Raw genomic sequence first — 72,089 nt, 5'->3', positions numbered from 1 at the left:
GGGTTCTGCGTGTTTTTCCGGCCCGTTTTTCCTTATGATTTGTTCTTAATATTTCCAATTCCCCTTTTATTCCATCACTTTTGTGCTGCGTTTTTCCTGCCATATCCCTCTTTATCTCTTAATTCTTCATCATTCATCATCAAATCTCTCATAAAACTTTCGTTTGTTTGCTTATTAAGTGATTACATCAATCTTTTGTGCTTATTTTTGCAATTTCATTGCTCTATTTGCTAAGGTAAGTCTCGATTTGCTCTCTTATTGTCCCGAAAAATCTGAAATTTCTTGCTTAAATCTTGAGTTTATTGCTTTGAATCTTCCATTGCTCATATACAATTCCTATTTCCTTGCTTTTTAGCCCTTTATTTGTTGAATTAAATACCTAATTTGCTAATTTGGGAATTAGGGTTCTTCAAAATCCGGGTTGAATTTATGCATTAAATTGGTTAGAAATTGTGTTCTTATGCTTGGAATCTTCATTATTTGATATATATTCATGTTCCCCTAGCTTTTTGGATGGTTTACTTGTGATTTTCAGTCTTAAAGATCGATTTTTCGACCCATATTTGCCAAAAAAAACGGGACTGTTTTTGCTTCTTAGTTGGGGTATGATTGTATACTTGTCTATTTTGCAGATAATGTCGTCCACCAGGCAAGGAAACAAGAGGGCACGGGAGAGGAGCGCTCCCATTCGTCAACCGGAGGTGATACCGGAGGTAGTGGAGTCTTCCGAGGAGGAGGATTTATGGCCTTTTGATGATTATCCTTTTGTTGAGTTCCGTGACAAGGAGCAAAGGGACAGGTTCGAGTTTTTGATGACCAAATCCATGAGTGCTACTAGATGTGTGGATCGAAAAATTTTAAGAACCTTGAAGATTGATGACGTTATGTTGGGTATGTTCGTTGAAATTGGTTTACAGGGTCTTTTTCTGCTTCACGAGTTGTCTTATCCTGCCCTGACCCTTGAGTTTTTGAGCTCATACGCCTACTTCCCCAATGACCATCTTATTCGGTTTAGATTGCTTAATGTAGAACGGTCTTTGACTTTTGACCGTCTTTCCGAAATTCTGGGGATTGATAAGCACACTGATGGGGATTTATATAATGATAGTGGGATGTCTGGAATCCGATATTTCCCCTTGTTTACTGGCTATGCGGATGCTGACGTTAGTAGTATGTCTTTGTTGGATGTCCAACATGTTTGCCTTCGACTTTTCCTACGGTATTTGAGTTACTTGCTTTACGGGAGGCATGACAAGAGCAAGGCCTCTTCCTTAGAGGTCTTGATTCTAACTAGTTACTTGAACCCATTTCGGGAGAGGACCTTCCAGTTTTCTCCCCCTGCTCTTGTTTGCCAAGCTTTTGACCGTATGATTGGGAGATATGGTGATTTGGATTGTGGTGCACTCATTACTAGGATTGCTCAGGTTTTATGTGATTTTGAGGGGGATTGTAATACTCCGTATTTATAAGTTTTAGGGTACTCTATCGAGTAGGCCTTACTCTGTCGAGTAAGGGTAAGTTGCGAAATAAAATAGTTTCTGACCTGTTGGGTACTCGATCGAGTAGCTGGGGCACTCGATCGAGTAAGGGGGTACTCGATCGAGTACCTTGGGTACTCGATCGAGTAGCCGGTTTTACGGGGAGTTTTCTCGGGTTTTGTTAATTATGTGATTAAGGTATTTAAGCTTCGTCGTCATTATTCTAAATCACTTTTACAAAACCTAAATTCCTGTTTAAGAGAGAAAGCAAACAAGTTCATCTTCTTAATCGCATTCTTAGCAATTCCCGGAGTTCAGACGGTCAGTTCTTGTCGTTGTTCATACCGTTGAGTTCCTTGCGTCGAGGGTAAGATCTATATACCCTTTTTATTGAATTTCCTTTGATTTGGTTAAACCCTAATTTAGAGATTGGGGGTTTTATGTGTAGTATGTGATGTGGTAGCCTCTATGTGTTGTATGATAGGAGGAGGGTTCATAGAAGAGGCTTTTTGACTCGTGAGAGAGACCGTCGATTGTGTGCATACCAGGTAGGATTTCCTACTCGCAATAGTCCCATAATGGGATATTGATTGATGTATTGTATTTGGTTGTTTGATATAATAATTGTATTGTGTTTGTGGTTGTGATCGTTGTTGATGGTTCGCGAGGCGTGGCCTCGGCTGAGTGGGGTCACTTGCGGGAGTGGCTTCACGCCCTAGTTTCGCCTTCTGTGGAACCCGCCACAGAAGGGATGTGCACATTAATGGACAGGGTTATCGCTCACTATGTGGAACGGGGATTTGGTGGGTACGGCTGCGGTCCCCCACTGGCAGGGCTGGTCTAGTGGACAGTCAGTACTGAGATGATTGGAATTGGTCGTGCGTGTGTGTGACAGTTAAGCTGTCTGTTTATCTTATTATTGCTATACATATTGATTGTGTGATTAGTACTGACCCCGGTGTTGTTTTGTAAACCTGCGGTGATCCATTCGGGGATGGTGAGCAGATATTGAGCAGGTATTGAGATGAGTACTGGGATAGCTGGGATGCCACGACATGATGATAGGAGTCTTCCGCTGTAGCTTTTAGTTTATTTACATTTCAGTTAGAACAGTCAGTTGGAGAACATGTATCGTACTTTTGGTTTGGTTTTGAGGATTGTAACTATTCGTTAATCATTTATAATAAACGTTGTTTCTTCATTGTTGTTTGATTATCATTGCCTCGGGTAACCGAGATGGTAATGTCATCATACCTGAGTGGTCCTGGTAAGGCACTTGGAGTATGGGGGTGTTACAGGGATGACCTCTATGAGCCTATGGATGACCATGAGCCCTTAGCTGATGACGACCACTTGCGCTATGATGTCTCCTACATTGACATTAGGAACGGGAAGGATCATTATTGGAAGGTGATAGCGTAAATACTAGGTCGCTAAATACTAGAATTAAACTACCAAATTAACAATTTATAAGCCAAACTATACTCTAGATTACTCTAATGGATAAAGCAATATAGTGCAAGTAAGGGTCGATCCCAAGAGAAGAACTTTTAGGCTAAATACTTGAATTGTAAACTATTGACCACTAATGACAAGTTTATAAACAAACAATGGTTATCAACAATGACAAACAATAGATAAACATAGATAAGGGGGGGTTTTGAGTTTATTGGTAACATGAAACAAAGTAAAATTGCAATCTTTGTCTAACAAGCAATATAACAAACACTTGGTGAACAAGAGAATTCAATATTAAAGAGGACTTGGTGCAATCCTTCCTTAGTAACCAACAATAGTAAAGTTTGACTCTTTTATAACTCTCCTCTTATTATCCACCCAATACTTTCAAATCAAGATGTTAACATACACAAATTAAACCATTCATGTATGTCCTTCAAGTTTAATCAACAATTCATTAAACCATGAGTGCAAATCAAACATGAGCATTAAGAGTTGTGCCAAGATAAGAAGCTAGGATCAATTCTCACAAGATTAAACCATACAAATGAGAAAAGATATGAAATTTCCTACTTATTGCATGAATACTTTAAACCAAATCAACATACAACAAGCTTGCTCCAAATAATCCTAGATAGATTAAACCATTTCTCTAGAATTTGCAATAGTTGGGTAAACAAGATGCAAGAGTGATCAATTCTAACATTCATCTACTCAACATAAGAATTAAGCATAAGGAAAGATCAATAGATAAATAAGAATAGATTAAAAGAGTCTTACAATACCAAAGTTGGATACTTTGGATGAATTACACCAAGCAAGGAAGGATTTAGCCTTCCATAGTCTTCATAAACCCAAAATACAAAGAAAAATTACAACTTGAATGAGAAAATCCTCTAAATTATTACAAGCTTCAAACCCTAAATGATGAGATTAGATGAGATGATATGATGTTGTATGATGCTTTCAGGTCTTCAAACTTTTGGGTATATATAGGGCTTCACGAAAACCTAAAAAGATTTCCACCTAAGAAGCCCAAAAGAAGATTAGAAGGCTCCGTAAAACAAAGCTGCGCAGGCTGCGCAGCCTGCGCCAAAAACACCATTGCCTGCGCAATCGTGCACAGCTGCGCCACCTGTTTGCGCAGCCTGCGCATAGGCTCGCAGTTTTGGCCTTCTAATTCCAAGAGCTTTGACCTCTTCACTTGTTCTCATTTCTTCTAATCTTCACTCCTAACTTCTCCCAGCTGAAACTTAGGTCACATGTGCCGCTTGTGCCTTGTTCTTGACCGTTGAGAGGTCCTCTTTAACTCTCGGGTTCCGTGCATCAACATAAATTGTAAAACCGAGGTAGAACGCGCAAGCTACCACATCAAAACCGAATGTCAAATACTAGGAGAAGTATACTTAACAACCCATATTAAAGGACATGAGGGTGATAAAATCACCCTCTAAAACCGACACAAAAAACTACTATCAGAAGGTCCGGGGTCATTCTTACATGCTTTTGCCTTGTGACCATTTGCCGGCTGTGGACCCTCTTGAGGAGAGTACAGCTAGGGAGATACCCCCACCTGTCACTTATTTGATTCCGCAGGACCTCTTGGTTACTTTTCCCAGTTCCAGCACTATTACTACTACTGGTGGGCGTCGGAGACGTCGTCAGCCTGCCACCCACTTACCTGGTTCTTACCAGCCTACTCCTCCTCCTCCTCCACCTCCTACAGCCTATCTTACCCAGGGCTATCATTTTGACCCCGTTCTTGCGAGAGAGCTGAGGATTCATGAGGGAATCAACACCGCATTGACTGAGCGGCATATGTGGGAGCAGATGGAGGCTATGACTCTTGCTGCAGGAGGACAGTACACGGGCACTTCTCCTAGCTACTACACCACACCTGGTGATGATAGCCATGTCTTCCACCTTTTTAGAGTGACTCCTGCTGAGTTTGGACAGTTTAATACTGATTATGGTGCTTTGGGTCGTCCTTTCTACACTCTAGTCCGTCCCCATCAGCCTACTTCTGTCTTTCCCAAGGATGTGGGTGTTCCTCTTTTACAGCGTGGGCAGTTTGGTCAGTTTGGAGCTTCTACTTCTGCTGCATCAGCTTTCCCAGGAGGTGGTCGTTCTAGAGGCCGTGGTAGACGAGCTGGTCGTTCTAGAGGCCGTGGTACCCCTGCTTCTGACCCTGAGCTACTATCTTTGTATGCTGAGATTGATGATTTTGATGAAGCTAACCTTGATGATGATGGAGCTCAGTAGTGACAGCTGGTCACTACATCCCTCACTTTCCAACTGGTTTGGGGGAGGCTTTTGCATTACACCTCGTATTATCTTTCCTGTTTTTGTTTTATTGCATTTCTTATTTTCCCTCTTCCCTTTGTTAGTTGTGTCCCATAGGTTGCTGGATTTCTGTGTGATTGCTATGCTGTAGGCGTCACAATGAGGACACTGTGACATTTACGTTTGGGGGAGAGTATTTATTTCTGTTGTGTGTAAAAAAAAATTGAAAAATTTATAAAATTCAAAAACATGTTTTATTTATTTTGAGTCGAGTCTTGGTGAATTGTTTAGCAATGATGATAATTTGCTTTGTCTCTGCATTTGAATCCCATCTAGTTGTCCATGTACATTGTTTTGACCCGTTAGCTATGATGAACAAAGCTCTTTTACTCAAGTCTTGACCGTCACAATATGCCTTATGCCGAGTAAATTTGACTTTATTTTGTTGGTAAACCACTTAAATTTCGGAGGTCTTTAGAGCTTCCTAGGCCGGGAACATTAATAAACCGGTCTCATTGTTATTTAGGCTGAAGAGTGTGGTCTCCTTGTGGAATATGTAATATCAAACTGCATAAGTGTGACATTAGTTTCTTGGCTTTTGTGCGTTCATATGATTGAGTACATGAGGAAAGGTGATTCTTTTTGTTCAAATATGCCATACATTACCCAATTTTTGCTAGCCCGTTTGAACCATGTAGCCATTTTATATCCTATTTCTTAGCTACATTCCAGAATTTGCCTACCTTTTTTTCGGGACAGTCACAGTTGCTTGAGTCTTTATTGTTATAGCTGCTTTGGTTGGGTTGGGACTTTTATTGTCATGTGGGTAGTAGCTATCTATTTGTAGCAATTGTGTGACCTCCTATGTTGAAAAAGAAAAATATTATGAAGCAATGAAAAAAAAAAAAGGAAGAGAAGAACAAAAAGAAAAGAACAAAAAAATGTCAAAAAAAAGGAAGAAAAAAACAAAAAGAAAAAAAAAAGAAAAAAAAAAGAAAAAATCGAAAAAAAAAAAAGAGAAAGAAAAGAAAATGAAAGAAAAATTCTTGTTTCATCAAGTTTTGTTAGGAGGTCATGAGTGGTAATTACTGGAGTCTAATGCACATTTGGAGAGTCTTTTCATTCTCTCATATGTTGTCAAAGTTGAGATAATTTCTCCAGTTGGATGATTGTTTTATATATTATTAGATTTGGCTATTGGTTTAGTGCTGCGACTACCGTCTGAGCCTCACATACCCATACGTGCTTTTGCACAAGCCACTTCTATACTCATGTCACTTTACCACCATTTTGTCCTTGATACATGTACTTGGTCTGTATTGTGAATGCGCACTAGTTGGAGAATCTTTTATCACATTAGATTGTATGCATGTTTCATAAGTTGAGTGAGTGTCTCTATTCTTTCTATCTTACATATATCTCACCCCTTATGAGTGCATGAGTGAAACCGCGAGAATCCAAAAAAATTGTCTTACAAGGTTGAAAAACATTTGGCTGAGTCTCGGTATCATGTCACATCTTGAGTAAGAGCTGCGTAAATCCGTTACCCGTGCCTTTGAATTTGTTTTATTGGCACAATTTTTGGTCATTACTTTGTTATAGATGTGGATAGCTGGGATTTGTATGTGCCTAAATATTTGATCTGAGTTATTCATTCACCATTTGTTTGTTTGTCCTTTGTTTGGTTTGATTGCTTTGCTTGAGGACAAGCAAAGGTTTCGTTTTGGGGAGTTTGATGTATCACTTTTATATATACTTTTATAGCTCCTTTCATACCATTTTATATACCGTTTTCGTGCCTTTATATCATTTATATGCCTTATTTCAGTGAATTGTCGATACTGCCGCTATTTTATGTTTTAATGCAAAAATAACGCATTACGAGGATAATCAAGCTAAGATGAGCATAGCGGAGATGGCATAGTGGAATACACAGAGCATGGCACGAGGAACGAGGTTGCATGAAGGCTAAAAGTGAAAGAAACGAAGAAATCATCTGTGAAGCTGGTTCCTCGATCGAGTCCCCTGAGGCTCGATCGAGTAATCGTCCTCGATCGAGTCACCTTAGGCTCGATCGAGGAACCTCTCTGGCAGATTTATTTCTGGATTTTCCTAAAACAGTTATTTGTATTATAAATTAGAAACTCGTACGGGATTATTAGGTTATGCTTTATTTTACTTAAAACGGTTGAATACTCTCTCTAGCTTTAATCTTTCCTTGCTACAGTACTAATCTTTCCTCAATAATTAATCATTCAAGTTTATGTTATTCAATTATTGTTCTTATTTCATGTTCTTAATCATGTCTTCAATTATCATTATTGTTGTTATTGCTTTAGTCATAAGTAGCTAATTTCCTCATCTAGGATGAAGGGGATCTAGATTAATTAGAAAGGGAAAATTGATTAATTGCTAGAAAAATCACATAAGTTGTCGTTTGATTATTGTTCTTATTCTAGTTAATTAACTTAGGCTTGAGTTGTTAATTAGTGTAGCAAATTAATCCTTTCACCGACCGGGTTAGAATTAATATAGGCTGCGATAATCAAATACATTGTATCTAATTATAGCGACCGCATGTTAGAATCGATCTAAAGGGCATAATAGAATCGACCGATCTTGTGACCTTAGACAACTTGATAGATCTAGCAAATGATTAAGAGACCCCATATACTTGACCTAGTGAGCCGGAAATCCTAGACTTTTAATATCATTGTTTTAAACCCTTTAAATTACTTGCAATTAGTTGGTTAGATAACAAACAACACAAACCCCCAAGAAAACGGTTACCTTTAGACAATTTAAATATTTACAGACTACTTTTACCGCCTCCCTGTGGATTCGATACCTGTCTTATCACTAGCTATTCTTGTTAGTTTTGAGATAGTTTTATTTTGATTTGGTGATACGACTTTAGCCATATCATAATATCTAAAGATCCAGGTATTACATGACCCTATTATTGATACGTGCTCTTATTGCATCATATTTCATTGTTGAACAAGTTTTTTTTTTTTTTTGACAGCTGTAAAAAGAGGTTTCTACAGTCTCATGGCCTGACGGGTCAGGCCATGTGCTAGAGTATTAAAATGTCTCGGAATAAAATTAATACATAAACAATGAAATAAGCCGAAGGTGCCCCTCGTATCTTCCAAGATATCTGCCAGCAAATGATCTTCCTTTTCCACTCCTGCAATTTCATTGATAAGTTGAAGACAATCCGACGAAATATCCAGATGTAGGATGCCCTCAGAGGCTGCCCATACGAGTACATCACGCATTCCCAATGCCTCCGCTTGTAGAGCAGCTTCCGCCCTAATTTTCACACTTCGTCGCAAAAGTTCTTGTCCTGTCGAGTCAAACGCCACCCACCCAAATGCCGCCATATAGGTTTTATCCCAGTTAGCGTCCACTTTAACTCGTATCACCGCACAACGATCTAAAGTTAAGAGGATATCCTTCCTTGATCCTCCATCTTACCGTATCCATCCTTTCCTTGGGGGATCCCTTCATAACAGCCCTAAACTTTCCTCCTCCAACCTGCTCATTGAGGACCCGTACCTTTTCCCCAATATTCCCATAGAAAAAATCCACGATACTCCGCCAATTCAGCTCCAGGCCCTCAAATTTATACCTATTCCGAAGATTCCACAAGCCCCACAGAACTGCAACAAACATTATCACCCTCCTTTCACCCCCCCCCCCCCCCCTCCTCTTTGCCAGAAAGAAGCTTGATCCAATCAATGATCCAGTCAGTGATGCTTAAGGATCCAACATTATCCACCCTGATTCTTAATTCCGATCCTGCCCAAATCCTTCTTGCACTTTCACGATAGCGAAACAGATGTTCAACTGTTTCCAAACTTCTATTAAAAACCCCACGCATGCCACAGAAGACATCCATTTTCAACTTTCGTTTATAAAATTCCATACCAACCGGCAGGGTACTGGTAATAATCTTCCACACTAGGATTTTCCATGTATTTGGGATAGGAAGATGCCATAGTCGTTTCCTACAGAAATCCTTTCCCCGGTCGCCAATTCTCGAATTATCTTTAGGTGAGCCCCTCCTATGAATGTATTCATCAAAGAGTAACCCATACCCACTCTTTACTGTATAAATCCCATCCTTAGTGAGCGGCCAAAAAACCTCATCAATATGCCGTGAATCCCGTAGCTGCATTGGCAAAATCTGTTCCGAATATTCTTCCTTGAAAAGTGCCCGGACATAATGCTCATTCCACTCACCATTTGGCATAAGGAGTTGTCGCACCTGCAGATTAGCCATCTGGGCCTCATTAAGACCCAACCAACAATCCTTTGGTTCCGGCCTAGAACCCCCAACCCATCTAGCCAGCCAAACATTGAGCGTTGAGTTCCTGCCATGTTTCCAACCAATATTAGTCTGAATCATTTGGAGCCCATGGATAATGCTGCGCAGCCCCCACGAAATACCAGATTCCTTGGTTTGACGACTGCTAAGAGTAAAGTTATTTGTCCCAAACACTTTAACACGAAAAATCTTACCAAACAAGGAAGAGTCGCCAGAAACTAGTCGCCATCCATGCTTGGCCAATAGGGCTTGATTCAAACACTCCACATTACGGATTCCTAAGCCTCCGCCACTTTTAGGAATACTCAGGAAATTTTTACTACACCAGTGAACATTTTTCCCCAATTTACATCCCGTCCACCAAAATTGCGCCAAAAGAGAGTTAATCTTTTTTGCCACACTTACCGGAATTTTGAAAACCGATAGAAAGTAATTTGAGAGGTTTGATAGGACTGATGAAATTAAAGTAAGTCGTCCCGCTGGTGATAGAAAAATCCCATTCCATGAAGAAATCCGTTTAGTAATGTGTTCCACTAATGAATTGAATATTCCTTTTTTCGATACCTGAAATTCTGCCGGTATTCCAAGGTACTTTCCAATTCCTTTATTGGTCCTAATCATTAGAGTCTTCAAAAGTTTCTGAACATTCGCTAACGTAGTATTTGGACTGAAGATGATACCTGATTTTTCAGGGTTGATCCTTTGTCCCGAAGCCTCGCAGTACTTATTAATAAGGCGCATAAGGTAAGCAGACGTTCCCCCTTTATCTTCAAAAAAGAAAACTGAGTCATCAGCAAAGAACAAGTGTGTTATTGGCCGGACTCCCCTACAAAGCCGAAAACCATGTATCCTTCCAATTTCATGGGCATGGTCCATATTAACCGACAGAACCTCCATGCATAGAATAAACAGGTATGGGGAAAGCGGGTCACCTTGTCGTAAACCACACATCGGCCGAAATTGAGGCAGCGGTTTTCCATTAAAGAGAATTTCATAGCTCACTGTAGTAACGCAATTCATAATGAGCCTTACCAGCTTCAGGGGAAAACCAAATTTGAGTAAAACCGATTCCAAGAAATCTCACCTAATCATATCATATGCTTTACTCATATCAGCTTTAAAAGCACGTCTTCCATGTTGCCCATTTTAAACTTCGAAATATTATGTATAGCCTCATGCGCCAGCAAAATATTATCACTAATATTCCTACCCGGTAAAAAAGCGTTTTGGGTTTCACTAACAAGAGACCCCATGACCTTTGACATCCGGTTGGCAATGCATTTAGTCACAACCCGCATTATCACATTACAGAGGCTTATGGGGTCGATAGTCCGAAACCCCTTCCGGTGTATCCATATTAGGAATCAGCGTAATAAAAGTTCTATTTACCTCCTTTAAGACCCTGCCATAGTTAAGGATAGACAGCACCGCACTCGTAAACTCATCTTTGATCATAGACCAACATTTTTGATAAAAACAAGCCGGAATACCATCTGGGCCAGGAGCTTTAAAAGCACCCATTTGAAACACAGCTCCCCGGACCTCTTTGGCTGTGAAAGGTTTGTCCAGACGGTCCACCTCATCCTGTGTTACGAAATGGTTAATGTACCCAAGAACATGATCGAAAGTAGATTTATCCCTTACCTCCAGGCCATCCCCTGATGCTCTATAAAGATCCTTAAAGTTCTTTGGAATTCACCACTTACCAGCTCTTCCTCATAACACCATTCCCCATCCTCTCCCTTCAATCCATGAATATGATTTTGACCTGCCCTACCTTTAACCCAATTGAAGAAGAACTTAGTACATGTATCCCCATCCACCATCCACTTAACCTTTGCCCTCTGTTTCCAAAACATCGCCGCAGCTTTGGCAAACTCCCGCACCTCCTCATTTACCCTAGAATACTCCTCATCACCTCCCCCCGAACATGCTAAATTCATTCCATGCTCTAATTTTTGATCAAAATCCTCCCACTTTATCTACCATTCGGCTTTTTTATCAAGAGTTCATTTTTTAACACTTGTTCTAACTCTTGCCATCTTCCTGACAAGGCGAAAAGCCGGCGACCCTCTATCACTTGTACTCCAAACCTTGCGAACCGTCTCCAAGCAATCCTCGTAATCCAAAGCCCAAGCATCAATTTTAAACGGACTTTTTCCCCCACTTCGTGTAAGATTCAGGTCAACTTCGATGGGGGCATTATCAGAAATCTGAATAGGATAGTGCTTAATACCCGTATCCGGAAATAAAGATAACCAGTCCTTAGAACCCATAGCTTTGTCTAGTCACTCATAAACTCTCTTATCCCCTTGATGATTGTTGCACCATGTAAACCGGGGTCCCTTAAATGGGATATCCACTAGCTCATTTCTTATTTTCCATAAGCTGAAGTCCTCCGCTCCATCAATTTTCCTTTGACTTGAACTTAACTTATCACAACTAAATTCCACTTGATTAAAATCCCCTACCATAAGAAATGGGTATTTACATGTATCAAACCATTGTTCTAGATCCATTAGGACGGATGCACGCATACTAAGATTCGGTGCACCATAGAAAAGCACAAGATACCATAACCTTCCGTTATATTTTTCAACTACTAGAATGATAAAATTATTACAAGCCTTAATCAACTTCATCCTTGACTCCTTTCTCCATCCGACCCATAAACCACCCGATGCCCCCACGGCATCCACACCAAAATGATTAACAAAACCTGCCGACCTAAAAATAGGGAAAACTTGGCTTGCACTACATTTCGTCTCGATTAAAAACAAGAAATCCTAAAACTTACTACCTAATAACGCCCTTATTTTAGGAATTGTAGGGGAGAGCGTATTATTTAGGCCCCTACAATTCCAGATAAGTCCCATCATGGTGAGCGAGGAGGTTGTGAAGGCCCAACCTCCGCAAAGCCATCCACGTCAGCTGTCATACCATTGACAGAAGGTTCAGAGGAGTCACTAGAATCCAGCATAATAACGTCATCAACATTCATCCTAAAACCCCAGATCATCTGCTGCTTCTCCTCCCTCTGATTTCCTTGATCCCATAGTCCTTTCTTGGCCAACCTCTGTAAGTACTTCTTAGCATTGTCCAAAGACAACCTAGCTTCCTCAGGAATGATATAATCCCCAGCTTCCGTACAGCACTTCCTTTTTCTTGTAGCAGAGATTGCCTCCTTGTGCTCCTCACGCAAATCAGAGGCATGATAAACATCAGCTAGCCCCAAGAAACCATCAGATGTACTCCCAACAGGTAATGCTGCAATTTGCTTTGATTTTGCCCCAACTTCTGGGACGTCAAAAAATTTAATTCCCTGGTGACGAGAAGGCTTCAGGCCCCTCACCAGCTCCAACTCCTTTTCATATGCATCTTAAACCAATTTTTCCAAAGGGGCTAAATTAGACAACCCTTCATCAATTTCCTTGCCCTTCCTGAGAATAGCTGCTGAAACCAGAGAGGTTTGTCTGCCAGCAATCAACTCATTGCCATTTGAATGCTGTTGCCCAGTTTCAGAGCCACCCTGAATTGCCAGCTGCAGCTCAGTATTGATACCTGATAAACTATCAGAGGAAATGATAATAATCTCCTCAGGCACTCTTTCAGAAGAAGAGTCATCAGACATAAGAGCCTCCTGAGCATTGAACCACTGATTAGCAAGCTCATCAGCATCAGGGCCAGAAGAAGCCTCATCATCAGCATCAGTTTCCTCCATACCAGTTATGCCATTATTCTCCTCATCCTCTGCAACCACAGCTAAACCATTCATCAGACCCAAATCCTCCTCATACTCCTCATTTCCTTGACCTTGACCTTGCCTAGAGCTTTGCCCCACCTGCCCATTCACAGATCCACCCGGATAATGATACCATAGAGGTAAGACCCCCCTCAAGTAACTCAGAAGTTTGATTATAACCTCTTTGTTCATCCTCCAACCTTGCCCAATCCATATCAATCCTGTTGGAGATAGCAGCCTGGATTCTCTCATCCCTATCCACAAATCCACTCAGACTATCATGAGTTGAATAAATAACATATGGATCTTCAGCTTGCAGCTGCACCAGTACCCCTTACTGAAGCAAATTTAAATCCTCTTGTATCTCCATCTCCTCCCCTGCACTATGAAAAGCCTCATTATTATTGTCCTCTTCAACTAGCCAGCCCCCAGCACCAGGCATACCCCCACCATTAGCATTCTGGGTCTCAGTATTCATGCCCACATTCTGAGTAACAGCAGCAACAGCGGCAATATTGTTGATGAACAAGTGTTTTCATGCTTCTTGTTGGTCTATTCGATAATTTTCTAAAGTTTTTTATATGTGCATTACATTTTCGTTGAACAGCACCATTACATTTTCGTTCTTCCTTTTTGTTTTTCATCTTCCCTTTTTTTATTCGCATTTTGAGGCGTGCGTTCACCCATGGACGGTTCGAAAGGATGATTCATGTCAGCCGACCCTAAATTATTTTGGGATTAAGGCTCTGATGTTGTTGTTGTTGTTGTTGTTGTTGTTGCTCTAGTTCATTCCTTTTTTTATCCGAAATACGACTTACACACTTACCAATTTAATATTAACAATATTAAATAAATATACACATATGTAAGCTATCATAAGATTGTTTACTTGGAGAAGTATCACAAATTCTCATTATAGACGGCGTATATCCGTCTATAGCTATAGACGGGCCAAATATCCACTCAGTTTAAGCAAACCGGGTCAAATGTCACCACCTTAACGCCAAATGTCACCAGTGCCATTTCCTAAGCTACAACAGGTAGTTTATTACATGGATATGGTACTGGTGACATTTGGCGTTAAGGTGGTAATATTTGGCCCGTTTTACTTAAAGTGGGTGGACATTTGACCCGACCCGTCTATAGCTATACACGGATATCCCCCGTCTATAATGAGATGCTTTGGAAAAGTATATGCAAAAGCAAAAATAGTACTAACTTCATACCACACCAATGGTAACATTGACTTTTTCACACTTGTCGAGACATGTTTTGCAACGTGAATATCTTTAGTTACACATTATTAAAAACTATAAAAATTTGATATTCTTATAGCATTCATGACGATAAATCAAACAAGATCTCACATGACTATATTTTGTCTTATAGATTAAGAATAATATCGAAGATTCCCTACGACCATGAATAGTGTCAAGATTCTCAATGTTACCATTGGTGTGGTATGAAGGGAGTATGTAAAAAGGTTATATAAATGGCAAGTGGTCTGTAAACGACAAAAGATTATAGCATTAAAAATGGCTAGGATTGGTTAGGGAACACAAGCCAAAAGTAGAGTGGCATTGACTAGGGCAGAGTACGGATCGGGTATCTAATCCAAAGTGCTAGTTCGGATCGGATATCCATATTAGAAATTCTGAAATTAGATATCCAATATCCAAACTAAATGTTTCGGATATCCAATGTTCAGGTATCCAAAATAATCGGATCGGATGCGATATCTATCGGATATCCATACTTTTGAATTTACTTTAAAATTAAGTTTGAAACACGATTATATTCATAATCTTACATGATAATTTTCTTTAGTATTTTTACTCCAATGTTCTCGACATAAAATTAAAGTACCACTTCGATATTTCTCTAATATTTTAAACATGTTGTATCAAATAAAATTTTATTTTCTCGAAATTATACTAGAAAACTATAGTTTCGGATCGGATTGGTTATCCAAATGTTTTAATTCTAATATCCATATCCAAACCAAAACCAAAGATTTCGGATCAGATATCCAAACAAAACTTAACTTTCGGATCAGATATCCAAAAATTCGGATCGAATATCGGATCAGTTTGGATAATCGGAATTTTTGCTAAGCCCTAGCATTCACAAGTCTGGAATAGCTAGAATGTCCCTATGCAAGCTCTGTCAGCATGGATTATTATGAACAAAGGATTTAATGTCAAGGAAAAGTCGTTCAGGTTTGGTTGCTGTCAAGATGAGTTATGTTGTATCTATAACCATGAGGTGGGAACCCAATCACACTTGTTCTTCTCCTGCTAGTAGTGTCATTACAGTAAAAGGTTGATCAAGCTCATTGAGGAGTGGTGTGGATATAAGATTCCTATTCTTAACACTCTACAGGGAAACAGAAGGAAGAAAGGGACTGCTTTGCAGAGAAAAACTAATGTAGTTATCCTTGTTGCTGCCTATTATTTGGTGTGGATGGAAAGAAACAATGCTCGAGTTAATGTTAATCTGCTGAGACCTGAATGCGTTCTGAAAATGATTTTAAGTCTGAGGTTTTACAAAGAATCAGTAGTAGAATAAAGGCCCATGTGCAAGACAAGGATCAAAACTGGTGCAAATAGGAATATATGGATGCTATGGAGTGTTTCCTGATCATGTTTGATGATTAATAAAATTCTCACATTTCACCAGAAAAAAGACTGTTTTATACCGCCTCCGTCCCGGTTATTTGTGTACTTACTCCATTTTAGTATGTCTCATTCATTTGTTTAGCTTTCAATATTAAGAATGTTTCTAATGAGTAATTTGATCTTTCATATGCATTATTGTCCACTTGTCATCCAATAACAAATGAGTCCCTTCGTTTTCTTCTTGGTATTTGTGTCGAAAACAAAGGTAAACAAATTTCCGGGATGGAGGAAATACCATACAACCGTCTTATATGGTAATCTGTCGCGCAACGGTCTTAGTTGGTAATCTATAAACACAAACTATTGGGTTCAAATCAGCATGGTTGCTGTCACAATTCTGGAGTGGAGGGAATCCAAGATTCTAAGCCAACTCACTCCTCACTGTAAAGAGATAAATTGGAATTGGTTACCAACTTTCAATCTTTCATACCGTTGTAACAATAAATGATAGTTCACTTTGCTGCAATATTGACATGCACATGGCAAAAGGCAATTATTTGGTCCAAAAAAGAGGTTACTGATATCATATGCTTTAAGTTTGCACTTACTATTTCCATTCCGAAGGAATTTATACAAGAGTGACAACCAAGCTATCTTTAGTTACAAAGCAAATTTAATGATTATATTCATTTTCAAAAGCCATAAATTAGGGGTAGCAAAAAATGTATTCCCCCACTTTTTTATAAAGATAAATTACATTAACAAAAGAATTAGAATGTTGCTAACAGCAGATGAAATTAAGCCAAGATGAGAGTGTCGAGAGTCTAGCCCGGATAGTGTTACGAGTTACAAACCTGTTTTGTTGGGTAGATATTACCCTTTCAAATTCCTAGATCAGCAAATGTTGCATAAGAGGATCTAATCAAACTGGGTTACACAGAATAGACCAAACCCAGGCACCCATATATATAAACACGTTGAAGAAAGAGTAAAAAAAACGTTGAAATTAAATTACACCACACGAACCTAAATTATCTATCAACAAGTAACCCCATGTTTAGTTTAGCTGCTTAAGCGAAGGGATTCAATACTCTTGCTCAACTCATCCAGTTTCGTCATCCTCAACCTCTCGCTTTCGCCAACCAACTGCTCGGAAAAGACAGGCCACAGACAAATTGTCAGTACATGTACCATGAAATGGCAAAACAAAATCAGATTTGACCCCATATGACCCATATTGCCATTACCCAACCCAAACATTATTACACCCGATAATGACCTTATCTAAAATGACTCCCTAACCGGAAAATGAATCCATCAGAAATTATCCAAAAGGACATGCTTGAAGATACATTTAAGTGTACTACATGAAAATGATGACACAACTTAAAATGACTCAGACCCATAACTGGTTCACTAACAAATGACCTGCCTTGAATTGACCCACGCAAGATGAACCAATAATTGGACACATGAAAGGTACATGAAAATGACCGGCCCAAAATGACTCGAGAGGACTAATTTTTGAAATTGCACAGCACCTAACTTTACCACAGAGAAATAATACAAGCCTTAAGCATCTGAAAATGATCCGGCTTGAATTGACCCAAAACAAGATGAACCAATGATAGTACTATAGCACACACGGGACGACCCAAAATTACCCAACCGAAAGTGTATTATATACGTGAAATGACCTAAATTGAGCTACCCATACACGCTTTAATGACCTGTTTAAGGGAATAAAACATTGAATCAACTTATTGATGAGGGGGATTATTACCTCAACTAGTTTGTTTATGAGCTGTACTTTCTCTTTGTTTTTCTCATTGAATACATCAAGGGCTTCTTTGTACTCTCTTTCCTGTAAAACAGGAGTGGTAAAGGAGATCAGTTAGAAGGCAGACAAGAATGTGCCTAACACATGCTAAAAAGTAGAATTCTTAATAGCTGAGCAAATTCTTGTACTGAGAAGGTTTTTGTGTATGAAAGGTAATTTTTGCTTATAACTGAATAAAGTACCTTCTTCTGGACGGTCGCACCGAGAGGTTTTAGCTCTTTGTTGATTACATCAATCCTCTTACGAACTTGAGCAACATCCTTCCTCTTTGGATCGGCCAACGATTCAAGCTCCTAAATGTTTCAGAGCAACGAAACAAATTTTAGCGATGTTTCAGATGATAATTAAAGTCGTGTCGTGTACCAGATGACCAAGTTGTAAGGAGTTGGGAAAATAGCCTATGCCTATTACAAGGCAGACTAGTATCAATGCCATCTCATGTGAAAGGTCTTCTTAAGATTAACCAGGTACAAGGATCCATATCAGCACTATTAAAAGCAAGAATTGTTCAAGAAGATAACTTTGTAACCAGTAGCAAAAAATACCAAGATGAGCAGAGTAGAAAGCTGACAAGGTTCCTTATTATTTAAGGTAACATCCATAATAAAGGTGTTACGATTATTTAAGGGTGTATCGCTATTGAAATCCGAGTTTCTGTCACTGCGTTTTTCATCTCAAGCCAACTCCATGAAGTTTTTTGTAAAAGTCACTCATACCAATATACCAAAAGATCCCCAAAACAGTCTCATGAGAGGCGGTTTTGCACCAAGGGTATACCGCTATTGAAATCCTATTTGAGTTTCTGTCACTACGTTTTTCATCTCGAGCCAACTCCATGAAGTTATTTTGCAAGAGTCATACCAATATACCAAATGATCCCCAAAAAAGTCTCATGAGAGGCAGGTTTACACCAAAATATCATAAAACTGCATGTATTATACCCAAATATCAACATTGGTTACAAGTGGCCGCGGTGTGTCACAAAAGGGGCTTAAACTGATTGATTAACAAACGAGGTGACTTCGAAACCCTATATGAAAAATTGAGTTCTATCTTTTTAAAGGAAAATATAGAGGTGGATAGTGAAGGACCGGGAAAAAGTATGGATAAATGGAAATTCTCAGTCCATCAAGCATGTACTGAACCGGCACACCATTAACTGATAATTGGGGAGAGATTGAGTTGTCGCCAATTGTTTTCACAACTAAAGCAACCCCATCATAGACAAAAATAACACAATCCACTTCTCGTAAGGCACTACCAAAAAGAGAAGAAACAACTTCTAGGTTCTTGTCAATTTCAGTTCCAAATTTGTCAACGGGTAACTTGATCGAACTCTTGACAAAATAGAAGACACATATAAACAAAAAGGGAATTCCCAATTTCAGAGGTCAGGTAATCCTTTTCAACTAACCATATCCCCTTTTCCTCAAGGCAATACCAACTTAAAGCCAAAACAAAATAAACAAATTGATTAATTAAATTAATGAACAAAAAATTAATCATTTCCTACATAACATTCAGGAATTTATCAATTAGTTCCACAGATCGAGCAATTATTTCCCCTAACACGGGTCTCCACAATCAATAGTCGCAAAAAAAAAGTACACAAATCAACAACTTTGAGCCAAGGAAACATGCAGATGTAGCAAAAAAATTGAGGAATCTAGAGTGTATCAGTTTTGTCCCTAATAAGGATATTCTTCCTAACTTAAAAACCCACAAAAACCAACAGAAACAGACAATAACAACCCAACAAATTGAACTTTCAAGGAAAACAAAGAATTAGGAATTTAATACTTCCTTGGTCGCAATCGCGTGTTTACATTTAATAAAAATACTCCTAAAAACAATAGAAATGTAAACAAATGATTGAGACGGAGTGAGTATATGAGTAATTGAGTATGACCAAAACGTTTTGCAGCCCGCAAGGGTGGAGTCTTGTGGAGACCCAGGTTCAAGCCTCCCCAAGAGCAAAATCTTGTGGAGGCCTGAGTCCATGCCTAATAGACTTCGAGTCTGTCACCCTCGCGTGGTTTACCTGGTATACGTGGTTTGCAGGCTATCACGTACACCCGAGGGTTTACCCAGTGCGTAGCGGCTGCGGGTTCCCTTGTTACCAAAAAAAAAAAAAACCGTTTTGCAACGGTTTTATAATTTTCACTTAAAACACAACAAATCAGCAACAGAAAAATTAGTAACAAAATTATAAGGGTTTCTGCAGTGTAAGAAAACCAACAAATAACTAACACAAACAAAGAAAAATTGAAAGCCGGTTTAGTTGATTGAAACCCTAACGATCAACTATTAATTAATAAAAATGCAAACTTTACCCAAAATAATCAAATTAAATACCAAAATTGTTGAATTTTAACTAATTAAAACACTAAAATTATCGATTTTCAAAAGAGAATTCAAAAATTAAACCCAACAACTCCAGATCAAGAGCAATTAAACAAAGGGTAGTTAATTTAGCCACTCAAATGCATAATTAAACCCAAAAATCAAAACTTGAAGCAAATAATCAACAACAAAAATCATAAAAAATAGAAAAAGAGAGTGAAAATAAAAATAAAAATAAAATACCCCACGAATCAAAGCTAAGCGTTTAGTTTCTTCTTCAACACGACCAAGTTGAGCTTGAACTCTTTCACGAACTTCCATTTTTTTCCTTTCGATCTCTTCTTCTTTAGCTCTAAAAGTAGAAAGAGCTGATTTAGAGAGTTCTTCATCAGTAGTATCTCCGCCATTAAAGCTAAAGCTTCCTGAATCTGCTATTCCGGACGCCATTTCCGATTTCTGGGATGCTGCTGTCTGCATATTTTTCTTTTTCTCTCTTCAACGGCTCTTTTTCTAGTTGTTTCTCTCTCTAGAACAGGGTACACTAGTGTTACAGGGGTGGGGGTCTTTCTTTGCTTTGCTTTGTTTTGTTTTGTTTATGAGTACTCTTCTCCGCCTTTATTGTAATTTTTGTTTGTTGTTTTTTTGAGGGGACTGTTTTGCTTGCTTTTGTTTTTGCTTTTTTGTATTAGTTGTGGATTATTTTGGTTTGGTGTATCCGTTAGTACTAAAGGAAGGATGATTATAGTGGAGTGTGTGTAGGGATGGCAATGGGTAGGGTCTGGGTAGGGTCCGCTGCAGGCCTAACCCGACCCGAGATTTTCCTTTGCAGACCGTCTGTGATTCCGACCTGCACGTAAGGCCTAAAATTTGAGGACCCATACCCGGACCCTATGGGTAAGGGTTGGGTATGGGTCTATCCGCGGGTCCGAATTTCATCCACTTTAGTAACAAGATTAACAACTATAGGGTCTATAATATTAAAAAAAAAAAATCATACCTACTTTAACATTATGAGTTTATTAATCTGCCGTTAATGGTGGTTGTCGGTCGCCGGCTATTAGAGAGGTGGTTGCCAAATATCGTCTTTGTGGTGGTGGTTTTCTTGTGTCGGTGGTGGAGTGGTGGTATTGTCGGAAGAGTTTGGTTGAGTCACTTTATGGGATGAGGAAGAAAAGAGACTTTAGTTGGGTTTCTACGATCTGCAAGATGAATTCGAAAAAGTTGTAATTTTGATTTTTTTTTTAATAAAGGGTCTAAGGGTCGGGTATGGGTCTCATAACTTAGACCGGACCGGACCAAATATTTTCTTAAGACCCATACCCGACCCATACCCATTGGGTCTGAAAAAATTAGACCCATACCCGACCCATTAGGGTCCGACCCTCAGGGTCTGGGTCGGGTCCCCGACCCACTGCCATCCCTAAGTGTGTGTTTTGTTGTGGGGGTGTGTGGCTTACTGGCTTGGTGGGTTGGAATTGGGTTGTTTTGTAGATGGAGTTTATGATTAGGAGTGAGGAAATAAAAAAGGAAATGGAAATTGGATGGACGGTGATTTTTATATTCGATTAGCTGTCTTTTTTTGGCTGGATTGAATTGAATTGTGAATGAAACTAAGTTGAATGAAGCTGAATAGAGATGAAATAAAAGTTAATTTATAACACAAATTCTCATTTATAACAAAAAAAAAAAATTCATCACAAACTTGTGACATGACACAAAAGTGTAAGTGGAAGAGAGTTGTGAGATGTCACAAGTTTGTGATCAGTCACAAGTAAGACATGCCGAATTTATAAAGAGATGATCTGAACTGAATTGATGTGAAACTAAGCCAAAGAGAATAGGTCATTCATCCGATTTAACCGCACTTTACTTTATTATTTCGTACTCTCTGGCTATTTAAAAAGATTTCATTGCTTTTTTTTACAAGGATTGAGTGGATGGTAGGACTGTAGGACTCGCCAATAAAATATGGTGATTTTTAATAACAAAAACATACCTGAAATGGAAATGAGGCAGTTTTGGCGAGTAAGCCAAAATAGTAATATGGAGCTTCTTTAAAAAAAATAAAAAATCATATGGAGCAATCCTAAAAAAACGGATGGAGTATCTTTTATGAACGGTATTTTAGCTATAAATATAAGAAAATAAATTGAATCGATGGGAGTAAAATAAAGGTCTAGCTTCTGTTTGCAACTTTGGTTATAAGTAGAGTATTCAAAATGGAGAGTAGTTTCTTACCTCAATTGTTTTTTATGACAAATTTATTGAATATATATATATATTCCTATTTATGAAAACAAAAACAGTTGATCTCAAACCAGACGAATCGATTTATGCGGCTGATTCGAGATTCGAATATGTCCTAAAATTTTATTTGACTCGACGGAGACCTGTGATGCTCGGACTCGGATACGAGGATCCGACACGAACACGGATCCAAGGGTCCAATCCTTGAAATCTCAAAAACAAGGACTCGGATACGAGGATCCTAATTTGAATCTGGACTCGGCTAATGTTTTATTTTTTTGAAAATAAATTGATTATTAGTTAAAAAGTCAAAGAAAAGAAAGGAAAAGTAGTTTTTTCATGTTTTAACATGAATGAAGACTTTATTACAGCATTAAAATTCATGTCAAGATCACTCTTAATATAGGGCTGTTGTACAAAACAGAGGTTAAAAACAACACTCTCACACCGATTTCTCATAGAAGGATCCGTCAAGGATCCATGTCCGGATCCGTGTCCGGATCCTGTCCATCGGATCCTCAGGGTCAGGTGAAGAGTCCGAGCATCACAGACGGAGACCCAACTTGAGCTTTGTGGACTTGGCAGTTGCTCACTTCAAAATGTCTCGACCTAAAACCACCCATAATTAGACTAATTTAAAATATAACAAAACCATTAGTGATATACAATTAAAATTATTTAAGTTAAACTGCATAGCCAATTGGTGAGGCACTCCTTTATAAATAGACCCTCATTATATATATTTGCCATGTTTAAATATTTTAATTGGTATAACAATTGTCGTAATAACAATAACCTGGTAGGGCTCGACTAGCTAACTCACCTCTATTCCCTATACATTACAAAATTCTCACAACTCTAACTAAGGATATAATGCTAAATCCAAAGAGTAAAAGTCATTTCATATGAGTGCAATAAAATCATTAAAACATACAAGTAAATTATAAAATTGTACTCCATTATTTTTATTGATTTTTCCTAATTTCCTTTTTGTTAATTTCTTTTTTATTTCTTCCATTTTTTTTTTAACTTCTCTCTCGTGTATTAAGCCTTTTTCATATCTACTTTGGTATTATTTATTATTCTTTCGGTAAAGAATAATCAAGTATTTCCTACTTTCCTAGTACCAACATCGAATTATTATCTTTGTGAACAAGCTAAACAAACCAACAACTCCTCTCTAGCCAGACTCTGACCTCTGTCGATGCTTCTCGTGGGCTCTGACCAAGGTATACCTACAGAGGTGTCCGAAGGAACCCTCTATGACGCCTAAGTCAATGCGTATACAAAGGTTGGATTTTGTACCTCGGCACGTGAGGTGTTCAAATACATTTCTCTTACCAGTAAAAAGAAAAAGAGTTGTTATTTGAGAGTGGTAGCTTACTTGCCCCTTTCTTTTATCTAAGTAAAATTAGAGTTATTTATATAATTAGCGAAGTGTTCTTCATTTCCGTACTTGTGACAATTGACAACATGGCGTGACTGGCCCCTAGCCGAAAGCAGCCAACGCCGGAGGGATCTCAATCAATCTCGAGAGGGGCAACGACTCATGTTAGACAAAGTCTTTCTTGTCGTCACCTTTTATTCGATGACGAGGGTCTGTTGGACCTAATCTAGGGAGACGACCTTTAGGCCACCGACACCCATTAGCGCTACATCAATTATATTTTTTAAACAATGTACTCTCTCTGTCCAGGCCATTTGTTTGCCTTGGTTTTGCACAAAGATTAAGAAACGAGGATATGTCTAATTATTCGATTACAAGTTAACCAAATTGAGTGAATGATTTTATTGTCTATCAAAGACATTCTTAAAATAGAATGACAAACAAATGATTGAGATACCTAAAAATGAAATTAGACAAACAAATAATCAAAACGAAGGAAATATCATTTTGAAGGTTGAAGACATGAAAGAGCAATACCGACTTCCAAAACAAGAACGACGACTTAGATTTAAAAAAAAAATCATATAATGATTATACTTTTGTTAGTTTTTATATAGGATTCTTAGGTAGGATATGGTACGATTGTCAAGTTGTGATCAACAACCCCCAACTCCCCAATGAAGAAGAACACATTATTTACATTTTATGTAGAGTATTATTTAGCATTTGTGATGTTACGGAGTATTAATGTATGTAATCTATGTATTTTACACATTGTTGGATATAAAATTGAGTACAAGTTGACAAAGTGATGGTTGATGTGACTCAACTGCCAACCAGTCACAACATATGCGAGTGTGTACAAACTCTTACTCCTATTCACTTATGCCAAAGGACCAAATAAAATTATTTTATGGATATAGTGTAATCGTTCTTATGATTGTCCTAAGAATGAGAAAAATAAAGGAAAATTGGTTTAATCATTGTCTAGATATTTTGTTGTTGTACCAACGGCTAAAGAGCCGTTGTTATCATGCTCTACTATACTCCGTAGTTTTTAGTTTATGCCTATGTATGTGTATCATGGATTTAGTATGTATGTATATGTATGTATGTGGTTATGGCGTTGTGGGATCACATTCATGTGAGACATCCAACAACTGTATGTACCTTATGTTCAGTATATGTATGTGGTTCTGGCGTGATAAAAGTTCTACTGTACTCCATGCCCGTCCTAAAATAAAATAATCTACCTCGATCTATTGATTCGTAGTCTCTCTTAAAACAATATATTTGTCTTAACATGAAAACAGGTAAAACATCATTTCACATATATATATATATATATATATATATATATATATATATATATATAGAGAGAGAGAGAGAGAGAGAGAGAGAGAGAGAGAGAGAGGGAGAGAGAGAGATTGGATTTGGTGTTTTTGGTTCTTATGGTGAGTTGTGAGTTGGGTGAATCTCGAATCTCACCATTAGTTTAAATTAGAGATGAGTGGTAAGATTAATCTTGGTTGTCGTATAAAGATTGTTATTTAGTTGTTTTTTTTTTTTTTTTTTTTCTTTTCTCTCTCTCTCTTTTCCCTCATTTACTCTCTAAACGATTTCTCTCTCTAATTAATTATCCACATTCTCGCAAACGGTTTATATAATCATCACAACTGCAAAGCGTTCCTCTATCTGCTATTATTATTGTGTTATTCTTCTTCAACTGTTCGTCTCCTTCGCTTTTTTCTCCCGTTTTCTCTTCGCCGTTCATCATCTTCCTTCCTATTGAAGGTAATTTCATGTCATTTTCCTCTTTTATTTTGTTATTTTGTTTTATTTCATGCTTTTGTATGCTTTTTTATTCGTTTTTCAGTGTAATTATCGCTAGGTTTACTTAATCGAGTACTTTAATGTCGTTATTGCGTTTATGCGCTTTTTCATTGTAATATTATGCTTTGCATTTTTGAGTTTCGATTTTTTCCCGAACCGATTTGCATGTTCTTAGTCGTTTCTCAGCTTTTCTATAGTTTTGAAGTGATTCGCATGTTCTATGTGACGCGTTGTGTTGAGAACTTTACTATTGTTGTCTACTGGACTTTAGTTTTTGTGTTACTCATTTGTTATTCTATCGCTTAGTTTGTTGTCAAGTTATTTGTCATGTTTTAATTGTTTAATGTGTTTTTCTAGGGTTTTTGTGTTTGTTCGTGTTGTCTTCACTTTTCAAAGATTTGTTATTCCGTTGTTATACTGGTCCTATGGTGTCATTGCGTATACTCTTTGCTTTGTCATTGTAGTGTTTTTCCTGTGTTTAATTTTTTGTTATTCTTTTCCCCGTTATTCTGCTTTGTTTATTCTAGTGGTTTTGTTTGTTTGGCTTTGTTTTGTTTGTAGGTTTCAAAGATCACTAATGGACTTAGTTTGTGAGGGATGGGCAATAAATATAGTGAATGAAGATAAATTGTTATTTGCTAGAGAGTTCGCTCATCAAAAGAAAAAAAAAATGGGATGGTTATTGACGATAAGACCGATAAGTGCTTTGAAGTTAATGTACGAGTTCGTCGTCGTAATCAATCAATGTCGGCAGTTTTAAATAGCCAGGACCTAATGGAAAGAGTTTTCGATTATGTAGAGACTACTTTGGACAAGAGCAATATGTCTCTTGTTTGTAAGAAATGGTCACAAATGTTCCTATTTCATAAAAGTGCGCCCGGTGTTCACGCCGAATATATGAAAGTTCTAACAACAAGTCACAGTCAAGGTTTTAAGATTTTGTCAAGGGGCTCGACAGTAGTTTCCAAACGATGCAAGTGCTATATGCTTGCAAGTGAGCCATCAAAGGCGGTGTTGCATGCTTGCCAGTATATATACGATCATGACAAGATCCTTGATGCACCTGTATCTGAACGGATCAGTCTAATTCACGAGTACTTTGACGCACTCAGGGACTTTCCTTCTGCTTATGATCTTGCTCACCAATTGTATTATAAGTTAGTCGATGTTGTTGACTGACTTTTTATGTTATGTCCTGTATTTTCGGAAGTACATTTTGGTTCTTTGTGGGAAAGAATGTATTTTGGGTTTTATGTAATTCGAAACCGTTTCTGGCTGTAATTTAGTACGCTATTTTGTTTTTATGAAGGCTTATGTAGGCCGTATGTAATTTTGAAACTGTCTTTGACTCTTTATTCAAAGAGGCTTTTCTTTTGATTCTCTTTCGTGTTTTTGTTTACACATCCATCATGTTCTTTTTGTGTTTTCGCTGCTGTTATTTGTTTTACTAATTGTTAGTGTTCTGTTATTCTGCTGTTACGGTACTCGCGTCATTATTAAAAAAGTCTAGTTGAATACCTATTTATCATTGAAAGTGATCATTGTCTTTATTTTCTAGATAGTAATGCAGAAAATGAAGTTAAGAATCAAATCCACCGCTTCATCAAAGTCTACTCAACCGTCATCATCAAATTCTCCTGGTCCGTCTCCATCCAAATCCTGTGTCACATCTCCATCAAAGAGCACTTGCTTCTCGGAGAGAAGGAGTACTCGTAGTCAAGAAATATGTACAACCGAACCACCCACGAAAAAAACCAAACGAAAGGCCGAGACCCAACTTGCGAAATTGTCGTCTAGTCCACCCAAGACTAGTAGTAAGTTGGGTGGCAAAGTTAAGCATGAGAAGGAATTGTGGTAAGTAGCAAGCAACCTCAGGTGGAGTTGTGCAGAAATATCCCACCGTATGTACTACTTTTATTCTACTTTTATTTTGTTGTTATTTAGCTATTAATATGTTACTTTTCGTGTTATTTTTTGATGCTCTCCTGTTATTTTGCTATTATTCGGCTGCTTTTGCTTATGTTATCTTAAATGTTTTAATGCATTGTATATTTTTTTCCCTTTTTGTGTGCACAAGTGCCGATCCATTTACTAGCCTTGTTTTACCGCTTTTCTTTTCAAAGTTATTGAAGCCCTCACCGAGGAGCGGAAGAGGTCATTAGGGAAATGAGATTCGGGGGTTTACTTGAGTTGAAGCTTTCTTCCCTCCCCCATACCATGTTCCAGGAGTTTATATATGCTTTTAGGAGTGGGAAGTATTTTGAAATATCCAAACGGAGAAGTTCGAGTTGATTGCGGATGATGTGCACGATGTGTTTGGTTTACCAAATTCAGTGCGAAAGTGGATTTGGTTATTACTGGGTTTCCTGGTTCTGCAGACGCTGAAGGAGAAGCTTTGAAGCGTGCTTGGCGTGAGAAGTATGGTATCGCCAATAACAAAAGTGGGATACCACTTAACAAAGTTCAGGAGACCCTGCTAGAGTCTCTGGTTGCGGACGATGAGTTTAAGAAGACTTTTGTTCTGCTTGCCATGTCGTGTTTCCTTGCTCCTGTGTCGGGTTATGTGCTTGATCTTAGACTTCTAAGCGCTGTGGAAGATGTTTCTAGGATCAAGGAACTTAATTGGTGTCAGTTTGTCTTCTCAGACTTGGTGACTTATGTGCGTGAAGCCCTTATCGGGAGGAAAAATATTCGTTGTAGTGTAGTGCTGTTGGCTATCACCTATTTTCACCGTTATTTCTTTAGCGGTGATCAGGTGAATAATGAGCTGCCGCTCATTAAACATTGGGATTTTAAGTCTTTCAATGAGAGGTTGCAGCGTGAGGCAGCTGCTGGTGCTCTGGGCACTGGGGAGCGTTCAGACGTTGCTTTCCCATTGTCTCGCCCAAACATCGTTGGCTCTGGTCAACGTACTCAACGTCGATGTCTTGTTCTGGATCTACCTGATGATATTCTTACGGATGAGCAAGTACAGTCCGCAACGGTCGACGTAAGCATCTGTTTGATTGTTTTTAAACGAATCATTCTAAAATGTTATTCTGTTATTGTCCTCAAGCATTAGTTGTCATACTGCTATTATTTTACTATTATTCCACTTTGTTATTCCTCCGTTTTCCTACTTTGTCATTCCACTTTGTTATTCTAATTTTCATTCCAAGTGTTACTCCACCGTTATTCTACTTTGTTATTCTACTACTACTCCACCGTTATTTATTCTCATTTGTTAGTGTCTTTGTTATTCCTTTGTTATTTTATTACTTCACTTTGTCATTCTACTATTAATCCACTGTTATATATTTTGTTGTTAGTGTACTATTATTCCTCTGTTATTCTACTATTATTGTACTGTTTTAAGTAAAATTTTGGGATTTTAACTTGACAGGATGTTCATCAACTTATACTTCTTAATGAGAGGGACTCTCAGATTTTATGCCGCCGATACTTGGAACGGGCGGAACTTATAAAGTCGAAGATGATGAAGAAGACCCAGCAGGCTATGGGTCAAGCACCTGCTGCTAAGTTTCCCAGCCAAGTAACCCGACGAGCTGCTAAAGAAAGCACAAACAAACAGTCAGAAAAAGTTGGTTGTGAAGGGTCAGAGAATTTGGTTGCCACCCCATCTTTCTTCACGGATCAAGTTATCCGTGAGCTGGACGAACGGGTAAAGCATGTATTGGCTATGCAAGCGGCCAATAAATCGCGATCAACTGTTCCTGAAGAACCAGCTTCCAAAAAAGCTAGACATGAAGATGTCATCATTGAACCCCCATCATTTAACCTGTTTTCTCAATTCTATGAGGAGTGTGTCGGGCTGTCGGATGTGCAGCCGACTATATCTGAAAAGAAGGGTGTAGCTGAAAAGAAGGGTGTTGAACATAGTCCCGTCATTCAACAAAGTGCAAAGGTGGGGACTCCACAATTGTCACCACTCGGTTTAGATTCTATTACGACGGATATCTGTGCTGACATTCAGTTTCGTTATGGAGAGCCAGCTGATGTCGGTGAGAAAGTAGTTGATGTTGGGGATATTACCATTGACGTGGAGGATGTTAACAATGATGTGGAGGACGTTAACATTCAAGTTGAAGACTATCTTGTTGATAATCCGCCAGAGGACGTGCCTAATACTGTTGAGTGTACACCGGTAGAGGTTCAAGCAACTCAAATTCCAAAGCCTGATGCTTGTTTGCCTGAGATGGAGGTGACGGATACCGTGCGACATTCCATTGCGTAATGACACTCGCATTCAACTCAAATTGGCGGTGAAGCATTCGTGGATCTGCAGAAGAGGAAGTAGCGGATGTGGTGATGTCTTGTCATGCGGACTTGTTGCTTGGGGTCTGCGTCCGAGATAGATAAATCTGATAAACAGGATTCCGAGGTTGTGTCGGAGGCTGGTACTGTTGTTGGTGAGGCTGTCCCGGAGGACAATGGCGTTGCTGGGTTGAATGCTCCTACTATCTGTACAAGTTATTTGTTGCACTCTGCTGCACATGAGGAGCTACTGTTGTCTGTTGTGCCTCAGAATTTCGGATGCACCTATGGTCCTGTGGCTCCTGAGCTAGTTGTCCTGTCAAAATCAATGATAACGATGGGACATGTTTTCAACCCAATGTTATCCAAGCGGAAAGAGGTTGCAGACTACTGCTTCTTGAATGATCATAACATTTCGCAAGGGTAAGAGCTTGTTTTTATTGTAAAAAATTTCGGCTTTCTGTTTAATATATTATACTGCTTTTTGTTCTTCAAAAATATATTCATGTGACTCTTATTTTGCCTGTTTATTCGGTTTTGAAGGGAGAATCTTGTCACTTGGGGTGTGGACAATTACCTTAATCGTGAGGATATGGAATCGATGGTTCCAGATACAATGATAATGCTTGGTGTTATCAACTGGTGGTCCCTCTTTCTGAATGATACTTGTATAAGAGGAAGCCCAAGTCGACTTTTCTTTGGGATGGGTGCAACAGTTAGTTATTCTATCTTACCGTTTCTTTTACTTTATTTTTCATTTTTGCATCACGTTTCAACTCTTTTTCTCCACTTTTTGTTTAGTATCCATTGCGGCGACTTTGTATGCCGTCGAAAGATGATAAGGCTTCCAGGAGTGATTTATGTGCGGAAGTCAAATTGTCATTTACTGTGTTTGTCAATAACAACAAGAGAGAGTATGATCTTACTTCTGATATGGTATGTTTTCTCAGACTTTGTGTGTTTTCTACTACTATTCTACTTTTAGTCTACTATTACTCTGCTTTGTTATTCGATGTGTTTTACTCGCTTTTTAAAAGAACCACATAATTAGTAACAATTTTTTTTGGCCAAATATTTTCCCAGATTTTCATCCCAATTCTTTTGCATGAGCACTTTAGCTGTTTGTGCATCAATTTCATTTCGAAGAGGGTTGAATATCTTGATAATGTATTTCAAGAGGCGATGTTTGCTGATGATCAACAGGCGTGTGTACGTTTGGTGTATTGTCAAACTGCTGTAAGTCATTTATTGTGTTTTAATTTTCTCTTGGTGTTTAGCCTAGTTTGTTTAAGTATTGTTAGTAATTATGTTTTCTTTTTCTTTTTTTTTAAAAAAAGGTGAACTTGATGTCTGATTTCCTGGTCCACAAAGGAGTTGACCGAGGTGGGGAGGTTAAAGATTATAAAATTGTCAACGTCCCTTTTACCTGACAAACGGTTGCGATTGAAAATTTGGACTGCGGTGTATATACGATGTTGCACATGCTCTTTTACCGTGGAACTGTTTTTGATTGTGACTTGGGTAATTCTGATTCAAGAACCCTCTACCGCTACCGAGATCGTTGCCTTGTTGGTGCTTTGTCGATATGAACGAGTCCAGGGGAGATGTGTTGAAAAGTTTGGAAGAGTTGAACAAGACAAGAAAGGAAACCCTGAGTGTGCTTGAAGAGAGACGGCGTATTGAGGATGCGGAAAAGAGGGCTTCTCAAAGCGGTAAGAAACGTCGTGGTTCCGGCAGGGTGAAAACTGTTGGTAAGAAGGTTAAGACGTCGCGACTGACGTTGTCGAGCCCGTCGCTTCTCCTCTCGTCATTGACAAACTAAATTCTCTAGAAAGACCCCTACGCCACCCGTCAAGTGGGAAGCAGGGGTGTGGATAGCCCCGTGAGTCCAAAGTCGGCTTTGGGTAGTCGTAAAAGGGGTAAGGCAGACGACGGGATGGGTTGCTCTATGGATTGCGGGCCAGAGGACAGTAGGTTTGTTGCGGTGTCGGATTTGTTTCGGAAGAACAAAAAAAAGTTCTCTAAGATGCTGAAGGTGCGGAAGCAAGTGGTGGACTTTGTTCTTCGTGAAGACGCTCAGTTGAAAGAAGAGTATGTGTTGATTTTCATTTCTTTGATTGTGGTGTTCCTGTTCAGTTAGTCTTTCTGTTTCCCACTTGTTAGTCTGCATTGTTAATCTGCTTTGTTATTATCTTTGTTATTTTTGTCAACCTAGCGAGTTGTCTAATTTCACTGTTAGGTCCCTTTGTTATTCTGCTGTTATTGACCTGTTATTCTACTGTTATACCACTATTTTTCCGCTGTTAGTCCACTGTAATCCCACTGTCAATCCCTTCTTGTTATTCTGCTGTTATACCACTATTATTTCGCTGTTATTGTTCTGTTATTGAACTGTTATTCTGCTGTTATACCACTGTAATCCCACTGTTCTCATCATATGTTATTTTTTGTGAATGCAGGGAGATGTTAGTGTTGTACAACGACGAGGTCGGCGTGTTTTTGGACAAGGGGGATATTGTTTCCATTGTAGATGCAGCTGCTATGATGACAACAAGAGTAGTTGATGTTTGGTCGGTTCTTTTGAATTCGTTGGAGTTTGAGGAACGCTCAGAACCAAGCTCAATGTTTTTCGGAGTTCGTCATATGGTATTTTGTTTTTTCCTTTGCTATTTTGCGTTATTACCTACAGATTGACTCACAAGTATTGATATAAAGTTAACACTTGTGCACTATTTTTGGTTGTTTATGCTTTCTCTTTTGAAGGATCCTCTTTATTCACTCTTAGAGAACTTTGATTCCTCAAGCCCTGTTGACGGTCCGGGTAAGAAGCTGTTGGCATTCTGGAATGTGTTTTTCGATTCCTGCAATGGAAGATGTCGTCTGAACTCCGACCTTGTGTTTGTGCCGATTCTGTACAATGATCACTACTCTTGTTTCTGCATCAACTTTTTGAATGAATCGATTGATATTTTGGACAACATGACTCACGATTCCAAGCAAATAGCCAATTACAGAAGATTGGCCGAGATTGTGGCAAACTATATGCGTGTTTTTATGGAGGGTCATAATGTTCTGAAGTCTGAAGATTGCCGCAATTTCGAAATCGTTGATGTGCCTTTTAAATGGAAAAAGAAGGAACTGCTGAATTCGGAGTCGGGGTGTTTCTTGCTGTACACGATGGCGGAATATGGTGGAAGAGTGTTTGAGTGCAATCTTCACAGCAAGATTGCTCGTCGAAGTTTCTGTGTTGAAATGTCGGCTTCCCTGATCTTGGCGGATATTAATCTTCATAGGCAAGTAGTTCTTGACAAAGTGAAGACTTGTGAGACTGGAAGGCCGAAGACGTTGTGTTTGGCGGCAGCAAGGAACAAGTTGCCGAAGTGCCCCCAAGTGCAACCCCAATCATCTGCTTTGGTAGTGAAGAGTCGGGCATCGTCATGAATGCGACCTTTGAATGTTGTGTATCCAGGGAAGTCGACTAAGTTAGTGTAAACTGTGTTTGTTAGACTATTAGTGTCTTATTATTGCCGTTATTCTGTATAATTACTAGTTTATTGTCTTTGTTATTCTCGTATTACTCTAGTGTTATTCCAGTGTGTACTCTAATTTAATTGAGTTTTCATATTACTTGTACTTTTTTCAAACACCATCCATTTTTACTCTAATCCCACCGTTATTCTCTCATTATTCAGGATAATGAGCGATTTGTTGTCTTTGTTATTGCACAATTAGTCTACTGATTATTTTAGTCTAATTAAGCTTTCTTATTACCTTTGTTTTCTAGAAACACTATCCATTTCTATTCAAGTGTAAATTTAGTCAAGTGTAAAAGCGGTGGTTTAGAGTGCGTTTTTGCAGTGTTATTCTACCATTATTCTCATTGCTATTTATTGCAGATATTACTCCGCATAATAAGCGGCTACTCTGTTTATTATTGTACTATTAGTCTACACTTATTCTGCTGTTATTCCACTAGTTTAGTCAAGTGTAAAAGCAGTGGTTTAATTAAGGTTTACAAACACTATCCAATTTCTACGAAGAATATGCATTTTCTATTCAACTGTCAATGGCTGTTTTTTCTCAACTATGATTCTATTGTTATTGCACCGTTATTCTTCTCTTTTTGCACTATTATTCCGCATAACAAGTAGTTTATTCTCATTGTTATTCCACTGTTAGTCCAAAGATTATTTTGTTAAAACTATTCATTTTTATTCAAGTGTAAATTTAGTCAAGTGTAAAAGCAAAGTGGTTTAGACTTTGCTTTTATTACACTCGTTATTCTACCATTATTCTGCTGTTATTGCAGATTATTCTGCATAATTAGCGAGTTATTATGCTTTGTTATTGCACTATTATTCTGGCAAAAACTTCTGTTATTCCAACATTACTTAAAAATAGTAGTAAATAACACTTAAAGATAGTACTTACATAATAAACATTAACGTTCTAAAATATTAAAGCCATTATTTTTAAAGCAATAAATATTTTAAACATATTTAAAAGCAGCAGCCCTGGACCATCATCGTTAGATTTTTATATCTTTATTCTATTCTCTGACGCCTGCGCGCCGGTCCTTGGACAGTGCTCTCAACTTCCACCGACTCATCCTCAAAAGGGTTTTTGTACGCTTCCATAAGTTCCATGGCTTTCCGAACTGGTGTCCAATGGCCGAGATTGAAATATCGGCTTCATGTAATACTTCCTCTGAGCATTCACACCAGCAATGAATTGATTGTCCATGTCGGCTTCCGTGTAGTTCCTATTTTTCTTTTCCTTCAACTTGTCTACGCATACGTTCATTTTGAAGTTCAAAGAACCTTCAACTGTGCCTTTACACTGTCGACCTCTCTTATTAAGGCCTCTTCACGGGTTTCTGCTGCCTCTAAATTTGTCCTTGTGTCGATCAACTCTATCGTGAGGGACTCTATCGTCCGTTTGGCTTCATCGATTTCCTGCCTTGTCGGGGACCTTCGGCTATCGTCAGTTACGTCACTCATCCTGCAGCATTGGAAGTATGAAACTTTTTGCATTATAAAAAGATGTTTAAAATATTTCAACCAAATTAAAAGCAAACCAAAGCAGAAGAAAGAGAATTACCTTTTCTGCAGCATAGAGTATAGTGTTGACAGATAAGAAAAATAAACATGAAAGAAAAATAAAGAATAGAAAGATAAGAAATTACCTTTTTGCAGAGGAGATAAAGTTTTTTTTTGGAATGGACTTTTTCAGTGTGTGTGTTTGTTTTTTTACTCAAGTAGCGAATTTATAGGGGCTTGGGGAATAGAAACAGTTTTTCTGTAATAAAGTATAGAAAGATAAGAAATTACCTGTCTACCAACAAAAAAAAAAACAGATAAGAAATTACCTTTTTGCAGAGGAGATGCAGAGTTTTTTCTTGAATACAAACAGTTTTTCTGTACTTATTCAGTGTGTGTGTGTTTTTTTTTAAAACCACGCAATAGCAGTATTTATAGGGGTTGGGGAATACAAACAGTTTTCCTGTAATTATATTAGATTAGGTTAGGTAACTGTTTTTAATAAAAACTGAAAAGTGGAACTGCTTTTTATAAATATTACTAATCTGTTATTATTCAACTATTATTGTAGTGTGTAATTTGCAGTTTTATTTTTGTGGGTGGTTTGTGAAAAAACAGTCAGATAATACTAACAAAAAAAATTAAAGTAACTAGTATTAATTCTCATATAATGTAGGTCTCACTTTATTATCTAGAAGATACATTTTAGGTTAAAATGTAATTCAAACAATGACAAATAGTAAAAGTCTTTGACATTTTTAGGCGAGGTCTTCATCGTAGCCGCTGTCTTTTGCGTCTTTTTTGTCTTTGTTAGTTCATGCATCTGATTCATATTCCTGCAATTTTTGCTTAGTATTTAGCAGCTACATTAATAGCGAGAATAGCAAGTAGAATAACATTAATAGCAGTAGAATAACAACACATTAATAGCGAGAATAGCAAAGAATCTAAATTTAGCGGCTACTCTGCTTTGTTATTGCGAACACTATCCATTTCCACCAAGAATATCCATTTTCTATTCAAAAATAACAACACATTAATAGCACAATAGCAGTAGAATAACACAACAAAGCAGCAGAATAGCGAGTAACACAGAATAATAGGGGAATAACGGAGAATAAAAGGATAACATATTCCTGCAATTTTTGTTAGTTCATGCATCTGATTTATATTGCTTTAATTTTTGCTTAGTATTTAGAAGCTACATTAATAGCGAGAATAGCGGTGGAATAACATTAATAGCATAGAAATAACAACATATTAATAGCGAGAATAGCAAGAGACTAAATTTAGCGGCTACTCTCTGCTATTGCGAACACTATCCATTTCCACAAAGAATATCCGTTTTCTATTAAAAAATAACAACACATTAATAGAAGAATAGCAAGAGAATAACACAACAAAGAAAGAATAGCGAGTAACACAGAATAATAGGGGAATAACAAAGAATAAGAGGATAACATTACAAAAATAGGAGAGTATTAGTCCGATTCATACCTCTTCGCTTTCGATTCTTCTTCATCATCGTCATCGGAAGGGGACTTTCAAAAATGAAAGAGTACAAGTTCTCTTGTTGTGGTTCTCCCACTTCTTGCGGTTACCGCATCTTCGCTTCCTCTTTTGTTGCTTGGTCTTGACCTTTTCTTTGGAGGACCTTAATCTTTTGCCACTGCCCTTATTCTTGGCCTTGTTTGGCGGTCGAAGGTCAATATCATTTGAAGTGTGATGCCCTAGAAGAGCCTCGATTTCCTGGTTTTTAGTCTTCGGTTCATTGGTCCCGTGATGTTCTCCCTGAACCGTGTCGGGATTTTCTGCAGCTTGCTTCATGTGTTTAACCGTAGCATAACCGTCCATCACCCCGACATTTGCATAAATCTCGGACCAAACCTTTGACATCTCAGCTTTCTTGATGTCAGCTTCATCAATCTCTTCTATCACCTTTCCATTTTCATCTCGGACAACTGGCCCGTAGGATTTCTTTGTCCATCGAGCAAGGACATAAGGGTCAGGTATCCTGTGGACCTGCCTACCATTCCACACCCACAGTATATGGCGACAAACAATGCCATGCCTCTCAAACAGCTTACATGCACATTTGCTCTCGTTAGTTTTGGTGTTAAATTCAACTCGGAAGCTCCTGTGCTTCAGTCCATCACGAACGTCATGGTACTCCACTGCCCCTACTGTTGTCAAACCCCCGACCCCCATGCTGCATATGACATGTTTGACTTCATTCTGAAAGTCCGCAAAGATAGGATGGGTGTAGACATGTGAGGCATGCATCTCTACCTTCATCGGCCTTACTTTCTCGAGCATACTATGCTCATTGGCATTATCCATCCTCCTTTGTGTATGCCTTTGCTGCTCTATTGCGGAATTGTACCTCATCCAAAACTCGACGAGGGTTCCAAAATGGCTTTCAAACCGCTTGAAATAGCTGTTTGAACTTTCGGATCTCTGGGTTGTTCGCAACAAACAACCTAGAGGCAGATCCCGAAAGTATGCCGGTATCCACTTTTGTCTGATTGCAAAGACATACTTCAACCACCGGTTGCTTTCCATACCATGGGCTTCAATAACGATTTTCCGATTCTGTTCAAATTCGTGTGGCTCGAGGTCGACATCCCACACAACGGCATTTATGTCGGTCATAAATTCCGTATCATTGCGATTGCCCTTCCCACTTTCTCGGGCATTTTCTCGCATGATATGCCACATGCAATACTTGTGGACAGAATGGTTGAAGACATTTGGGCGGGCTTTTTAATTTCCGGGCACTCGGTCCAGTAATTACACATTGAGGTTGTCTTTGCTTTCCCCATTGCTTCGAGGAATTTTTTAAAAATCCACTCAAATGAATGCTGACTCTCGAAGTCAAGTAACCAAGCTGCAAAAGTTATCGTCTTCTTGTTGTGGTCTACTCCGGTGAAGGGAGTAAACACCATGAAATATTTGTTTGTCCCATAAGTAGGGTCAAACGAGATCGTGTCTCCATATAACTTGTAGTTGTTTATCCCTTCCTTATCAGCCCAAATAACATTCGTCAAGCATTTGTTCTCATCCTGATCATAAGCAAAATAGAACCCCTTTGTTTCAGCCAGCATTTTGAAATGCCCAATGAACATTTTAGCATCGTTATCCCCAATGTAACACTTGATATTTCGTTTGATGTTTTTGAAGTCTAGCAAAGAGGCACCGATATTCTGATAACCATTTGAGTATTCCTTGAGAATTTTGAAACTCAATGTTGGACCTATGTTGAGCTTAGTATGATCAATAATGGTCCTCTTAATGTAGTCATGGACGTCCCTTGAGAGCTTTTGGAACTCCCTGTTTTTGACAGAGTAAAGAGAGTGATTGTGAACGTCTACAAAGACATCCACAATATACCCACTGTCTGTCGTCTTTTTTTCACAGGTTCTCAACCTCATGTGCGCCTTGCACCACACCTTGTCGAGCATGCTTCTTTAGTCGTCTAATTCGTCGGTCTTTGTTCTCTCTTCGTACTCAAATTACCACTTCATGATTTGTTGCTTCAAGTTGCGCTTTTCTTTTCATATCTCTATACCCCATCTGTTCTGCACAGTGATTTGACGCTGACGCCCCCTTATATTGCGCATTTGTGTACCTTCTCACATCAAATCCATGCAAGCCGTCATATATCTTTGTAGAACCGCATCGCATCCTCCAAGGTAAGAAAGAACATGCCACGTTTAGGCGTAAAATCACTCTCAACAGTCCTTACCCACCGCTCACTCCCCCGGTGTCTTCTTGTAATGAAGAGTTGAAACAAACTCATCGTTTTCTTAAATCCGAACAGTTGGGCTGGTATATATTGTTATTAGAAGAATCCCCAATAGGTAAGACCGCATTGTCTTCAACAATAGACACAAGAGAAAGATCTCATGACATAAATTAATATAATGAGTACAAATCATTGGACAACAAAATCACAATAACATCACAATAACAAGAGCACGGGGAGAGATCAACATTGCGAATGTGACAATAACAGTATGATAACAGCAGGTGTGAAACAGACGACAATCAATAACATCACAATAACACTAAATGTGTTTATCTTATGCTACTCTCTTATCAGCCGTATATTTTCACGCTACAACACAATAATATCACAACAATAGTAGCATAATATCAGAATAACAGTACAATAATATCAACATGTTTCTCTACTTTTTTACAATAATAGTACGAGAATATCGAATAACAAGATTTCGATTCTACTTTATTACATACAGATAATACTGTATTTATTATGTTACTCTTTTGCAAGGCATATATTTTCATGCTACTGCACAATAATAGCACAATAATATTACAATAATATCACAATAACAGTCGAATAATATAATCATGTTACTGTACGGTTACAATAATAGTACATTAATATCAGAATAACATTTCTCTTTTTCTCTTTATAATACAAGCCGACATAAAGACAATAATATCGAATAACAATTTGAGAAACACATAGAAATCAATAATTGATTTATAAACACTCAGGCTAATAATAGTACATTAATATCAGAATAACAGTTCTCTTTTTCTACTCTAATACAAGCCAGACAGTACAATAATATCAGAATAACAGCTGAGAAACACATAGAAATCAATAATTGATTTATAAACACTCAGGCTAATAATAGTACATTAATATCAGAATAACAGTTCTCTTTTTCTACTCTAATACAAGCCAGACAGTACAATAATATCGAATAACAATTTGAGAAACACGTAGAAATCAATAATTTATTTATAAACAACGGCGGATGAAGAGATAAGAATCAATAAAGCGCATTACTGTTTCCATATTCACTGTCGAGTTGATTTCTTCGCTAACATTGTTATTGATCTCGTTGTCCATCTTTTATACCTGAAAACAGTAAAATCAAGTATTGAATTCAATTAAAATCAACGAATTTACACTAAAAATCAACGATTTTTACATTAATTAGGTTTTTTACATTAATTCCGAAAATACGATTGAATATACTAAAAATCAACGAATTTACATTACCTGTAATTCGATTGCAGCTAAAAATCAACGATTTTGTGTAATTTTATTAGGTTTTTTATGAATTTTCTATAGTCGGCGTTCTGATTTTTGAGTTTTCTCTGTTTTTGATTTGTAGAGAGATGTAGAGAGAGAGAGAATATCGTTAGAATGAGGTTTCTGTTTTCATGTTTCAGCGCTTTTGTATTTTTCGATTTTTTTTTTTTTTTTTTTTTCTAATTTATCTTTTAATCTCAGCCCTTGATTTCTTTTAATCTCACCCTTGATTTCCCAACTCACAACTCACCATAAGACCCCAACTCACGAGATCCCGCCTCTATATATATATATATATATATATATATATATATATATATATATATATATATATATATATATATATATATATATATATATATAGATTTGGGATCCTATGAGAACCACTAATATAATGAGAACCGTGAGAACCAATCACATCCGTTAGATCTCAATAAACAGAAGGGCTGAGATTAAGTCAACAAAATTTAATAAACCTTGTTACCCGTCATTTTACAAATTTCCCAATCTCACTCCTCTTTTTTTCACACCGATATCGTTCTTACTGTCTCTCCTTTCGATCTTTACATTCCTGAATGTCTGATTGAACTCATTCATCAAAATCCGAATGCCAACAATTTCGCTCTTCATATTCGCTTCCATCGCCATAACTGAGTGTTATTCCTGCAAATTCAGGTAATATTTATCAAATTAATAACAATTATAGTTCATTTTTTCCCTAATTTGTCCATGCTTGTAATTATTTTGGGATATATTGTGCGCTTAACCCTAATTTGTAGTAGTTTCTTTAATTAAAGCTAATTGATTGTTACTTTTTGACAAATTCGTAGTTTAATGTAAATTACTTGAGAATTATGTTTGCCTCTAAGCTTGGTAAGAAGAGGATACAAATTCATGCTTTTATGTAATTAATGACGATTGTGTATCTAGTGTTACGTTAATTTGGGACAGACAAAGTGTGATATCGATTTCGCGCCAATTGCGACTATTTTGTTCTTGGTTTAGAAACTCTTACGGTTTTTACTATCTCATCGACTTAAATATAGTTTTTGCTTAATGAATCTATCAATTGGGCTTGCTCTTATAAGCCGTCAGTTTAGTAACATTCTGAAAGCTAGTTCTCCATTACTCTCAGTGTTCAATTTGGTTGGCTCATTTGGTTAATTAAGTTTGCGCCTTCTGGTGTTGTTTATCTTTGCCTGCTCGTAGTTAGTCTTTGGGTAAGCATTTGTTCATTCCGAGAGAAGGAACTGAATTAATTCATTCATCTCCTTTCACCATGTCTCCCTTTAATCGAAATTGGTTGACTCTGTTTGAGAGAGTCTTGCCTTGGGTCGATGGTTTAAATTTAGCTTGTTTGTGACGTGATTGTGAATCGGAGTATCTTATTTTATTGCATGGGTATGAAATTAAGAGGATCCCAACACCAGGATGGATAAATTAAACTGAACTAGACTCGAAAAACAGTCTAATTTGATCAGGATGGGTCGTTTCAGGTCCTGTTTAAGTTTTTCGTTCCACTTTCAGGCTGGATTACTCTAATTTCCTCTATCATATTCCTCAATTATGAAGCTTAGGGTAAAATAGGGGTGGTTTCATATCATTGATATGGTTAGGCCCTTAGGCTTTTGCAAAAGTTAGTATTTATTTGGGAGAAGGGGACTTATTTCTCTTTAATTCACGAGACTATTCTTTGCTATATCTCTCGCTTGATTACATTACGTTACTGCTATTCACAATTTTAGTTACAATTAAAGTGTCGTTTCCTTGTTTTCTTGATTGTACTTTTCTTTCTTTTGCTGACATCTAATACAAGAACTGCTTCAGTATAATTCTCTATTGAGACAATCTTGTGCATGGCTCTGCTTCTCCAGATGTCGCTTGATATGTTTTCCGCGCGTGTGCACTAACGTATGTGTTTCAAACAGGTGGCTTATATGGCGACAGTTGGATCATTCCCATTCAATTCTTTCTTGTCTGGCGTGCTTTTTTGTGTTGGGACAGATGTTCTTGCTAGTGTATGTAAGTCTATCCTTTCACTATTAATTGTTGTTTTTCGGACTATTTCTAAACAGTTTGGAAACGTCGTTTTGTAAACCATGCCTCAGTGTGTCTCCACATTCAAGTTAACAAGTAGAACAAGGAATTCAAGGTATGGTTCGCTAACCTGAAGTTCTGTAGTTAAGTGAAATTGATATGCTGTGTTTGCTTAAAGGTCGAACATATGTGACAAATTTCTATTCATATTGAAGTTGAGCTAGTCAGACTCTTGCCTACAAAATGCTATCTAGCTCAAAGCTATCTAACTTCTAAGTTCTAACTCTTAGAATTAGCCATTGCCTATTAGGACTGAAGTAGCATTATTTGACTGAGATAAGTGATATTATTAGCTATTGCCTATCAAAAACTGTAAAAGAGAAATTTGACTGTCAATTTGCACGACTGTCTGCTAGTTGAGAAGAATGTGTAGTTCTATGTTTGGAATAGTAAAGTTGTTGATGTATAATTTAAACGCATGAAATAAGGTTCTATGTGCATGAAATAAGGCTGTATGTGCATGAAATAAGGTTCTATCTACATTAAAAAGTTCTTCAGTTGCATCAGTTGGTTATATTATGATACTAATTACTGTTGGCTAAGGACGCGTTAATTTTATATGGCCATGAAATAATATTATATGTGCATGAAATAAGGTTCTATGTGCATGAAATAAGGTTCTATGTGCATTAAAAGGTTCTTCAGTTGCATCAGTTGGTTATACTATGATACTATTTACTTTTGGCTAAGGACGCGTTAATTTTATATGACCATGAAATAAGATTATATGTGCATGAAATAAGGTTCTATGTGCATGAAATAAGGTTCTATGTGCATTAAAAAGTTTTTCAGTTGCATCAGTTAGTTATATTATATTATATGATACTAATTACTGTTGGTTAAGGACGTTAATTTTATATGGGCATGAAATAAGCTTCTATGTGCATGAAATAAGGTTCTATGTGCAATAAAAAGTTTTTCTTGATATGGGCATGAAATAAGATTATATGTGCATGAAATAAGGTTATATGTGCATGAAATAAGGTTATACGTGCATTAAAAATTTCTCCAATTGCATTAAAGACATTAATTTTTTTTTAAATTTTTTGATAGTGTGCGTAGATGAGCTCAAAACGTAGCATTACAGGCTAGATTATGAGCCATACTATAAGGACATAAATTATATCTTTTGATTTATCTCTTTGGAGCAATTGTGTTATGTACAACGTATATTAAAGGCTATTAGCTCAATGGTAGAGCGAGGTGCTAATTTTGCACAAAGATATGGGTTCAAATCCCATATAGCCTATCAAACAACAAATTCCATGTTCTACTGTGAAACTTTGCTTTCCATCAGAGTAAGATTCTCTACAATGGTTATATTGTTGTCAGTTTATGAGTTGTAACTCTTTGTGATAGGGAGAGCATGATATAGCAATCATTAGTCAATGCATTCAAGTAATTAGGCTATATATCCTAGCTTGTTAGTTTTGTAGGAAACTTGTATTTGGATAAACCTTAGTTAGAATTTAGAAGGGCTAATAGAAAATTTTCTTGACTGGAAAAAGAAAGTAAAAGAAAGAATGGTATTTCATAGCCAATATGGGAGTCGAACCCATATTTTGTGCATTGCACAATGCTCTACCATTTGAGCTAATTGGCTGAAAGTCAGTGAGACCGTCTGATATTAAAGTTATTGATTTGGACCGTCGATGTTGTTGATAAGAAAAACCCGGCTAAATAGGAGATCACTAGTGCTCCTACAAAGGATGCGTATGTCGAACCTGCCATTTCTGTGGAGATTTAACATATTTTCTAGGTTCAAATCAATATGTTTTCACTTTTCAAGTACTGGTTGTTAGTAACATCACCCTTCTCATCAACACCCCTTTTCTGATATATTGCACAGATTTAAAAGATAGAAAGTTACGCAGGCTCTATAACTGAGTACAAAGAATCTAAAGAGTGAATGACTTCTGAAAGTAAGAAAGTATGTGTATTTGCAAATGGTTATCTGGTGAGATTTATATTGATAAAACAGGCCAGGTTTAAACTCGATTCATGTTCATTCAGTACCACCTTAGTCCACCTGATACTATCACCATGAATCTAACCATAGCTCCTTTGTCCTATGATCCTATCAGGTCATCCTCAAAATGAAGAGTAAACAGTAACATCGCCATAGAACTTGAAAGGCTTACCATCTTTCCTACAAACCACTACAGAATACAGCTCCAACATAGGCTCGGCATAATGGAGATCACGTAAGATACTGATACATTTTACGAAAAATTAGTTAATAACAGATTTTATAGCTACTCATGATCCTTCATAAATCAGCATCAAAACATGAGGTTCACATACCAATTAAAATGGGTTTTTGAGGAACGGTATTTAGGCATGTTGCTGCACATTTTTTTTAAAAAAAAAAATTAGTCCATATCAGATTTTCTAGCTGCATTTATGATCTGCAAATTATCACTATAAAGAGATAAAGAGATGAGGTCTATGTACCTGTCATCGGTCAAGGTTGCTGAAGAAGGATGTTTAGACACTACCTGGTTCAACATTACCCGAGCAAAGAAACAAAAGCAAGAAGCAGACAAAGAACATCGAACATCGAAATTAATTCAACAAAATGAAATTCATTGGGGACAATGAAAAGGCCTTTCACATACCCTCTGCCTTTTGAACGGATCCTCGTCCCTGCTGTTTGAGGCTATAGGATCCCACATATCCCCTGGGATATTATTTCTGTAAAGTTGGTTATATGCACTACTCCAAACAACTGAAAATCGTCTCAGTTTATATTGATAAAACAGGCCAGGTTTAAACTCGATTCACGTTAATTCAGTACCACCTTAGTCCACCTGATACTATCACCATGAATCTAACCATAGCTCCTTTGTCCTATGATCCTATCAGGTCATCCTCAAAATGAAGAGTAAACAGTAACATCGCCATAGAACTTGAAAGGCTTACCATCTTGGATTATACAAATTGATTGCATAATTCTACTCTTTAGTCTTGGATTATAATCGTTTTAGATTAAGACTCTCCTTCCTCCTAATGTACAACTGACTCTACCTGCGGCTGTGCCTCCTCCAAGGAATTTGGGACGACAGGATGTCTTCGGATTGTTGATTGATCCTTCCCAGCTCCTTAACTCAAACACTGATTCTTAGGAATTTGGCAAATGAGAAAACCGGATAATGTTGACGAAGCCTCTTAGCACTAGACCAACGGAATATAACAATCATGGATTAACACATAATGGGCTGTCTTTTTCATTTATGTAAATTCTCAATTTCCCTAACCCTAATTCTCAGTTTCCCCAATTTAATTCGAGAAACCCTAAATTCACAAGCATAATTCATCAATTCCGAAAGTTAATCACGAATTAACAATTCGTCAACCCTAATTTGTTGACGAATTAACAAATTCAAAAAACAGAAAATGGAAATTCAAGGAAATTGATTCAGAAATCAAACAAACCTTGTCGAAATTGATGAACGGTGACGGATGGTTCAATTTTGCGTCTCCATTGATGAACGCAGTAGCAGATATTGAAGCTTGTTCTTCAATTACAAGAACCAGTTTGGTGATCGTGAAGAGAGAGATAAATTAGAGACAAAATGTAAGAGACAGCGTAATTTTGTTAAATGACCGAGGGTTGGATGGAGATGTGGTATGATGTCAGCCATTCATTTATTTAAGATCTATAGCTGTGAGAGGTTCTCACAGTTCTCATTATACTAGTGGTTCTCACCGGATCCCGACCCTATATATATATATATATATATATATATATAAGACAAATATATTGTTTTTCCTTATGCATTCTGATTTTGTCTTATTCTTGACCCTTAAACTTAGATCAGATATATCTATCTTAATAAAAATTTGTGATATTTATTTTGTTATCCCAAAATAATAGTAAAAATTGTTCGCTTATTATATAACTATTATACAAGTATAGAAGTGTTTATCAGGTTTAGTGAGCATATCTCTTTCCTGGTCATCTAAACAGGCCCAGTATGCATAAGGATAAGATCTATAAGCTTGACAGGTGTGGAAGAGCCTAAAAGCTGCTGATAGTACTCACCAAAGGCTCTTCATGGATAACAATATGCATTTCACCAGAAATACCTTGTATTTCACTAATATATTGGCTTTGCTGCCTCTTTTTAATTATGGCAAAAAAGAATCTAGAGCAAATATCGACCTGATTAATGTCATGCAGCTTAGCTCTTTGGATCATGATTTTTGCTTCAACATTCTTAAGTTTTCAGAATTCAAGAGAAACATTTTTCTCTCTGACAATGAGAGCCTCGAAATAAGGGTCACATTGGAGATCCCTGAAAGACTGAGCTAGCTCTTCTCTTTTTTTTTTTTTTCTTAATCTTGTGGTCAATATTGGAGAAAAAAAGCACTGCACAAGGATCTCAAGACATGCTTAACATTCTTAAGCTTGCCAGCAACCTATGCATAGAACTGTTAGTCACCTTTTTACTCCAAGCTTTAACTATTTTGCTCTTATAAGCATGATGGTCAATCCAACAATCCACGAGCTTAAATTATTTCCTTGGAAGGAGATCTCCTAAGAAGACAAGCATAACAAGCCAATGATCAGAGATGCTAGAAGACAAGAATTGAACAGAGGTTTGAGTAAAATCGCGCATCCACCTAGCATTATTCACTAAAATCCTGTCAAGTTTAGAGTAGACTCTAGTGGAATTTGTTAGAATATATTGACCAAATCAATTTTGTATATTTTATATACTGTACCTTAGCTAATTATAGTTAGGTATCCTAGTAATTAGGAGTGTATCTCTCATCCTAGTTTGTATTTATATTGTGATTATTTATGAATCAATTTAGCATTATCTTTCCATCTTCTATCAGAATTATCCTGCTTATTAAACCTGGTGAATTTACAGCCAGTACCAGACAACTCATCTAGGCCACAAGCATTCTAACAAGAATTAAATTCACTAATATCAGCAAGATCATGGGGGGTGTTGCTAATCTTTTTCGGTTCATTCCTGATGATGTTGAAATCGCCCATAACAACCCATGAGCCAACCAAGGCAGCCAAGTTGGACATGCAGGTCCAAAGGTCCCTCATAGTAGTAGCACTATTACTTCCATAAATCACAGAGAGATGAAATTTTGTTGCCAGCAACAAGGTAATGAATATGACAACACAGGATCTGAAATTTCTTGTGAAATATAGTAACCTTAGTAGTTGCAGAGCCCCAAACTAACCATATTCTTCCATTATTATGTAGTGACTATTATAATTGTAAAAATGCTGAAATCTACCAAATTTATTTCTTAAAATCCTAATAGATTTACTCTGCTCGACTCTAGTTTCCAAGAGATCAAGTATATCAATTCTATTAGTTTTAAGGAAATTAATAACCTCTAAATGCTTGACCATCTTATTGATGCCTCTAATGTTCCAAGTAGGGATAATCATGTTGGATGGATATGGGAGAGGCGGGGGGGGGGGGGGTCCACTATTGAACCATTCACTAATTCATCAACATGAAGAACATTAAGGACAACATACCTGTTAGGGGATAAGAGTTCAGAACATGGTGCAGTAACCACTAAGGCCTTAGCCAACCTAGAACTCAAAACACCATGATCAGGAGGGTGCCCTAGTACCCTGCATCATGAGTGTATTACAACAACCTTAGGAGGAGAGCCAGTAGACTAGTCATTAGAGGGTGAGCCTAACACAATATTGCATTCTGAGCTTAACTCCTCACTCAAAGTGTAATACCCGGATCTTTCGAGACTTCTACAAGATGCTCTAAGGAAGGGAGTAGACCCTTAGGCTTGAGGAGAGTCGTAATCGTGAGTAAGGAGAGACGCACTACACCGAGTGTGACCTATACTAGACCGAGTGTGAGCATGCTAGACCGAGTAAGTGGCACTCGGCCGAGTGTACAGACACACTCGACCGAGTACAGTGTGTTAGTGGCGATATAAACTATGTCGAGATCTAAAATCTGGCTAACCCTAAATCATTTTCTTCTGTCTCTCTAAAGCCTACAAACAATCTCCTTTCTCAATAGAACTCTCCCAAACACCCTTCCATGGAATCTAAGCTTGAGTTTGAAGATGAAGCATCCTTTCCTCTACCTTTTTCTCGATTTATCCTTTGTAAGTCACATCTCACCTTTTCCATATTCTTTCATCAAACCCTAACATTTGGGAGTTTTTTTGGGTAGTATTAATTAGTAATTATAATTAGTATTATGGGCAATTAAAGGGTAATAATAAGGGTTTCTATATAGTATAAGAGTATAAGATGTGTTGTCATGGTAATTATGTGATTTATGTAGGATATAGGATCAGACGATTTAATGAGACAGATGCTTGGCCGTCTCGAGTTGCTTATGAAATTTGCCAAAAGGTAGGGATTCCCTACTCGGTTTTGATAATATGAGTGCTTACATATGTGTTCATCGTTATTACTTTCATAGTAACTAGTTTAGGTCCCGTGCAAAGTTGCACGGGTATGTTTAAGAGAATTTTAAAACGAAAAAAATAGTCAATACATGAGTATTGTATATGTATATAAAAAATTATTTTAGAAATTTGAACAATAGGTTTGTGATTTGCCAACTCCAAACTGACTCTGTCATCGGTGAGAAATATTTAAGTCACATCGATGAGAAGTATTTGGGTCACATTGATAAAAAATCATCACAAATTCTCATTTGTGATGGATCAAATATTACCCACTTGAGTAGGTAAAGACAAACACTTTGTGATTCCCTAGACTTGTCTTACCTACACAAGTGGAAGATACTTGACCCGTCATAAGCTTGTGGATATACCTATCACAAGAGAGACTTATTGAAAAAACATTTGGAATACATACATACTCACATTGATGAGTAATAGGAGATAACAATTCCATTTTGTGTTTTACTAAATTTAGAGTGTCATAGTTACGTGTAGTAAAAAAAATGATCTACTCCCTTCCATGCCAATTTCATTGTCCTTTCTTCTCTTAAAATTTGATCAAAATTATCATCCTGTTAGTAAGTATTTACCGTTTGCAATATAAATCACTCATGCTTGCCATTTCATTAGCTTTTTTAAAATTCATCCAAAATAGAAAGTAGGACAACATAATGAGATGGATAGAGTACAACACGTCGTCAACACTAAGGCAAAACCTGAACCTGGTTAAACTTCCCACATAATTGAATAATTTTATAAAAATCGAATTTACCAATTCCGAAGGCATATCAAACCTTGTCGTTTACAGATATAAAGTAAACGTTTTTAAGAAATATGAAGTGCACATGAGATAAATTGATTAAAGGTTGAAAACTCAAAAGTTATAAATAGTGCAAAATGGTACTCTCGGTTTACTGGATATTATCCATAATCCAGACTTGTGAGAAATGGTAGCAATCTTGCTCACGCAGAGTACTATTCTCGTGTTTTATAATCTTGTGACATTCTTCCGCATAAACTCGTCTTATAAAATCTGCATGCTTGACATAAGCATTTAATCACTTGTCGACAAACTAAAATCTTCATACAGGAATAAAAATAGTCCCTTCTGCCATAATACATTTAGTGGAACTAACTACATTATATTAGTAGTAATAAGAATTACTGTACTATATTAGAGCTAAATGGAAAGATGAAGGGTTTGTGTACATTGCAGTATTGCACTTAGTTATATTCGACTCATTTTTTGCTACAGGACTATAAACAACCATTTTTATCGGTCTTACCAGACCGTAAGAGATGTGACTTTTGTAGTGGCAACTGACAACTTGACAACCAAAAGAGTTAAGCTCAATACATATTTAATGACCCATGGTTAAAGATTTTGTTAAGAAAATCATTATGAAGATCACCAAAAGTTTGGTATCGACCATGCTAATGAATGATGATATTATAGATAAATAAAAATGGAGTAGCAATGAACATCGAAAAGTAAAATTGCATAGTTTTTTGAGTTTTTTGATAATTTATACCTTCACTAACTCGCTTTTTCAAATCTTATACCTAAGATAACTTTTTTTAAAATCTTATACCCAAAATAACATTTTCTTCCAAACTTGATAATAAATCTTAAAAAATGTCTTAAATTGACGATTTTGCCCTTACTAATTTGATGGTTTTTAGTAGTGGTAATTTTGAATGTGTGGGTTAATAGGTGGGAAAAGGATGATGGTGTTTAATTAGTAAGGAGAAGATTGTCAATTCAGAGCTTTTTTTCGATATTTAGTATCAAGTTTGGAAGAAAATTTTATTTTAGGTATAAGATTTTAAGGAAAGTTATCTTAGGTATAAGATTTGAAAAAGTGAGTTATTCAAGGTATAAGTTATAAAAAAAAAAAGCCTAATTTTTTCAAATGTATCAATTGTTAAAAAAATTGAAGTTTTGCATTCTACTCCCTAACGCTTTCCTTTTGTACTGGCATACAGTAATGAGAAATGAGAATCGAAAACACTAAAACAAAAGAATAAATACCGGTTTATGGTTAAGCCCAAGAATTATCAAAAGCAGCAGAAGTAATAGCCATAGAAAACTCATGAAAACTGATACAACCAATATCCCCATCGGTATCGGCTTCCTTGATAATCCCATAAGTGAGTTCATCACCAGTCAAAACATGACAAAGTTTAGCCATAGAATGTGCGAGTTCGGCGGCGGTAAATAACCATTATGATCCCTATCATACATATCGAAAAGCTGTTTAAGCTGTTGTTCAGGGTAAGGACATTTTGCGGTTATTAAGTCTGGTGCTACTAATGCTATGAATTCTTTCCATTTATTATTCTTATCTGCTGCTTGTATTAATGCTTCTATTTGTTCTTCACTTGGTTTCAATCCTAATGAACTTAATAACTACCCCAGTTCCAATTGGGTCAGTTTTCACTGATTTTATCAATTTTATGTGTCATCGTTGAGTGATGTAAAATTTAGGTGAATACATATGTATCCCTATGATACCTTAAACTAAAGAGTTCATAAAATGACTCATCTGGAATTTTGGCATGTTATCCTTTGTCTTCAATATTCTTATACGAAAAATTTTATTGATTACTTGAAGAAAACTTCTGATTCCGCAATATCATATTATGCATATGAGTGTCCATGTTTATGACTATCAAAAGGATATAGTAATCTACTTCAACTACTCTGTAGACAAAAGGATGCATAAAAAATACTTAGCAAAGTGACATACAAAATTCACAATGTTTGGATAAAGCAAGAAGTATTATTACCAAGAGGATAAGTTTGGTTTCAAACCCCGGTTCGAATATGAGGAACCATCGCTTGGATCGAGATATCATTCAAAGAGGGGCCTAACAGCAGGAAAGGAGAAGTATTCTTCGTAAAACGACATGTCACCATTGGAGATATTTCATAAGATCGGAAAATACCATCATCTAATCATGAGATTTTTGAAAGGCATGAAAATGGGAAAAAATTGTTTGATCGTTTTTATTTGAATCTTCAATGGCTAGCAAATAAAAAATGGCAGCAAAAGATCGATTTTCACCATGAAAATGAATTTTGCCATGGAAAGAGAATGAAGAATAACTGATGAGAGTAATTTGATAGGAGTATGAGAAAGAGAGGTACAGGGTTGGACGGCTAAGAAAAAGATAAAACTACTCGATGAATAATTTTAGGGTTACACTTCTTTGGGCGGGAAAATAATTAATGAGAGCATGACACGTGGATAGGATGACGTGTCCTGGTTTTGTTTTATAGTTTTATATATAGATATATAGATATAGATAGATATAGATAGATTGTTATAGTTGCATTATAACATGTTTAATAGATAATTGTTGTTGGTTGCATCTTATTGATGGGATTTCATTATGACATGGTGAAGGGTCATTAGTGTTGGTCTCATATTATCATTGGATTTGCATTATAACATGAAAAGGAGTAAATCTTATTAGTCTTATATCGTTGGTGAAATTGCATTTCGATATGAGAACAAATAGTTGTTGGTACATGTGTCTTGACATGTTTGAGATTCATATTCCATGTGAAGGTTTTCATATTTAGCATATTGTGTGCCTATTGTAACATATGTGATGGTTGATGGATGTAGGTGGGTGATTGGTGGAGTTGTTGTTGTGTTATACAGTTGTTGAAAAGACGTAAGACGGTTCAGGATACCGTCTTACGCTGGGTACGCCTCTTGGGGGTTTACCATCCCAAGACGGACGTGCACATTTATGGCTTGAGCACAAAGGAACTCGTGTGGTGTCACGACGTCTGGCAGGGGCGGTTGGCGCCCGGGCTCGGTACCACGGCTGTGTCCCGAGTACCTATTTTACGGGCTGTGGTCCGGCTGTTTGGTGGCGATGTTGTGATGCCGTCACCCGGCTATATGGATGCGGAATTGTGGTGGATGGAGACTTGTGACTCGTGTGTTTCATTATTGCATTTATGTCCATATTCACATGTTATCTCTTGAGTGATTGTATTATTGAAATCGAAGCGTGTTAGTTGTGTGTAAACTGTCGCCTTCTTTAATTGGAGTGGCATGTGATGAACCATATAATATTTTCGGTCATATGAGAGCATTTTGAGCACATGTTTGGACTTAGTGACGAGCGGGACGGGTCGAGCCATGATTTTTGGTGTCCATTCGAGTTGTCACATGGTCGATGTAGTTTCATTAGAAAGGTTGTAGTAGCATGGGACTTGTATTATTCATTTATTCATGTATATAATTCATTAAACATGTTATTTATATAAAGTGTTACTTAATTCAAGTTCCGATTCACTGCCTTAGTAAACCGAGATGGTGACATTCCCGATTACCTTAGCTAGGTAAGAAGGGGTGTTACACAAACCTGCTAACATCTCTACCGGAGGAGCTGAGGTACCACCTACCAAGTGACATTTTAAGGCAGTTTTATGAATAGGTGTAATAGTCCTAGGTTTCTAATAAGATGGTAGTCGTTATACTATCTATCAAACAATAATTTATTACTCAACTAACAAGCATATCATGTAAGTAGAGATCGATTCCCGAAGGATGATTGTTTTAAAAAGTTATCAATGCAAATAGTGATGTCTTATGTCACGAATTGGGGTTGTGTTTGTGTTCTACACTTTTTTTTTTGGGAAAATGTAAGTTCCCATTAAAAGATCCAAAAGTGTCCAATTACAAACAAATTCTGAGTCCTACTCAATATTCAATATCTAGACTCAGTTACACCTAATATACTCCACCCAAGCTAAAGCTAAAACATTTTTACTCTTGACTCAACATTGCTCTAATCGTTGTTTGACATCATTTTTCACACTAGCTACAACAACCTTAGGTCTAAGAACATAGCCATCAATTCTGCTGCGATTCCTACTTTGCCATATATAATACATCAGTCCAGCCAAAATCATTGCTATCACTTTCTTCTTACAAGCAGTTGCTTGTCTTAACTCAATCCACCACCTGATGATATTTTGCAGGGGCAGATTGACTTGGCACCAGTCTGATAACAACCTTCTGCATTGTCTATGAAAGATCATAGATCCATATTAGACTCTCTAATAAAATTAATTTATCTCATAAATTGTTATTAAGGTGATCTATGTAACATGCATGCTAAGATGAAAGCATAAAAAGAAAGTATAAGGGAAAACAATTTCCTTACATTGAATATATGGTAAAATGAGCACAAACTAGTTCTCCTCACTAGTTTGTTCTTGAGCTAAAATGATATGGATGATCCTCCTTGAAAAACCTTCAAAAAGAAAGTCTCCTTCAAGTTGCACCCAAGAACTAACTCAATAATAATAACAAGTTTGTACTAGTATTCTTGTGGGATGGGGGTCCTGAGTATGTGAGAGCTCCTTTGGTGGCATGGGATAGGGTGTGCAAAACAAAGGAGGAAGGGGGACTAGGTTTACAGGACATGGAGATGTGGAATAAGGCTCTTGTTGGGAGATTAGTGGACTGGGTTTATGAAGGCAGGGACTCGGTTTGGGTCAAGTGGGTGGAGTGTAATCACCTGCGAGGAAGGTCTTGGTCTGAATATAAGCCTAGCACTAATACTAGTTGGGTGTGGAGGCGTATATGCAGGGTTAAAACTGAACTAGCAGCTGGTTATTTGAATGGCAAATGGCATGAACAACCTGATGGTTACTCTCCTGCAAGATGTTACAGGTGGTTAAGAGGGGTGCAGACTAAGGTTGGGTGGTATTCTGTGATTTGGAACCCCTGGAACACGCCAAAGCACAGCTTCCTGGGGTGGATATGGGCTCATGATGCTCTGAAAACAAAAAATAAGCTTCTGCAGTTTGGTGTTACTGATGATGCAGATTGTATGTTGTGTGGGCTAGGTATCGAAACTCAGGAGCACCTGTTTTTTTACTGTCCTTATAGCAGAAGAGTTCTTCATGCTCAAATCGTGGTGATGGGAGGAATTCTAGCTACTCATGATATCCTGGAAAGGTGTATGCGGATCCTGGTTCTCAAGTCCAGAAAAGAGTTTTGTATGCTTTGCTTGTGTGTTTGGTGTATCGGCTATGGCGGCAAAGGAATAGATGCGGGTGGTGGATATGCAGTGCTAAGACCGAGAAACTTAGCTCTCTGATTATGCAGGAAACTAGAGCTAGAATCAGGAGTAGGGACTTATCAATGGTGAAACAAGATGATGTTGATTGGTTACATAGCATGACTCTTTTGTAATAATCTATATGACTCTTGTACTATGATATCCTTTTATTAATATACACTTACATCTTACCAAAAAAAAAAAGTTTGTACTAGTAACTTGTTAATATTGCTCCCTTGATAAATATTAATAATATCACTAACTTATCTTAGTAATATTATTAATGTATACTAGTTGATGAATTATTATTGTAGAGAGATAGAGAGAAAAGTTCACATGCAAAATGTAGAGTGTGAAATGAGGTAGTGTAAAAATGTGAACAAATGATGGAGTATATGGGGGAAAAGTGGCGGGTGGGTGGAGTGTGGAAGTGGAGGATTTTGTCTTATATTTTTATCTTACATCACATGCAAAATGTTGTATAAGATTAATTATGGTAGTATACAAAATAAGGTAAAATGATTATGTGAGTAATCATCCACTACACTTATTTTACACGGTCCACTTGACCATTTACGGGTCCATGTTGGTTCTTATATTTGTCGCACAAATCCGTGTAATTTTTATTTTAAACATCGTATCATGTTTAAATACTTCCATAATTAATTCGTCCAATTCACTCCGTAAATATACGTGTACCACTACACATATTATTTACGTACTAATATTAATCACATTAACCAATTAGTACAATTTTAGCAAATTAACAGTTAATTAACTAAAACCCGTTTCCCAAAACTTATTATTTAATTATCGCATAATTAAATAATAACTGCCGCTCCTCGAGTTCACAACTCGAAATCTCTCTAAAAATAATCGACTAACCTCTTAGTCTATAAATCAAGGGACTAAACAAATTGTATCTCATACAATTAATTAGTTATCAATTTGGGTTTGTTCCTTTAGGTGTGACCGAAAGGGGTCAGTTGATCACCGCCGTCTCACGACAATAACGTCAAACTCTAGTCAGCCAACCGTTATCGATTTACGTTAATCAACTGACGAGGATCAAATAATTAATTATCTGATGATAGTCCAATAATGAGATTTATTATGTTAACGCACTATTGTGGAGGACACTAACTCCAACAATCTCCCACTTGTCCGACACAAGGTGTGCGCTACCAATTCTCTTGTTCGTTTTAATCTCCCACTCAATGCAAGGTGTCTTTCAGGTCGCACTTGCACATGAACACATCGCGAGTGGTTTTCTCGATCAGGAGTGTGACTACCTGACCAGAAAAATCTCTCACAGATTACTTCCGAGCGTGGCCACGCATTTGTAGTCATTAACTCCTCGAGTGGACTTGAGATATAGTTACCCAACGTGGGTGGACAATTCATGTATGCCCTATCTATCCTATTGCACAATACATCTCACCATGACCTAGTAAATGCCCTTTTGGCCTCCTTTCACGGCACGACCTAGGACAAAAACCAAAGTCACTCGGAAACTGCACCTGCTCAGATAATAGTCTCCAGTCAAAAGAATCGACTCATTAGAACATCTTAGAGATCCCCGCCACGACCAGGCATCTATAATAGAACTTAGGGACTCTCTAAATGGTCACTGTCCGGCAAAGTGTCATACACTCTGCCTATGTAATCGACCAGTCATCACATATGACCTTATGGTGTTGAACAACCATCAATCGACTTACAATCTAGTCACTCCGAGACGTCACCTCATTAAGTGACTAGGGACAAAATACAATGTTCATCTTATTCACTTGAATAGTGTTCAACATTGTCTCCACAACTTATTCAGATAAACAAGGTATTAAAATTTAGTCACACTAAATAAAGATTCATAAAAGAATGAATACGAAAACAATGAATGTGATTATCATATATATAATAAAAGATACACTATCCAATTATTACATATCCATAATCTAAAGAAAATCTGGTACTCGTCTCAATCCCATAGAGATGACATGACCATCATGCTTAGCCTTTGATAAAGGCTTGGTTAAAAGATCAGCAATATTATCATCTGTCCCAACCTTACAGATGTCAATTTCCTTCCTTTCCACATAATCTCTAATTACATGGTATTTCCTTTCAATGTGTCTAGATTTGTTACTAGACTTAGGCTCTTTGGCTTGAAAAATAGCTCCACTGTTATCACAATATAGAGTGATAGGATCTTTGGCGGAATGGACTACTCCTAGCTCCTCCATGAATTGCCTAATCCAAACAGCTTCCTTCGCGACCTCGGACGCGCGCAGGGTACTCACCTCTGTTGTAGAATCCGCAGTAACGCTTTGCTTGAAGCTCTTCCAGCAAACAGCTCCTCCATTTAGCATAAACACATAGCCTGATTGGGATTTCATGTCATCCCGATCGGTTTGGAAACTTGCGTCCGTGTAACCTCTTACACGCAACTCAGTTTCTCCTCCAAACACTAAGAACGAATCCTTAGTCCTTCTCAAGTACTTAAGGATGTTCTTTACGGCTATCCAGTGACTCTCACCAGGCTTGGCTTGATACCGACTTGTCATGCTCAAGGCATACGCAACGTCGGGGCGAGTGCAAATCATAGCATACATGATAGACCCAACAACGGAAGCATAAGGGACGGTCTTCATGTGTTCGATTTCCTTAGGGGTAGAGGGAGACTGTGACTTGCTCAAAGTAATCCCTTGGCCCATAGGTAGAAATCCTCTCTTGGAGTCTTTCATATTGAACCGGTCAAGAACTTTGTCAATATAAGCTTCTTGACTCAATGCTAGTATCCTCTTGGACCTATCCCTATAGATCCGGATACCTAAGATTCGTTGTGCCTCTCCCAAGTCCTTCATTTGGAAGTGTTTCCCTAGCCACTCCTTAACGGAAGTGAGTGATGGAACATCATTCCCAATGAGCAATATGTCATCCACATATAGGACAAGGAATGCAACCTTACTCCCACTAAACTTCATGTATAAACACGATTCTTCCACACTTCTAGTGAAACCGTATTGTTTAATGACATGATCAAAGCGATGATTCCAACTCCTAGATGCTTGCTTAAGACCATAAATGGACTTCTTGAGCTTACACACCTTCTTAGGGTTAGATGTATCCACAAAACCTTCGGGTTGTATCATATACACCTCTTCTTCTAGAATCCCATTCAAGAAGGCGGTTTTGACATCCATTTGCCAAATCTCATAATCATGAAATGCGGCAACCGCTAAGATTATCCTAATGGACCTAAGCATAGCGACTGGAGCGAAGGTTTTGTCATAGTGTAAACCATGAACTTGGGTGAAACCTTTGGCCACCAATCTAGCTTTGTAAACATCCACATGTTTATCCACGCCGAGTTTAATTTTATATATCCATTTACACTAAAGAGGTCGCACTCCCTCAGGTAAATCCACCAAGTCCCATACTTGGTTCTCGTACATGGAATCCATTTCGGACCGCATGGCTTCTAGCCAAAGCGAGGAGTCGGGACTGGACATGGCCGATTTGTAGGTAGTGGGTTCATTACTTTCAAGAAGTAACAAAACACCATCCTCTTCGATGTTACCAAGGTAACGGTCAGGTGGATTAGAAATCCTACTTGACTTTCTAGGAACAATTACCGTTTCAGAGGAAGAGGGAATGCTTTCCTCCACGTTCTCCTCTACCTCATTCTCGGTTTGTGGCTCTCGAACTTCTTCAAGTTCAAATTTTCTCCCACCCTGTCTCCTAGAAATAAACTCCTTTTCTAGAAAGACAGCATCACGAGCCACAAACACTTTGTTCTCGTGTTTATTGTAGAAGTAATAGCCACGTGTTTCCCTTGGATATCCTACAAAAAGACATTTGTCAGACCTGGGTGCAAGCTTATTGTCAGACTTGATCTTAACGTACGTTTCGCAACCCCAAATACGCATGAATGACAAATGAGGGACTTTCCCTGTCCATATCTCATATGGAGTCTTATCGGCCGCTTTAGTCGGGCTTCGATTTAGTGAAAATACTGCAGACAAGAGGGCAAAACCCCAAAATGAACTAGGAAGCTCAGTTAGACTCATCATGGACCGAACCATATCAAGTAAAGTTCGGTTTCTCCTTTCGGCCACACCATTTAATTGCGGTGTGCCAGGAGGAGTCCATTGTGATACTATACCACAATCTTTTAGGTGTGAATTAAATTAAATATTTAGATACTCACCACCACGGTCGGACCGTAGAGTCTTTATCCTTTTATCCAATTGGTTCTCTACTTCTTTTTGAAACTCTTTGAACTTGTCAAAGGCTTCACTCTTGTTCTTCATTAAGTAGACATACCCATATCTACTTAAGTCATCAGTAAAAGTAATGAAGTAGTGAAAACCTCCTCTAGCGGTGATGGTTAATGGTCCACACACATCCGTGTGTATGAGAGCCAAAACCTCACTAGCTCGTGTCCCTTTTCCCGCAAAAGGTGCACGAGTCATCTTGTCTAGAAGGCAAGACTCGCATGTACCATAAGATTCGAAACCAAATGGTTTGAGCACTTTTGATGAAGCAAGTCTCTTAATGCGTCTTTCGTTTATGTGGCCTAAACGACAATGCCAAAGGTAGGATTCGTTTGGATCACCCTTTTTGAGCTTTTTAGTTTCCATATGATAAACGTCATTAACATCATTTAAAACATAAATGCCTCCAATTGAAATGGCCTTGCCATAAACCACATCATTAAAAGAAAAAGTACAACACTTGTCCTTAATCATAAAACAAAAACCTTTCGTGTCTAACGCGAAATGGAGATGATGTTCTTAGTTAAAGTTGGTACAAAATAACACTTATTTAAATACAACTCTAAACCACTAGCTAAAGTGAGCACATAGGTCCCTACGGCAACGGCGGCTACTCTAGCTCCATTGCCCATGCGGAGATCCACATCACCTTTTGCTAGTGCTTGCACGTCCCTTATACCCTGCAAATGGTTACAAAGGTGAGAGCCACATCCGGTATCAAGTACCCAAGTGGAAGTACAAGCATAATTAACGTCTATCACATAGAGAGAGGAAATCATACCAATAGGCGTCACACGCCCTTCCTTGAGATCCTCCAAGTATTTGGGACAACTCCTCCTATAATGCCCCTTCCCCATTACAATGGAAACATTCGGCCTCGGAGAGCTTGACACTTTTTGCCTTGGGATTGCCATTCTCAACGGCCTTCCCCTTTCCCTTGTCATTTTTCTTTTACGATTTCTTGAATTGGGACTTTTCTTTCCCTTTTCCTTTCTTGACTCCAAGAGACATGTTCTTTAACTTCATGGTTAAAACATCTCCCTTTTCACTCCCACTAGCCTCCATATCCCTCTCCGCTTGGGAGAGGAGTGCATGAATTTCATGGTAACTCTTATCCATGTCATTTATGTTGTAGTTTACCCTAAAGTGGGCAAACTTGGTGGGGGAGTGAGTGGAGGATTCGATCCACCACAAGAGTTTTAGGAATCTTACACCCTAGACGCTCTAGGATGTCAACATATTCGACCATTTTGAGTACATGGGGACCAACCTTTTGGCCCCTCTCAAGCTTAGTTTCAAAGAAGCGTGCCGTCGCATTGTATTGACGGACTTTAGGTGTTTGTGAAAACATAGTGATCATACGAGTGAATATCTCGTAAGCATTTAAAGAAATGCATGATAGCTTGAGCTTTGGCGATATTGACCATATCAACACATTCTTGATATCATTCAACATCCTCACATAGTCATCATAGGCGGTCCGCACCGCCGATGAAGCTCTTGCACCGGGCTCAATTGGAGGAGCATCGGTCAAGTAAGTGAGCACATTGTTGGACAACGCGACACTTTTGATGTTGGATTCCCATTCAAGAAAGTTACTACCGTCATCTTTTAAAATACATTTGTCCATTACGGACCTTAGCCATGAATCTTTGCCTAGTGAAGTAGTCGATGGAGTTGATGAAGTTGCCTTTGCGAATTAAAATGCTACAACAAAAAGGAAAAATTAACATTCTTTGTTTTAAAAATTACTTGTAAAAACATGTTTAGCAAGTTTTAGTATTTATATAATGACCTCCCACTAAATTATATAAATGATTCCAAGACCCAAATATTAAACAAAAATGAGCATCGCTTGGGCGAAACATCCCATAATTGCGTAAATTCGGTAAGTCACGTTGACTAATTCTACCCCTAGAACTCTTGGTCGACGAATTTCCTCAAATTCATCTACTAGCCCCGGAACACAAGACCGTCTTATATCCCGTTGAGTCCAACCAATTTTAGCGTGTGATAACCGTTTACCACCCTACTTACCCAAGGTAAAAAGAGAACACCCCGCTTGGGCGAGCGTGGCTCTAATGAACAAGAGATTCATAGGTGTTACTAATTGGTAAGACTAATCTCAATTTTAGTTATGTGAGAGATCTTGTCAATTTAGTCATAAATTCCTTATAAGTGAATTAATTCGGTGAATGTAAATGACGTGAATTGACAATCGCGAAAATAAAATGCATGTGAATGGCGATTTTGGCATGCGCGAAAATAAACAAGCAAACATGTAAGCATATGAATAAATCCTAGTATGACCACCTAGTTAATAAAAAACTAGTCTATTACATTTCGGAAACCAACTCCTTGGTCCCTTGCCTCTTCATTCCATAAGTGGCTCTTCCTTGTGGGATTTGGAACACCTTCCAAAAATAGACTCCGTCTCGTTGTAATCCGTCTTTTGGAAACGCCGGTAAAAATAACTATTACAAATGAATTACATAGCTATTCCTATTATACATTAATTAATAAAAAATAAATAAAACTATTAATTAATTACAAACCGACGATACGAGATCGTATTTAGTTACAAACAAATCGATATTCCCATTCATTTCGGGTAATAAAGATTAAAATTAACTAGGCCATACTAGGTACAAAAAGATAAATACTTTAAATAAATGACAATCATTCATTCAACTTAAATAAATATGCTTAAAATGCTGTAAATATGATGCCAAAATCGCCCTATCTATCATTCGTTGGTATCCATCTCGGTTTTTGTGGATTTAATCGATTTTTAACATGTAAAAATCAATAATTAACTCTTAAATCTCATTTAAGTCCAAACTAATTGTCCAAACTGTTTTGAACCTCAAAATTAGTCTTCACTAATTTTATGACAAATTATTAGTTTGATTTGGTGATAATTTGCTAATTTAATCGATAAAATCATAATATTTAAGTAAAAATCCAAAATAATTGAAAAATTACCCAAACAATTGAAACAAAATTTTTTAGTATTCTGGAACACTCCCAAGAACACCAAAAAGTCAGAAAAATTGCCCAAAAATTCCGGATAAACTTTGTGAAGAAAAAGATCGATATTTATCGGTTTTTAACCACTAAAACCAATAAACATCAAAACAAAGTGAAAACACACATGCAAAATGACTTTTGACATTTAAATAATATTCTTAAATGTACATAAATTTATCATGGGCAGAATCAAAAATTTCAAAATTATGATTAATATATTTGACTTTTATCGACTTTTTACACAAAAAATCAATAAACATGCAAAACTCCGAACCAACCTTCAACTTTTTGCATACAATCAGTAGAAAACTTGCATGAACTACCATAAAAAATTCATGCACCGAATCAACTTTTAACTAATTTTAGTCAATATTTTCACTAAAATGCGACATATTGACTCGGTTTTCTACCAAAAAACATTAAAAATAGCAAAATAATATCAAAAATCACCAAAAAATTCCACAAACCTTTTGAGATCAGTAGGTATGCATGTCCCAAAAATTTCATGCTAAAACCTCTTCTAACACCATTTTTGAGTTTTTACAAATTATCTCATAATTCATTAAAATGCTTAAAATCAACATGCAAATTACAAGCCTAAGCTCTGATACCACTTGAAAGATCATAGATTCATATTAGACTCTCTAATAAAATTAATTTATCTCATAAATTGTTATTAAGGTGATCTATGTAACATGCATGCTAAGATGAAAGCATAAAAAGAAAGTATAAGGAAAAACAATTTCCTTACATTGAATATATGGTAAAATGGGCACAAACTAGTTCTCCTTACTAGTTTGTTCTTGAGCTAAAATGATATGGATGATCCTCCTTGAAAAACCTTCAAAAAGAAAGTCTCCTTCATGTTGCACCCAAGAACTAACCCAATAATAATAACAAGTTTGTACTAGTAACTTGTTAATATTGCTCCCTTGATAAATATTAGTAATATCACTAACTTATCTTAGTAATATTATTAATGTATACTAGTTGATGAATTATTATTATAGATAGATAGAGAGAAAAGTTCACATGCAAAATGTAGAGTGTGAAATGAGGTAGTGTAAAAATGTGAACAAATGATGGAGTATATGGGGGAAAAGTGGCGGGTGGGTGGAGTGTGGAAGTGGAGGATTTTGTCTTATATTTTTATCTTACATCACATGCAAAATGTTGTATAAGATTAATTATGGTAGTATACAAAATAAGGTAAAATGATTATGTGAGTAATCATCCACTACACTTATTTTACACGGTCCACTTGACCATTTACGGGTCCATGTTGGTTCTTATATTTGTCGCACAAATCCGTGTAATTTTTATTTTAAACATCGTATCATGTTTAAATACTTCCATAATTAATTCGTCCAATTCACTCCGTAAATATACGTGTACCACTACACATATTATTTACGTACTAATATTAATCACATTAACCAATTAGTACAATTTTAGCAAATTAACAGTTAATTAACTAAAACCCGTTTCCCAAAACTTATTATTTAATTATCGCATAATTAAATAATAACTGCCGCTCCTCGAGTTCACAACTCGAAATCTCTCTAAAAATAATCGACTAACCTCTTAGTCTATAAATCAAGGGACTAAACAAATTGTATCTCATACAATTAATTAGTTATCAATTTGGGTTTGTTCCTTTAGGTGTGACCGAAAGGGGTCAGTTGATCACCGCCGTCTCACGACAATAACGTCAAACTCTAGTCAGCCAACCGTTATCGATTTACGTTAATCAACTGACGAGGATCAAATAATTAATTATCTGATGATAGTCCAATAATGAGATTTATTATGTTAACGCACTATTGTGGAGGACACTAACTCCAACAGTCTACTGAATGGGCAGTCAAAGAAGAGGTGGTCCAGACTTTCCTCCTGTAGCCCACACAGGAAACACTTGTTTTCTTGTATGATCTTCATCCTTACCAGTCTATCTTGTGTCAATAATCTCTGATGAGCAATCAACCAATAGATAAAGGACTGTTTAGGGATAATCCACTCATTCAGCATCCAAGGGTACCATGGCACCAATGCCCCATCAGGCTTAATCCACTGATACCCTACTTTGATTGTGTAGTGCTCCATACCAGATATAGATAATAAATAGGGTTTAAGAATATGTTTCACCTGGCAAATTTTCCTCCAGGCCCAACTACATCCAATTCCTGGTTCATAATCCATCCAATTTTGATTTTTGATGTACATTGCATGAACCCATCTCACCCAAAAGTGATCTTCCTTGTTGGCAATCCATCACGCGTATTTCCCTACAACAGCAATGTTCCACACATGTAAGGTTTTGAGACCCAATCCTCCTTGTTTCCTAGGTTTACAAACATTATCCCGGGAGACCAGTGCAGGGCTTTCCTTGTGATCACTTCCATGCCATAGATATGACCTACAAATTGCCTTAATTTTTGATATCACTACCTTTGGTAAGATAAAAATCCTAGCCCAGTAACTGTGAAGGGTACTCAGAACAAATTAAATTAGTACAATCCTCCCTGCATAAGACAGTTTCCTTGAACCAAGCCCACGGATTCTATCAATCACATGATCAACCAGACAATTACAGTAAAAAACTGAGAGACGTTTTGGGGAAACAGTGATCCCTAGATAAGTGAAGGGCACTGTCCCTCTCTTCATCCCAGTGGCTTGTTCCATATCCCTGATCACTTGTTCTTCCATGCCATTACAATACAGACTAGACTTGCTTTTATTAATCACCAGAGCTGTGGCCTTTGAGAAAAACTCATAAGCTTGCATCATCTATCCAATTGATCCCCTCTCACCTTTGCAAAAAATAATGAGGTCATCAGCAAAGCACAAGTGAGATAGCTGGATCCTATTACACAGAGGGTAAAAGCGAAATTTCTTGTGTTTTTAAACCACCATTAGCACCCTACTCAAATATTCAAGACAAATTGTTAATAGGAGAGGGGATAGAGGCCCTCTCCCCCACCTGAGTCCCCCTTTTCCCCTGAAGAATCCAAAAGTCTCCCCATTGAGAGATATGGAGTAGGATGGTGTAGTGACACATTGCATCACCACAGTGCACAACTTCTCAGGGAACCCCAAAGTTTCCAACATATTACCCACAAAGTCCCATTTAACCGAGTCATACGCTTTCTGAAGATCTAGTTTCACTATGGCTCTAGGTGAATAGCTCTTCCTCTTATACAACTTAATCAAGTCTTGGCAAATTAGAATGTTCCCAACAATATCTCTCCCCTTGATAAAAGCTCCTTAGGAAGGGCTGATAATGTTAGGCAACACTTTCCCAATTCTATTACAGAGGACCTTTGAAATGCATTTGTAAACTGTATTACAACAGGTAATAGGCCTAAATTGCAGTACAATATCAGGAACAACAACCTTACGCACAAGCGTGATGATAGTATTATTGCACTGTTTAAGTAGTTTCCCAGAGTGGAAAAATTTTTGGACAACTGCTATAATCTCACCTCCAACCAGCTCCCAGTTGTCTTTAAAAAACTGGCTAATGTACCCATCAGGGCCAGGAGCCTTGTTCCCAGGAATGGAGAACATAGCCTCTCTAATCTCTGCACCAGTTACTTGAGCATTTAGAGCCTCACAATGGCTATCAGTGTCCCCAAATTGATTTCGATTAAGCTGTTTCAATCCATACTTAAGAGCCTTCAATTTCTTAACCACATAGTACATAGGTGAACCATTCACCACCTGATTCCACCCTGTTCTCACTATTTATTTATACTCAGGAGCTAAGGACCATATGTTGTCACTATTCCACCCTCTGTCCCTCCATTTCAAATTTGATAATGCCAGGACAATGGTCAAACATCCCCTCATGCAGGTGAGTAAAACTGTCAGGGGAGATATCTAACCATTCATCATTTATAAGCACTCTATCCAACCTGCTATACACTTTTGTGCCACCTTCATGTTTATTATTCCAAGTGTAAAAGGCTCCTCTAGCATATAAATCAGTCAGCTGACAATCATAGGTTACCTGCAGAAGAGGTCTCATCTCAGAATTAGTGATTGGTGCCCCCCCCCCCAATTCTTTCATTACTAGCCATAATTGCATTAAAGTCACCCCCCACAATCCGGGGACCAGTAATCCCACTTTGATACTTAAACAAATTAAAACCAAGACAAGTAATAAAGTAGCGATGTAAACAATATAGAGAAAACACTAGGGTGTCATGGAATCATAGGGGAAAACAAAGGGAGATTAACATATATGAGTCTAAAACCAATCAAAGTTGTAGTGGGATTAGGACTGAGGTTCTCGATCTTACGGACCCACCTAGGTTGAGTCGAGTTAGCTACCACGTACACCCGGTCTCCCTACCAACATCATGCATGGTCTAACTACTCTTAAGGCTATCGATCTTATAGGAGAAGTTAAATAGATAGAGATTCATGCAAGGTTGTCAATCAAGCATTTAATCAAATATAACATGTACACTAGTTAAAACCACAACATTCAATCGATAATATAGACTCATTAAGCATATACCTACCCTCTTATAACCCCCTAATCCCCCATTAACCCTAGCGAAAAGACTACTCACTATTCATCAAGATTATCAATGCCAATAATGTTGTCATACATCAAAACAACAGAAAACATGATGATTAACTCAGATTAAGCAAAGTAATTAACAAAGGATTGACAAAAGATTAAGAGAAGATTAAGGAATTATACCAAACTTAAGAGATAAAAAAATAAGGAGGAACAATAAAAGAAATCTTTTATTAAGAGGAAGAATTGTCACCTTCTTCAATAAAAACCCAAGAAATATTCACAAGAGTTGATCTAAGATGAATTATTGAATGATTAAGGAAATATTAATCTAATTAACTAGGATTTAGAGTAGCTAATTTTAGTCTAAAGTGTAGTACCTCTAATTAATTAAAAGAGGGTATTTATAGTTAGTAAACGCTTAGGGTTAACTTGTCTGTCAAATCGCTTGAGTCGGGTATTGACTCGCTCGAGTCACCTGCTGAGTAGCTCGAGTTGAGCATTGACTCGCTAGACATGGCTCTGTTTTATTCCCTTGGGGTTTGGCTGCCCCACGACTCGTTGGGATTGCTTCTAGGTCGTAGGGGTTTGTCCCTCATTGCCAGAAAACTTAATTTATTGATCTATGGGCCCTTGGCCTTAGTCTCCGCTTGATGCTTGGTTGTTAAATGCCTCCATTTAGCTCCGAAATTCTTCGTTTATGCAAGGTTAGCGCTCTATTCCTACGAATGACACAAGACCACATAAAATAAAAAATAGGAAACTAAAGATATACGAAAAAACTCTAATTGTCACAAAAAGCATGCGAAAAGAGGCTAGTTAAGGGACTTGAAGTGTGTAAATATGAACCACATTAAATATCCCCAAACCGAACCTTTACTCGTCCCGAGTAAATCGGTGACTAAAGTTCAGATCTTTGTTTAAACTAATCCTAATAGTATATCTGATATGCGACAATTAGCGGGTCTCCGTCCCTTCAACTCACAACAAGACAACTATGAGGTAAGATGCCTTCTTGCAAGGCAAGTGGGGTATTGCAAAAATGGTGATATATCAAACATTAAGCACACAAACAAGTTATATGATGTATAAAAAAAAGCCAATCTCCTCATCTAAGTGGCGGAATAAACTATAAGGGAACAAATATAAGGGCAAATACTCCTTCATAGACACTAGTTCTACAAACTATTAAGTCCAAGAGGCTACGTTTGTCAACAATTATTAAATTATTTTGTCAAGAGCGGGTCCTTATGGTGTTAGAAGACACTGGAGGATCGGGAAATCCCCCTTTCGCGTAGACAAAAGGAAGGGTACGGTCGTCCTATGTCTACCATGCAACAAAGGATAGGACCATCAACGAATAAGGGAATCAAGATATTGAGTTTCACATTGGTAGTTTGCTCAGATTATTCCCCCCCCATTTGTAGCGTTTGAACATTAAGCACAATTCTTGCCATTTTTTATAAATGACAATTGAAACTGGGCAATTGGTCTTTCGGCAAAGGAATGCGGCGGTGACCAACAATATGCAAATCCTCACCAAAGTGACATTGAGAGCGATTCCATTTGTAGTATGGGTACTCTAGAAGAGCATAGAAGTATCATTTTCACTCCTAAGCCTAGGTGTGGACACGGGGGGCCCACGGGGTTGCTTGGGAAAACAAGCGTTTGCATTTGTGGAGTCGCCACCAATTTATTATGGAAAATTGGAAACAGTTCGAATACTTCGCGTTATGTCAAGACACAAAGTAATGACATAGACACTAAGCACTCGTTACCCTTAATATTCTATGTCTAGAATGACTCTCGTGGATGCCAATGAACTCGGATGTTCACAGAGATCTGGAGTAAGAGGTGAGGGTACGTATTAGGAAGCTCTTTTGATCGAACATCTAATCCCGCCCGCCTCGATAGCGGCCTCTACTAATGATTAGGGAAAATTATCTACACTTGATATGTTGTCGATTATATGCATGCAATGCAACATCCAATAAATTAATCCTAGCATGTGAAGATTAACTAAGTCGGTGAACATGTAGTTTAACATACAATGGGGTCGAAGTAGGGATTTACATTGATTACATGTGAAAGCAAACAAACAATAAAGATACAATACAATAATTAAAATTACAATAAATTACAATAGTTTGATTGATTTACGTCGAAAATACACTTAAAACGAATAATTTGAGAAAAGAAAAAGAAAATACATTAAGGTTAGAAAACGAACAGATTAGTAATGATAATACGGGTAATAGTCGATTAATACGCAAGCTAATGAATTAGGTCAAAGCAAAAACAGAAGTTCAGAACCAGAACTCAACCCGGAACAGGCGCAGTAGAGCTGCGTCCCTTGGAAGAGGCGCAGCGGCCACTGCGTCTGTTCCTGAGGTGAGTTCTGGCTGTGAAGCCGGAATTACATATCGTTAATATTCGTTGGTAATTTAATGATCGATTATTGATATTTGACTTGGATGGAAGTGATTTAACAAAGTATTTACATGCAAATTGGTCATAAAAACGATAAAGAACGGACTCAAATTAATTAGAATGAATTAATTACCAATTACAAATTTTGGCTAACATGAATTAATTAGGTTTGCTAACACGATTTAACCAGGTTTATTTACACAAGTTAAATTAGATTAAGCGATAATGAATAGACAAAAATATACAAAAGGTGAATTTCAGAGACTTGATACGGACAAATCGAATATCTAAAACCCGGATTTGATTTTAATGACGAAAACCCTCAAATATTGGTTATTTGGGATTTAAGTCGGAAATTAAAAGTGAGAAGTTACTAACTATATGTTAAAATTATTATACGAATGAATAATGAAGAAAAAATAAAGATATCGGAATAAGAAAAAGACGAATCAACGAAGAACAAAGGAAGAAGAAGAAAAGCAGAAACAGCGGCAACCTCAGGAAGAGGCGCAGCAGATGCTGCGACTCTTCGAAGAGGCGCAGCAGTTGCTGCGTTTCTTCTCGACGTCTGCCCTCTGTTAATCCGAAAAAAGGGTTTAATAAAAGGTATTATAAATCGGTTTTAAATATGCTTTCGACGTAAATCTTACAATAATTTATACAAAAAAAGGGTACAATAATAAAACATGGGATTTACACCCTCAGACTTACATGTTTGACGAAACGAGATTGACTAAGTTAACGATTAGTGATTGCTCGACTCGAATGTACGACGAAAATGCCCTCTTAAGAGGAATTAAGCTAAATTGATTGATTGAGTGGAGTTGGTCAAATTGGTTGGTCATGCAAAACGAGGCTGGTACTCAGAAGGATCCGAGCTTACGTGGTCGAAAGTTCAAGCACGTAGATGCCAATAAGCAAAGAGCACAGTCTTCGAATGCAAAGGGAGAAGAGAAGGGCGGACACTTGCGTGGGAAATATAAGGAACGAAGGTCCCTATTTATACTAATCACACGGAGGAATTAGGGTTTCGGTAAAACTTTGGAAACAAATCTCGAAAAGATCTTAAAACAGGCAGAAAAGAGCTGGGGAAGAGGCGCATCAGCCACTGCGGCTGTTGGAAGAGGCGCAGCTGGTGCTGCGTCCTTTCCGCAGGAGTTTTCTCCTGCGGAAGAAAGATTTTCCGCGTTTCTGTTATGGAATTGCGGTAGATCTCAACTTCCTTATTACTTAAAATATAATTTCGGGATATATTTTGCCAAAAGATCAAAAGATTGAAATATGGAATAGAAATATCCGGAATATTCCAGAACATTCTGACTCAGCATTTTAGACGGTTTATTAGAAAATGAAGACGGTTTTGACCCCAACTCCAAATGAACTCTAATTACTGTCAAAATGACCGTAACGGCGCGTATATGACGACCAAGGGGTAGACACAAGTATTTGAGCTATCACTTGACGATAAACTTACGAATTGTCATAAATCGTTCCGTGTAACAAACATGCGACGCAATCATCACCGGGTGGCTTGCGGGAGGTGCATAAACAAGGTATCTACAGAGCCCTCACTTTGACCGAGGCTTGGACAAGGCGAAAGTCAAAGTATAGCCATCAGGTCAATCGAAGATTACAACCTGACGACTATGGCGACGCGAGGCGGCTCAAGGGGTCTGAGCCAAGGACCTGTCGTCGGGAACATTTTAGAGTCTGTCGACTATCGGGGAGGGTCGTTTAAAGTCCATTAGACTACGTAAGGAAGCTCGCCAGCCATAAGAAGAGATCATACCTGAGACTTCTTTCTTTGAGGAGAAATAAAACTTAATATTGAAGGACAGCAGGACGTCGGTAGAAACTGCTGGCGGAAATCTGGTTGCGTCGGTCTCAAGCGAACTCCGGCAAAACTTGAGGTTGAATCTGCTTGCGTCGGTCTCAAGCGAACTCCATATCTCGAGAAGAACAATCGACCCTCATGAACTCTCGCTGGGGAAATAATTGAGGCGTGTCGAAACACCGTCAGAGAAAATCCGCTCGTTGTTGCAATCGAAGTCTTGATAAAGTACTCTGACAATTCACCGTCTACTCGGAAATACGGGTCCGGACGAGGAATAAATATCAAACGGACCAAATATGCAATGTATGGTGTTGAAGAAGAGGCGCACCAAAGATGGGCCCACAAATGACGAACTTATAACGAGTTTTTGAAAATCGAATTGGAGGGAAGCTGAGGAAGAGGCGCAGCAAGAGTTGCGACCCCTGGAAGAGGCGCAGCACCTGCTGCGTCTTTTCCTGGGTTCGTCCCTGTCTGAGTAAAAACTCGACAGAACCCGTGTTTATTCATAATAACAAAACACAAAATTCTCTAAAACTCTCTCAAATTCCGTCGACATTCCACCAAAATTTAATCAAAAGCTTGCATTAATTATTACTAATCGAGGTATGTGTCTTATTCTTGCATTAACATCCGTATTTTGCTTGATTTGAGTCGAGAAAATTAGGGTTTTCAACCCAAATAGCTCGAAAATTTGGGGCTTTTCCCCCAAATGAATTTGCCTTGTGAAATTGACATTAGAAATGGATAATTGGTAGTGTAAGGAACATAAGCATGCGTTCTTTTCGAATTTTCATTGAGTATTGAGCATTTGAGTAGAATTGTGACGGTTTCTCAGCTGTGTTGTAAATTGCTTCGAAAATGGCATTAGGATTGCCCATTTGCGATAAAACATGATATTTGGAATCCTTATCTGATGGGTAAACTTCCTACCATCTCGGATTTTTGATTTGCGACATCTTTTTCAGGACACTTTTCTAGAGCGTAATCGCAGTTATAACGAAATGCTGCCGAAATTTCGACTCAAACCCATGACTAGGCTCGAATTTAGACTTGCCTTGACCCACTTTCACCACATGAGTGGTCGGGTCCCGAAATAAATGGCCAAAGATGGCGAGAAAAGGCCATTTTTGGAGCTTGAAAGGCTTGAAAACACCTTGACTGAGGCTCGCCGTCGCTTGACGCGGCCTAATTCACTCTAATTTTGCAGGTGACGAGGCTTCTACGTCGGGGAATGCTCCCATGGATGTGGACTCTGACTCCAACCCGTCTCTTACTTTCGAGGAGGTGCTAGAGGCGGTGTTTGCTGAGCAGGCTGCCGAGGAGGAGGCTGTTGAGGAGGAGGCTCCGAGGCGGGCCAACGTCGGACGAGGCGGTCACCAGCTAGCGAGGGCACCCCAGTGGGCTGAGAAATGGGATGGCCGACATCTCATCTGGGCAGCGGAGAGCCACCT

The 72,089-nt window shown here is 37.8% G+C and overlaps 2 protein-coding genes and 2 long non-coding RNA genes across 4 annotated transcripts; all 4 read right to left on the bottom strand.

Annotated features, from left to right (window-relative positions):
* Positions 1 to 10,543: 10,543 nt before the first annotated feature.
* LOC141649030 (uncharacterized) lies at positions 10,544 to 11,828 on the bottom strand. The gene is made up of 4 exons (XM_074457733.1): positions 11,646 to 11,828; positions 11,259 to 11,534; positions 10,942 to 11,136; positions 10,544 to 10,636 (listed from the first exon to the last, which is right to left on the bottom strand). The coding sequence occupies exons 1-4, from the start codon at positions 11,826 to 11,828 to the stop codon at positions 10,544 to 10,546; spliced, it is 747 nt and encodes a 248-aa protein (XP_074313834.1).
* A 4,860-nt stretch (positions 11,829 to 16,688) lies between these two features.
* Positions 16,689 to 20,859, bottom strand: LOC141647614 (uncharacterized). The gene is made up of 4 exons (XM_074455883.1): positions 20,339 to 20,859; positions 17,935 to 18,045; positions 17,696 to 17,776; positions 16,689 to 17,058 (listed from the first exon to the last, which is right to left on the bottom strand). Exons 1-4 carry the CDS (start codon positions 20,570 to 20,572, stop codon positions 16,975 to 16,977), a joined length of 510 nt encoding a protein of 169 aa, XP_074311984.1. The 5' UTR covers positions 20,573 to 20,859; the 3' UTR covers positions 16,689 to 16,974.
* Positions 20,860 to 44,010: 23,151 nt separating this feature from the next.
* LOC141646072 (uncharacterized) lies at positions 44,011 to 44,538 on the bottom strand. The gene is made up of 3 exons (XR_012545320.1): positions 44,478 to 44,538; positions 44,328 to 44,369; positions 44,011 to 44,235 (listed from the first exon to the last, which is right to left on the bottom strand). It is a non-coding gene; the product is annotated as an uncharacterized LOC141646072 (long non-coding RNA).
* A 4,694-nt stretch (positions 44,539 to 49,232) lies between these two features.
* Positions 49,233 to 51,604, bottom strand: LOC141646071 (uncharacterized). Its single transcript, XR_012545319.1, has 2 exons — positions 51,237 to 51,604; positions 49,233 to 49,479 (listed from the first exon to the last, which is right to left on the bottom strand). It is a non-coding gene; the product is annotated as an uncharacterized LOC141646071 (long non-coding RNA).
* Positions 51,605 to 72,089: the final 20,485 nt, after the last annotated feature.

Source organism: Silene latifolia, chromosome 3, assembly GCF_048544455.1.
Source record: "Silene latifolia isolate original U9 population chromosome 3, ASM4854445v1, whole genome shotgun sequence".
NCBI lineage: Eukaryota > Viridiplantae > Streptophyta > Magnoliopsida > Caryophyllales > Caryophyllaceae > Silene > Silene latifolia.
The sequence above is the reverse complement of the archived record's forward strand: the minus strand, read 5'-3'. Positions and strand labels throughout refer to the sequence as shown.

Coding starts and splice junctions, on each gene's coding strand:
- LOC141649030 (XM_074457733.1), bottom strand. CDS start 11,828: ATGGGTTCTAAGGACTGGTTATCTTTATTTCCGGATACGGGTATTAAG. Junction 11,137..11,258: donor GGTGTTATGAGGAAGAGCTG/GTAAGTGGTGAA, acceptor TTCGTAACACAG/GATGAGGTGGACCGTCTGGA. Junction 10,637..10,941: donor ATGGCAGGGTCTTAAAGGAG/GTAAATAGAACT, acceptor TGATATGATTAG/GTGAGATTTCTTGGAATCGG.
- LOC141647614 (XM_074455883.1), bottom strand. CDS start 20,572: ATGCAGACAGCAGCATCCCAGAAATCGGAAATGGCGTCCGGAATAGCA. Junction 18,046..20,338: donor GCTTAGCTTTGATTCGTGGG/GTATTTTATTTT, acceptor TGAAACATTTAG/GAGCTTGAATCGTTGGCCGA. Junction 17,777..17,934: donor GTGCGACCGTCCAGAAGAAG/GTACTTTATTCA, acceptor CCTGTTTTACAG/GAAAGAGAGTACAAAGAAGC.